At 35.1% G+C, this 71,050-nt stretch overlaps 7 protein-coding genes across 16 annotated transcripts in view; 2 read left to right on the plus strand and 5 right to left on the minus strand.

Annotated features, from left to right (window-relative positions):
* Positions 1-6,456: 6,456 nt before the first annotated feature.
* LOC110820580 (vesicle transport v-SNARE 13-like) lies at positions 6,457-9,911 on the minus strand. Of its 2 annotated transcripts, XM_022050092.2 has the most exons (6): positions 9,775-9,911; positions 9,476-9,624; positions 8,179-8,237; positions 7,898-8,086; positions 7,086-7,256; positions 6,457-6,832 (listed from the first exon to the last, which is right to left on the minus strand). In XM_022050092.2, the coding sequence occupies exons 2-6, from the start codon at positions 9,567-9,569 to the stop codon at positions 6,680-6,682; spliced, it is 666 nt and encodes a 221-aa protein (XP_021905784.2). In that variant the 5' UTR covers positions 9,570-9,624; positions 9,775-9,911; the 3' UTR covers positions 6,457-6,679. The 2 variants fall into 2 exon arrangements, with proteins under 2 accessions (XP_021905784.2, XP_021905785.1); XM_022050093.2 differs by lacking the exon at positions 9,775-9,911 and having other exon boundaries at positions 8,179-8,232.
* A 6,010-nt stretch (positions 9,912-15,921) lies between these two features.
* Positions 15,922-19,164, plus strand: LOC110820517 (putative xyloglucan 6-xylosyltransferase 5). Of its 3 annotated transcripts, none has more exons than XM_088211791.1 (2): positions 15,922-17,689; positions 18,646-19,164. In XM_088211791.1, exon 1 carries the CDS (start codon positions 16,282-16,284, stop codon positions 17,656-17,658), a length of 1,377 nt encoding a protein of 458 aa, XP_088067917.1. In that variant the 5' UTR covers positions 15,922-16,281; the 3' UTR covers positions 17,659-17,689; positions 18,646-19,164. The 3 variants fall into 3 exon arrangements, with proteins under 3 accessions (XP_088067917.1, XP_021905697.1, XP_021905698.1); XM_022050005.2 differs by having other exon boundaries at positions 18,697-19,164; XM_022050006.2 differs by lacking the exon at positions 18,646-19,164 and adding an exon at positions 18,067-18,495.
* A 407-nt stretch (positions 19,165-19,571) lies between these two features.
* On the minus strand, positions 19,572-20,957 carry LOC110820400 (uncharacterized). Its single transcript, XM_022049849.2, has 2 exons — positions 20,231-20,957; positions 19,572-20,096 (listed from the first exon to the last, which is right to left on the minus strand). The coding sequence occupies exons 1-2, from the start codon at positions 20,837-20,839 to the stop codon at positions 20,013-20,015; spliced, it is 693 nt and encodes a 230-aa protein (XP_021905541.1). The 5' UTR covers positions 20,840-20,957; the 3' UTR covers positions 19,572-20,012.
* Positions 20,958-21,413: 456 nt separating this feature from the next.
* On the minus strand, positions 21,414-24,679 carry LOC110820398 (Protein kinase superfamily protein). Its single transcript, XM_022049848.2, has one exon. The coding sequence runs from the start codon at positions 24,393-24,395 to the stop codon at positions 21,672-21,674; it is 2,724 nt and encodes a 907-aa protein (XP_021905540.1). The 5' UTR covers positions 24,396-24,679; the 3' UTR covers positions 21,414-21,671.
* A 1,088-nt stretch (positions 24,680-25,767) lies between these two features.
* Positions 25,768-34,678, minus strand: LOC110820393 (zinc finger (C3HC4-type RING finger) family protein). Its single transcript, XM_088211790.1, has 18 exons — positions 34,279-34,678; positions 32,763-32,864; positions 31,323-31,405; positions 31,074-31,158; positions 30,893-30,979; positions 30,647-30,708; positions 30,364-30,554; positions 30,221-30,281; positions 29,692-29,869; positions 28,448-28,486; positions 28,282-28,343; positions 28,156-28,192; positions 27,981-28,030; positions 27,807-27,873; positions 27,212-27,287; positions 26,590-26,669; positions 26,441-26,509; positions 25,768-25,987 (listed from the first exon to the last, which is right to left on the minus strand). Exons 1-18 carry the CDS (start codon positions 34,345-34,347, stop codon positions 25,928-25,930), a joined length of 1,458 nt encoding a protein of 485 aa, XP_088067916.1. The 5' UTR covers positions 34,348-34,678; the 3' UTR covers positions 25,768-25,927.
* A 13,945-nt stretch (positions 34,679-48,623) lies between these two features.
* LOC110820494 (uncharacterized) lies at positions 48,624-50,355 on the plus strand. The gene has a single exon (XM_022049975.2). It carries the CDS (start codon positions 48,952-48,954, stop codon positions 49,969-49,971), a length of 1,020 nt encoding a protein of 339 aa, XP_021905667.2. The 5' UTR covers positions 48,624-48,951; the 3' UTR covers positions 49,972-50,355.
* Positions 50,356-52,368: 2,013 nt separating this feature from the next.
* LOC110820414 (actin binding protein) overlaps positions 52,369-71,050 on the minus strand; it is a 21,829-nt gene continuing 3,147 nt past the window's right edge. The window contains exons 4-17 of one of the 7 annotated variants that reach the window (XM_088211768.1): positions 69,153-71,050; positions 68,875-68,998; positions 67,715-67,786; positions 67,161-67,259; positions 66,950-66,991; positions 58,603-58,683; positions 58,401-58,451; positions 58,202-58,283; positions 57,481-57,575; positions 56,074-56,145; positions 55,856-55,972; positions 53,924-53,992; positions 53,771-53,837; positions 52,369-53,342 (exon numbers count right to left, since the gene is read on the minus strand). The exon at positions 69,153-71,050 is cut by the window's right edge and continues 552 nt beyond it. In XM_088211768.1, the coding sequence (XP_088067894.1) occupies positions 53,188-53,342; positions 53,771-53,837; positions 53,924-53,992; positions 55,856-55,972; positions 56,074-56,145; positions 57,481-57,575; positions 58,202-58,283; positions 58,401-58,451; positions 58,603-58,683; positions 66,950-66,991; positions 67,161-67,259; positions 67,715-67,786; positions 68,875-68,998; positions 69,153-71,050 (3,024 nt within the window). In that variant the 3' untranslated portion in view covers positions 52,369-53,187. Of the gene's footprint in view, positions 53,343-53,767; positions 53,838-53,923; positions 53,993-54,709; positions 54,790-55,855; positions 55,973-56,073; positions 56,146-57,480; positions 57,584-58,201; positions 58,284-58,400; positions 58,452-58,583; positions 58,684-65,854; positions 65,909-66,949; positions 66,992-67,160; positions 67,260-67,714; positions 67,787-68,874; positions 68,999-69,152 lie in introns of those variants that run through there. The other 6 variants (XR_015816488.1, XM_088211769.1, XR_015816490.1 and 3 more) reach the window with 6 other exon arrangements.

Here is a 71,050-nt window from a genome sequence, read left to right on the forward strand (position 1 = left end):
AACCGGGGATTTAGTTTTTTTCTCTTGTCAAACCTACTGATTCCTTTGAAATGAGTGACCTTAAGGAACACCCAATCACCTTCCTCAAATTTCAAATTCCTCCTCCGGGTATCCGCATAACTCTTCTATCTACTCTAAGCTGTCTGGATGTTCTTCTTGATCTTAAGTATATTAGTTGTAGTCTCCTCCATAAGGTCTGGACCGAATAATTTTCTATCACCCACCTCTTTCCAACAAATCAGCGATCTACATGGGCGACAATACAATGCCTCATACGTAACCATGCAGAACCATGCCGATACTTGCTTGGTAACAATTATTGTAGGCGAACTCTATTAGGGGTAAATGATCATCCTAATAGCCCTTGAAGTTAAGAACACAAGCTCGGAGCATATCCTATAGTGTACAAATCGTCCTTTTTGATTGTCCATCAGTCTGATGGTGGAATGCAGTACTAAGGGACAGTTTCGTTCCCATGGCTTGATGAAAACTAGACCAGAATCGAAAAATGAACCTGAGGTCCCCATCGGACACTACTGTCACTGGTACTCTATGTAACCTGACTATCTCCCAGATATACATTCTTACTAATTCGTTCAAGGAATCGGTCATCCTGATGGCCAAGAAGTGGGAAGACTTGGTGGGTCGATAAATAATTATCCAAATGGCATCGTGTCTCGAGCGTGCCCTAAGCAATCCTGTCACGAAATCCATTGTGATATATTCGCACTTCCACTCTAGAATTGATAATGGCTGAAGTAGCCCGTCTAGGAGTTGATGTTTTGCCTTGACTTGCTAACATACCAAACACTTAAAAATAAAGTTGGCTACATCTCTTTTCATCTCGTTCCACCAAAATCAGTGTCGCATACTTTGATGCATCTTAGTACTTTCGAGATGCATGTCAAATTTTGAGTTATGGAACTCGATCATGATGTCCCTTTTCAGCTCTTTGTCACATGGAACACACACCCTATTCTGAAATCTAAGCAACCCATCGGCAGAGACTCGAAATTCTGAATTTACTCCCTGTTCTGCTTCTTTTTTTAGGGCTGCTATGATGGAATCGGCAGATTGGACTTCTTTTATTCTTTGGATCAACTCAAGTTGAACAGTCAGGTGGGTTAACTATGTAACTCTCTTCAGGTCCTGGAGTTGTACTTATTGTGCAGCCCCTATTGCCCTGTATTCTGAAACCATTAAGTGAGCTAATATACCTGCACTTTTTCTGCTGCATTGGCTACCAAATTGCCCTTATCCAGGTGATACAAAATATTGCAATCATAGTCCTTAAGGAGTTCTATCCATATTCTCTTACGCATGTTGAGATCCTTCTGAGTGAATATGTGTTTTAAGCTCTTATAGTCGATATAGATCTGAAAGGTCTCCCCATACAAGTAATGACATCAAATCTTCAAGGCATGGATAATCGCGGCAAGTTCTAAGTCATTGATGGGTTAGTTTTTCTTATGACTCTTCAACTACCTAAACCCATAGGATATGACATTTTTATACTGCATCAAAATACAACTCAACTTCAGGTAGGAGGCATCACTATAAATTGTAAATCTACCTGTCCCACTCAGTAAGGCCAACATAGGTGCGGTAGTCAACCATTTTTTTTTTGGCTCCACTCGAACTTGACGTTCTTCTTTGTGAGCCGAGTCAAAGGAGTAGATAGACTAGAAAATCCTTCCTAAAACCTGCAATAGTAACCTGTCATTCCTAGAAAGTTACAAATCTCCTTAACCAAGGTTAATTTTTTCCAGCCGAGCACTGCCTCAACTTTTTCAGAGTTCACTAACACTTCATCTATTGATATGATGTACCCTAAGAAGGTAGTCTGCTCGAACCAGAATCCACATTTAGTCAGCTTTTCATACAACTTTTTCTCTGAGAACTTACAAAATCTGAGTCAAATAGTGAGCGTGCTCCTCTCTGCTTTTTGAATAGATCAAGATATCATCGATAAATACAATAATAAATTGATCTAGGAATTGTCTGAAAATTCTATTTATCAAATCCATGAAGATGACTGGTGCATTGGTTAGTCCAAATGGCATGACTAGGAATTCATAGTGTCTGTACCTGGTTTGAAAAGTTGTTTTGGGAATGTCTTATATCTTAATATTTACCTGATGGTAACCTGAATGCAAGTATATTTTAGAGAAGATTTGGGCACCCTGCAACTAATCAAAAAGGTCATCGATCCTGGGGAGGGGGTACTTATTCTTGATCCTGATCCTGTTCAGTCCTCTATAGTCAATATATAACCTTAACATCTCATCTCCCTTCTTTACAAATGTGACTTCGGTACTCCAAAGGGACACACTATGTCGAATGAATCTATTATCTTGCAATTCATTGTTCTATTTCTTTAACTCATATGTCTCAACACAACTTATACGGTAAGGAGCAAATGAAATAGACTGGGTGTCTGGCTGAAGATCTATGGTAAATTCAACTTCTCTATCTACTAGCAGTCCAGGTAGTTCATCTGGGAATACATTCGGGAAGTCTTGGACTACCGAAATTTTTTGAATACAAATTTCTTTCTTAGGTTTGCCCTGGATCATGTCTGGATTGGCTTTTGCATCTTGCTGAGTGAAGTTGTAAGTCCTGTCATGTATAAGAGGTCTGACCTGGTTCTGATTTCTTGGGCATTCTCTCGCATAATGCTGGGCACTCTCACATATACGACAAGTATTGTTGAGGTGATAGCAGGGTCAATCCCTATGATCCTTGCCACAGTGTTAGCAAGTCCTGCCTTGTCCTATTGTGGGAATCTGAGGAGGAGCCTGACTCATCGACCTAGATCTCTTGTTCTGCTGAACAGGTGTATTAATTGCTGGTCTGTAGTGTGAAACTGAGGCCTGAGGTTCCTTACTACTGTAGGAAAAATGTGAAGGTTCCTCTCCACTACCTGTGCTTTGGCCAGAATAGTCGAGTAAGTACTGAGCTCGAACACATACAGTTGTTGTCTAATTTCAAAATGGAAACCTCACTCGAACTTTTTTGCCTTTCTACCTTCATCCATCATGCTCTCAGGAGAATATCGGCCTAACTGTAGGAACTTTCAGATATATTCTGATACAGTCATGTCACCCTGGACCAGGTGTGCAAAATCTATTTTCTTTAGATGTCGGAGATGCTCTAGAAGGTATTCTGCATTAAAGGCCATCAAGAATTGCTCCCAAGTGACTGGAACGGGTAGGCTGGCTTGCTTGAGTTGCCACCAGCGACTTGCCTCTCCCACCAACATGTAGGTGACAAGTATGACTCTCTGTTCGGGAATCACTCCAAGAGTCGTGAAGGCCTTCTCTGTCTCAGTTAATTAGTACTCAGCCTTTTCAAATGAGGATTTCCCTGCAAAAGTAGATGAGTTTATTCTTTTATATATCTCAATATAGCATGGGTCCATTATGGGAGGAATTGGGTCCCGTGCAAAAGGACTGCATTGTGCTGGGGATGGGCCGGATGACCCTGTGGTGATACTGAATGATATGGTAGATGCACCATATTATACTGTGGTGGTGGCGGTGATGCAGTTGGGGCACTGGGCTATACTATGGTGGTGCCGGGTGGTATTGTGGTTGGGGTACTGAACCATACTGTGGTGGTGCCGAGTGGTATTGTGGAGGAGCAGGGTCGTACCGGGGTCACTCAGGATCCTCCCACTGCAGGAGTGACTCAACTTATGGTAGTGGGGGAGGGTCAAGTAGTTCCCTCCTTTCCTCTCATGTCTGCTGGGCAGCGATGAGTCTCTCTAATATTTCAAATAATCGGTTAACATCCTCTCGAAGTTAACTCTCCCGGACTGCTTGATTTAGTGGGGGTCTTCCTCTCCTCATCTATCTGTACTTGCACTTCACAAGTAATGGTTGAGTGATAATTCATTCTTTCGTGTTTCCTAGAGTTTTTATATAAGGAATGGTTCTGAGGAACGCGACTCTGATACCAACTATAACGACCCAGAACTGAAAGGAAATAATTATAAATTGAATGTGGAAGTGAAATAATAGCTTTAGAGTTTATATTCTTTACACAATAATTCAGAATACCCAATTGAGGTACGAGATTGACCCTTCTAAAATTACAATGAAAAATCAAAGAAATAAATAGAAAGTAAACAACTTGACATCTTATTCGCAACCCTCTTGTGGATTAGGATCTGGATCTTGGTCTTTTTAATCTGAAATGGTTAACGAAAGAGTGAGCTACACTAACCCAGTAAGAATGTCACACTACTCACAAAAATTATGAAAACAACTAATTGAGTCTTTAATTTAAGTAAATTTATTTATCATAAGTAAAATTATTTATTGTACACTTACCGTGGCGAAATTTCTAATACTGATCTATAGAAACAATAGCACAAACAATATCATAATCTCATATTCAATTAAGAAGAACACCAACTTTCCATTTTTATCTGTCTACTGGTATCCATGGAGGTCTATAGGGATGTCTCTACTACGTGTGAACTATTATTCAACATTATCAACTAACCGGCTATCCTCATACCCCGTCCGGTATGAGTGCTAAAAATATTATCCCTCATTACTCCGTCCGGTATGAGGATGAAACTGGCTATCCTCATACCTCATTCGGTATGAGTGCCAAAATACCAATCCTTGATACCCCGTTCGGTATGAGGCAATGTTCACGGTAGGGTTCCATATGCACCCAGTCCGTCTACCATCTCTCAGGATATCCAGTAAGACTATCATTCATTCATTCACTTAATCAAATAATTTTTCGTTTACATTTAATTTTCAGTTTCACAATTTAACTGTAAATTACGCAAAACGAGCAATACATGCATCAAGAAAACATAATTGAATCATCTTACCAACTCCAGCGTATTATTATGCATTTAAAACTGTAAAATCAATCAATCAGTTAAAACATGATAAATAGTGATAAATAACCAGTTCCGAGTCCATTAGTAACATGTGATTAATTATCGAATTTTTCTAAATTGTACAAAATACTACATTATTTATAATTGAACTTCAATTCCATAAAAAAGAATAGAGTGAGGGATTCTTATGCGAATCATTGTTCGAACACTAAACTTTCAGCTGCGCCTACTGGCGGTTCCTGGATTCCCTGAATTTTCCTTCAGAGATTAAAACACGCTTCAAATACCTAGAAATACCCAAAAAAATCTAAAATTGATGTTAAATTTCTGGTTAATTTCAGAATTCCAGCACGACGACACTACTGCTCGCGACAGCGGTTTGCCTCGAATTGGCAGATTTCAGCCAGTTTCGGCTGGTTTTGTACTCATCCCTGCGAGAAAATACGTTAAGGGGATTCGGTTGGTCGAAAAAAATTGAAAAGCATAAACTTACCGGTGGCGGAGTTTTTCGATGTGGCAGCTCCGCCGGCTCACCTTCGTGGTTAGGCATTTTTCTTCGGTCAACCTGTGAAAAATAGAATGGTAAATACAAATGTGAAAAAATCGCACGAAACGGGAATCGGGAAGGGTCTCATCATATGCGATTTTTTATTTTTTCCGTGGCGGCACCGCCAAACTTTACTCGCGATTTTCGGCTCATCCGTCGATCCTTTTGCTTCGATTTAATCATAGGGGTGTTCAAAATCAAATTTCGAGCAAATTGCGAAACTTTTTACCTTTTTTGGCGGTCGGAGGTGACTCCGTCGCAGCGGTGGGCGGCGATCGGCTCCCTTCTCCGGCGACTAATTCTTCTTCTCCGGCAGGGGTTGTCGGCTAGGGTTAGGGTTCAGTATGAAATGAGGTATTTATATCCGTCTCCTTTTAATCTGGGTTGTCCATCGCGTTTGATTTCGACCGTCCGATCGCATTTAAATAGAAAATAAATCTGTACCATTCATCGCGATTTGATCTGAATCGTATAATCACGCTTGATGAGAGAACGAATCCAGACCGTCCACGCGCGTAGGAACAAATCTGGACCATCCGATCGCGGGCACGTGGATTGCCAGCATGACTTCCCGCGTTGCACCGCATTAGCATGTCTTGCTACTTTTTTTTTTTAAATTACGTTTTAATCTCCAGTTTCTAATATTTCTTTCAAAAAAACACCCACAACCCAAATTTTTACCTTTTTTTCTTAAAATTATTTTTAATTTCATCATCTACCTATTTTTTCTAATTTTTACATTAAATAAAAATTTATAAATTAAAAAATTATATTTTATACATTAATTTTATTTTATTTTTTTAAATTAATTCCGAACATTAGACTAAAAGACTCGCAAAAACAAACTAACAAAGATAATAATTATTAATTAGTTGTTTCAAAGTTAATTCTATCAAGCTGTATATGTTGACATCTTTAAGGCATCCATAAAATATAATATATACATATATATATATGTGACATTCATCGGTCTTATAAGGCAATAAATATACATACATATATATATAATTGAATTCTACACAACAAAAAATAAAGAATTCCCACATTCCAAAACTACATACTCGCATAGTTATACTTCTCTATATGTTAAAAGATACATTAGCAAATTCCTTCTTGGATGGCTATGTTACCAATTGTGAATCACAATATGAAACACAAAGCAAGACAAAAATTCAAACACCAATGAGCAACATCCAAGCAATTCAGGTTTTTTTCAGATGACATTTGAGGGAACAATTGACTTCAACTCCATTGCACACAAGCAAGGCCTAATGGATCACCTTGAAATAAAGGATCAAAAGAATGGCAACAACCAGGACAGTGATAATTGAGCCTATAATCCATTTGTTCCGATTCATTCTTCTCGACATTGCTGTCAGGATCTTCTTGCTTTTGCTGATATTGTCATCCACTCCATGAAGCTGTGCCATAAAATTAGAACGGTGAAAAATGGGAACATGGATGATGTGCCATAAACAACATATCCACAGTTATGGCTGATTGTAAGGATGAGATCAAGGGAGAAAACAGAAGCTTCCAGTAGTCAAGTAAAACATTAAATAAACAAATTGTAATCCAAACATTAATCTGTAGAAGAAGCAACAAACGTTTTATGCCATAAAACATCAAGAAAACATTAGAAGAAATTGAAAAGGAAAATGAGAAACTGCATACAGTAGTATCGGCATGTAGTAGAGCTTGGCGTTGTTGATGCAAATCTTGGAGGATAGAGACACCAAGCTCCTCTGTTTCCAGCATTGTTCTTCTACTCTCCTTGATTCTGTTACTGGATTGATTTAACCTCTCAGTTGACATCAACAATCTTCCTCTTTGATCCGTAGAAACCTATTGTTTCATCCATAAATGTTCTAAAAAATGTTTAAAATGCACCACAAGCAACTGATAAGATTCAGACAGCTTATAAGAATCCAAAATAAAAAATCAGCTTGACATTCTCTCTTTCAACTATAGGTTATGTTGCTTCTGAGACAGCCACTCCCTCCTCCCACCATACCCAAAAAAGTTGTGAGATAGCTGTTTGAATCAATTGTATAATGAAACAGTCCAGCAGCAGCGTATAAAAAAATAACTCAGGAAGTGAAGAAAATAAATAACTACACCAAGGAAATCAATTCAGCCTGAGAATAGAGAGTATTTATATGGAAGATTAGAATTTGCAAGAAACATTCAGATAGAACTTTGAAGTCAAAGTTAAACATTACATACAAGTTATGTTTAATGGAACATCTCTTTCAATTAAAAAAATAAATAGATAAGTAAACCAACAACCAACTGAGGTCAGACTAACAATGCCATTCTGGGCCACCTTCTTTTTGTGAAAAGAGCCAGGGATTTATTTTCTTGGAGGTGTAAAGAGGAATGTACAAGTATGCATAACATAGTAAAGCAAGGTCAGATGAATGGTGGTTTACAACAATAACCAGGAAAAAAAAGGGATAGATGCACAACAGGCAAGATATACATACCGACAATGCATCTGCCATTCCAGACTCTAACAACTCATCTCTGGCAGCTTGATTTGCATTACCTGATGTGATTCTTTTAACTTCATTTTTCAAATTGTTTAGGTCAGTCTTATATTCTCTCAACTTAGCAAGAAGCACGGCCTTTACATTTGGCTGCAAACTCCTGGCCTCAAGGTCCATTTTCCGAATCTAAAGGAATTTAGGAAAAAGACCAAACTATAATTGCAATAACATAAAAAAAAGAATAGAAATTAGTGGCACAACTTAAATTTCTATGATACCAAAGCATCAGCATCATCCAACCCAGCTTGTATCTCAAAAACTTTCTGCTTCTTCTGCTCTACAAATCAGAATTCATGAAATCATTACCAGTGACTACATCATTTCATAATAAAAAATGATATAAATAAATAAATAAATAAGAAATACTTGAACAATCATAAAAATTGTAATGGCCGTTTTGTAACTCCAATTTAATTCCTATCGTATTCTTTACTTCATTTCTAAAATATCCTTTTAATGTAGAACTTGATCATAATTTTCATGTTTGATTCAATTCCACACATGTTTTATATTTATTTGGGATGTATTCCTGGCTCCTATTTGATTAAGTAAGAAGTAAGAGGCCATCTCACGACAATAAAATTAAGAGTAAAATTGATTCAACCATAAAAATTATGTCAAATTCAATTTATGTACGTAAAGAAATTCTAGTAATTAAATAAAGTAATAAAATAGCAAATAATCCCAAAGTGATTTCTCCTACAATTCTGAACTTAGGAATGAAATTGATTCTTATAATGCTACATAAAGTACTCTAGCATTACATACAGGAATGAAATATAAATCGATTGAAACAATCTCAAGTAATTTCCTTTACAACAATAATACACGTGTGTTTTAAGTGCATTTTCGAACCAACAAAATCCAACTTACCGTCCACTCTCAGAAAAAGAAACCACATTAACAAAAAACAGTATATTAGTATGAGATGCCGGATGTAAACAGGAAACACAAATGAAATAGAGATAAGCTCTCTCAAATCCTAAATATTTTTTTCAAAAAGAATTATTATCATTCTCCTTGGGCAGAATCAAGATGTTTACATCAACGATTGGATTGCAAAAAGGAACCTGACACATGAGAAAAAGTATTGAACAGAGAAGCATGTGAATTAAGAATTGAGGTAAATGAATGACGCAAAAGGAACCTGACACACAAGAAAAATTATTGAACAGAGAAGCATGTGAATTACTCTTAGAAGGATTGAGATAAATGAATGAAACTTTTGTCAAAGCTCAATTCAAGGTAGCAACCACAATAATTCAGACCCATGCTTATATACTATTCGCTCTTTCACTATTTCTCACACTGGCTTCATCACTTTAGCTGGTTTTCTTAACTTAACGACGGCTAAACACGAGCAGGAGATACGATCCATTCAAAACACCATTCACCAACGTACAACGATTATTCGGAAACAAAATCAAATAAGAAAACTCAACAACAATCAACCATCAACCATATACATTTAACCACATTGAAGAAGAGAAAGAGAGATAAGCCATCTGTCAATACCTCCATTGAGGAGCCCGGTGGACGTGCATTTCCGCGATAAATTGGCAGAGAGTTCACAATATTGACGCTCGTAGCCCTCGAAAACGTGACTCATCGTGTCAAGAATCACCAACTCAACCGAGCTTCTTCGATCGGTCGCAGAACAATCCCTAATCAACGATGAAAAACTAACTCAAAAGAAGAAAGAAGAAAAACTTATATTGATACAATCAACACACAATCTTGATCGTCTGGCATGTTATTAAATAATGCATTTTAGGCAGATGAGTGTTGCATACACAGGAGACGAGAAATTTTACCGATAATCGATCGGAGGAGAAGAGATTGACGGCGAACGATCGAAGAACCAGGGAGAGTTGAGTGAATCTGACGATATGAAACAGAGATTTTAAGAGGCCTTGGATTCGCGGGTGGCGTCCATATTAACGGGGATAGTGAATTTACGGTAATGCCCCGAAGATATCGCTTAAATTACCCTGTAATTTGTCGTTATCCGGTATTTCCTTCTCACATAGATTATTGAAGAGACCGGGACCGAAGCCACGACGTTTTAGGACAGTTATTAGCTTGGCCGCCTCTACGCGTCAACTACCTCTTGTTTTATTTATTTTTTCTTTCTATTTTAACTAATTAATTTTATTTAAGATTTCTCAAGGACCCACATTCTTCCAATTGGAGGAGTTTTTGGTTCTTTAAAAAATATTTTAAATGAATTATCATTTTTTTTTTAATTTTAAAAAACTATTTAATGGGGATGACAAAATTAATAATAATATATATAATATTTGATCTTTAGGAATAAAGGATTGTTCCTTTAAAAAACATAAAATTCTTTTTTATTTTCTCTTCAAATATATATATATATATATTTTCTTAATTTCTAAATAAAAATATAATCAATTTTTTATACAATTTAAAATTTTAAGAGCTCTTTGTTCAAAATAAGAGAGGTGGGAGATGTTATCTAATAAAATTATTACTCTTATCAATCAAGTCTTCCTCTGTTCGTAATTCATCAACAAAGCAGTAAAAATGTTAGACACCTATCAATTTCTGAGAACAAAATAATATGGCTTTTGTTGCTAACTATCAATTTTGAAACCAAAACATTCGTCATTTTCTTTTTTTTTTTTTTTTAATCTGCAAAATAATATCTTTTTTTTTTTTTCAAACTTGACTGTTGGTCTACATAATCTGCAGTCTGAGTCTAAATCAAGTTTATATATATATTTTTTTCCCCTCAAATCTAGAGATATTATAAAATAGGTATAGAATAAAAATATAAACATATATTCGATACAAGTTAGAAAAATTTTTATCCATCACTTACCTCATAAGTAAAATTTTTTATCAGATAATAGTTTTATTTACTCGTTGTTTTATTTTAAAAAAATTTATAATATATTTAAATTATTTTTAAGTAAAAATCTTAAATTCTAATCAAAATAAAATATAAATTAAAATAATATTTACACATAATACTCAATAATAAATATAAAATAACATTATAACTATACAATATTAAAAAATTACTAATTAAAATTTAATTGATTTAAGTTGAATTAAAAATAAAATAAGAACTTTATTAATTTTTTTAACAGGATGAGGTGAGTGGATAGTAATAAAGAGAAGACTGTTGTGAGCCGAAGAACACAGAGAGGAGGGAAGAGAGGGACTGAGAGCGGGAATGGTTGGAAAGAGTGGCAGTGGCAGTCAAGTGTGGTGAGGGGTGAAGTGAGTGGAAGAGAAAGAGGATTGGGATGAAGGTTAGCAAAGAGTGAGCGGGTGCATGTAAAGGTTGTGTGTGTGTGTATATTTGTGTGGATGTGTATTGGTGTATAATATGTAACTATGCTTGTAAATTTGAAAACTGCATAGAAATGTTGGTTGTTTGACAATAACTAAAATTGAAATGACTGGCGTGTGGGTTAAGTATGCAGGTATGTGTGGCATATTGAGTAGGGATGGGGTGAGGTTGCATTAATGGTGGTCGAGATTGGGACGCCGATATTGGTTGTCGTCACTTAAAAAGGGTAACTCGATCGCCAATATTGGTGATATTTGGGGGTTGCCATATTGGTAACGAGATGAGTTGCTGATGTTGGTGACGAAAGAAAACAGTAACGGTGTGTGTGTGGGTGGCCAGCTAGAGGTCGAGTGGTGGAAAAGAAAAAAAGGGTCGCCGATATTAGTGACCGATGAGGGTAACAATGTGGGTGAGTGGCCGAGTTAGGGCTGAGGGGGTGGTATCATGGGGTGACTACACCTAGTATAATTGACAATTTATCATCAAAGAGATGTAGTAGTTACAGTAGAGTTAGATGAGTAGTAGTAGGGGTTGTGGGTAGAAAAGAATGCATGGCCAATATAACAGAAAGGGAAAACATAAAGGAATGAGTTTTTAATTGGGTTTCCATGCTATTTTTGTGATTTAAATTTACTGTGCTGAGTTGTACTCATTCCCTATCAATTACAGATGAAGTAGGACTGAAGACTGGAGCGAAGTTGTAGGTTTCTGAACCTAATGTATAGAGAAAATGGAGCAGAGTTTACGACTAGTAAAACGGGATAATTACATATTTAGTAGCAATGTACCTCATGTGTAAAAATAAGGATTTATGAAATTCGTAAGCTACTATATTGATACGTCCACAGTTGAGAATTTTTTTTAAAAATCGAGTAATTGGTTTTCAGTATTTACTTTATGTGTATGATTGATTTGAAATGAGATACGAATATTCTGTATGCTAATATAATTGAGATAACACCGCTGAAAGAAAAAAAAAGCAAGGTGTTACAGGGTATGTGGCAAGTAAATCATTAAATCTATATCCACATTGTATATGTTTCGAGTTTATAACTTTCTATCTATATTCATCTATTTCTCCGTTAATTATGAATTTTACCCATATAATTTAAGGTAAGTTTGGGTAAGTTAATAGGTCAGTCGCCCTCATGTTCATCTCTATTCAAGAATTGATTTTTATAAACACGAAGAGCTTACGAAAAGAATATTGAGGTTTTTCTTGTGGTCGTGAAAGAATGTAAAATATATTTTAGAATATAAAAAATTCAATCAGACAGTTAAAAAGAAGCATACAACTATAAAAATATTAATATTCAAGTTTCGAAAGAAGTTCGAGTAATGAAGAATAATATTTCAATCTTGTAATCGAGAATTTCATTAAACTGAGGAGAGAAGACGATGCATTTAGTTTTTTCAAGAACTTAGACAATTTTAAGTGTTTCATAGTGACTGTAATAAGTAGTACTCTTTCCACCAAATAACATGCTAAGATAGCAGTAAGAGTTATTTAGCATTGAACCATGTGTTTATAGAAGTCTTTTGTATAAAGGTCTAAGTGAATGTCAAAAAAGCAAAAAATGTCATCCAAGAGTTTAAGTCAATGGTTGTCATACCAAATTTGCTCTAATACAACTCATTTGTTAGGTGCCTTTGTAAGAAAAATCTTACAGGAAATCCATCAGGCTTTGTTCTTGAAACTTTGAATGTGATGATAGAAATAAGGTTATACAAAATTGCACCCACGTCCATAGAATACTAGAAGAGTCAAGGAATCAATTTAAGTTATTGAGTAGATGAAAAAGTCACATTGTGTTTTAGAGTGAATGAACCATTATATTGTTGTGAGTTTTGTATTTGACAAGGTCATTCACCAAAGGTAACAAAACAATGACAAGAGATGATTGAGGATGAATTATTCTTAATTGTAAGTTTTACTATAATTTGAATTTTATCTTATATAGAGTTGACAAGATAAATATAGCTCTTGAGGAGTTGAGCTATTTGAGCATATAGGAAGAATCTCATTGGGTGGATGGGGTAGTTTATAATGTACTCATAATTAAAGTAAAACAGGGGGAGTTTGAGAAGGGCATAAAACTATAGGATGAGGCCATGTCTTTCGAAGTTCTTCTTGTTGGGGATATAAGTGTTATATCTACAATCCAATTATTCGTGTAATATATTGAATACATTATTATTTGACAATTTATTTTAATATATAGCAATAATATTTTATTATCATATCGTTTAATTTATGTGATAAAGTTCTTAATTAAATTTGTAAGTTTTATATCAAGATGGGGATCTTGATAATGAGAGTAAAACTTTTTATAATTTGATTTAAAATGTTCTTAGTTGTTTGATCATCAAAATGGGACATTAATGATCCGGTAAGACTAATATATATGTAATAGTCTTTATAAGATAAAGATTAGTTGATCTCATTAATTAAATCACATATATAGATGATGCATATGGAGATATGATCATTGAACTAACCCAATTTAGAATTTCTAATGGTTAATATTATCTTAAACTGTTAATAGAGTATTCTCTTATTTTGATAAGATGTACAAATTTTCTTAGACTTGAAATCATCATGGTAATTGATTAGTCATTTATTATACTTTAATTTTGAACACCTATGGTCACATAACAAAGATATTGAGTGTGATTAAATGCTTGTAAAATTAATAATTGGTCAAGACGGAATCTGTCAATTTAGGTAATAAGTTTAAGCTCTATGTTGTCATTTATTATAATAAATAAATTAAAACTTTGGTCAGGGCAGTTGAATGAAAGAAGAAAAAAGTTTTTTATGTCATTCATTAGTCAATTATAATTGACATGAAACATAATTGGTTATTTATTGGGATTTGACGGTTAAATCATATTTTAGGGTTAATTCAAAGCAATAATGACTGAAGAAAATATTACATATTTCTTTAGTAGGTTCTTGAGAGTAATTATACATTTCATATTATCCGGTCGTTGAGAAGTGTTGCTAGATGCCAACCTTAATTAGTAAATTGATTTGACCAATTTGTTACCGATTTAGTGTTGAACTTATGAGGTCGCACACTAATGAGTGTTTTAACTTTTGTTAAATATATTAATTATTTTAATTATTTGAGAATTAAATTAGAAAATTTAATTTAATCAAATAAATAAAATTTTTAATCTAAATAAAATATTATTATATTATTTACTAGCACCGAGAATATAATTAATATTATAAACAAATTAAATTTTTTATTTTTAAAATAAAAAATTAATATTTATATTTTAATTATTATATTATTAGTGTAATAATATAATATGCGTAGTTATTATAATAATTGAAATTATTATAAAATTTAATTTGAAATTAAATTAGTTTATAAAGTTATTTTATTAAATAATAATAATTAAAAAGGATAAATATATATATATATATATGAGATATATATGTAAATACTTAGGTGTTAAATAATTTAAAAAAAAAGGAAAATGGATGAGTCTAAAAGGAACTCCTCCAGCCATGCCACCTATATATATATATATATATATATATGATATATGATATATATATATATATTTGTGTGGGGTTTTCGAAAAGAGACTGAAAAGAATTAAAAGATCAGCCCTACATTAAAAGAAAGATCCTTGAATTCTCTATTAAAATTTTGTTAAATTTTTTTTACATATTTATATTATTTAATTTATCTGTACTTTTTATTAATTAAAGAGTTGAACATTAAATATTAATTTTAAAGTATTTATATTTTTGAGTAATTTTAATTTGATAATTCGCTGTTAATTATGTTTTAAATTTAATTTTTAAATTATAATATAATTTTTAAATATAAATAGATCAGATTAAATTATTATTTTTATATTTCAGTGCGTATTATGTACGTGTTACAATTCATCAACTCTTTGTTACTCAATCGATCTATCGATAACTAGTGACGTTAAGCCAATAAAGAAGCGAGAAGAGTTTTTATCTTTTAGAGTGTATTGCTGACAAACCTAAAGCATAAATCACATAAATTAAGATGAGAACTAGAGGTAGATTGAAAAGAATTATAACTTTTGTTGATTAATATAATCTGTCATGGATTAAATATAAGTAGCCAACGAGAAATTCATTTTGGTGCCCCAAAAAATGGAAACAGAAAAGACGAAAGCATTTGCAAATAAGTGAGTGGAGACCACCCGGCACATGGAGACGAGCAAACACACTCACATGCCATAAATTATTATTGGGCTTTAAATTTAAATTAAATTATTTTATTTTTTTCTCATAAATTTTTTAATACCGTAATACAAAAATTATTCAATTATTTTTTTCACAAAAATCAAATCAGATTTTCTCTTCAAAAAAAAGAAAGTGGCGAACCACGATCTTTCTTATTCTTACAACTAACTCAACAAATCAACACGTTAATGTTTGTTTTGAGAGAAAATCAACACGTTAATTACCTTTTCTTAGCTGTGCGTTCTGTGTATCCTCACAGAAACTGGATTGGTGGGTCCCATCTCGTGCCTTACTAATTATAATTTAATTACCATGATCATTATTTACTTATAATGTAAAAATAAATTAATAATTTTAAACCTTCATTTAAGATAAATAAACAAATAATTAAAACCACCCTAAACAGTCGGTGATTAGACACTTGTCTGCTCCAGCAACTCCCTTCCCTGAAGCTGCCCTTCCACACATGACGAGAACACCACCCCCCTTAATCCAATTCTAGGGTTTAACTCTTCCCTTCATCTCCCCCATCCAACAAAGCAGATCCATTTCTTGTTTCTTTTACAAATATATACCCCCCAAAATCACACGATGCAGAGCTATATCAATACATACTCCTAAACCTGCTAAACCCGTTTCTCCTTCCTCATGATCTCAGCTTAGCCGAGTCTTATCCCTTACAAAGAGAGGGATTTGCACTACCCGGATCTCTCTCTGTAAACCATTCAATTCCACTGAAACGGAGGGTGAAGTTTAGTTATGGGTCAAGAGAATTTCACGGCCCAGAAAAGAGCCTCGTCGGGCGGTGGCGCCGCCGGCTTGCCAACCACCACCGCTAATGGCGTAAGGGGCCGTGGGATTGGAGTAATGTCGCGTGGAAGACAGATCCATAAGACTTTCAACAATATCAAGATCACGATTCTCTGCGGATTTGTTACCATCCTTGTCCTCCGCGGCACCATCGGCGTCGGAAATCTAGGAAGCTCCGACGCCGACGTTATCAATCAGAATCTTATAGAGGAGACAAACCGGATCCTCGCGGAGATTCGATCGGATTCCGACCCCAACGACCCTGATGAACTTGCCGAGTCCGAGATCAACCCCAACATCACCTATACACTGGGTCCGAAGATCACTAATTGGGATGAGGAACGCAAGGTATGGCTGAGCCAAAACCCTGAGTTCCCTAACTTTATCAACGGCAAAGCTAGGATTCTCCTCGTTACTGGATCGCCCCCAAAACCTTGTGATAATCCAATTGGGGATCATTATTTGTTGAAATCGGTTAAGAATAAGATTGACTACTGTAGGCTTCATGGGATAGAAATTGTGTATAACTTGGCCCATTTGGATAAGGAGCTTGCCGGGTATTGGGCAAAGCTGCCTTTGATTAGGAAGTTGATGTTGTCTCACCCGGAGGTAGAGTGGATTTGGTGGATGGACAGTGATGCCTTGTTTACTGATATGGTTTTTGAGATCCCCTTAGCAAAATACAGTAACTATAACTTAGTTATCCATGGGTATCCTGACTTGCTATTCGAACAAAAGTCATGGATTGCTTTGAACACGGGGAGTTTTCTGTTTAGAAATTGCCAGTGGTCATTGGATTTGTTGGATGCATGGGCACCAATGGGGCCAAAGGGTCCAATCCGAGAGGAGGCTGGGAGGATTTTGACTGCAAATTTGAAGGGGAGACCGGCTTTTGAGGCTGATGATCAGTCTGCACTTATTTACTTGCTGCTTTCACAGAAGGATCAGTGGATGGACAAGGTGTTTGTCGAAAATCAGTACTATCTGCATGGTTTCTGGGAGGGATTGGTAGATAGGTATGAGGAAATGTTAGAGAAGTATCATCCAGGACTGGGGGATGAGAGGTGGCCTTTTGTCACTCATTTTGTTGGTTGCAAGCCTTGCGGAAGCTATGCAGATTATGCAGTAGAGAGGTGCTTGAAGAGCATGGAGAGGGCTTTCAATTTTGCAGATAATCAGGTGCTTAAACTCTATGGGTTTGGGCACAGGGGGTTGTTGAGTCCCAAGATTAAAAGGATCAGGAATGAGACAACCACTCCATTGGAGTCTGTAGAGAAGTTTGATATTCGCCTATCAACAATTGGGAAAAGTGAATCACATAGCTAGTGAGTGAGAAACATATTTGGTGTGTCTATAGGTAATGCAATTTCTCAGTTGAAAAGCAGATTGAGATTTGATAACAGTTTCACGTTTAGAAGTAATTTTTGTTTCATCTGTTGTCCTGTACTGCTCTTGAGAACAGACTATAAGAATTCTTTCATTGACTTGTTTTTACAACATGTCCTGGTAATTTATTATAAAGGAAATTCATAACCAGCTCTTTGATAGTTTGGTCTTTCCTTTAGTTCCCTCTAATTTTACAGGGGTTGAACACATATTTACTCTTTTAGTATATAGATTATCTGAGTTTTATGTGTTAATAATGTTACTATCTAATATTTAGCAGTTTTCTAGACTTTAACTAGAGTACTAGAATTGGGATCTTCTTTATTGGGTTGTTGCTCTTGACATCAGGAGTCATTTTCCACCTTTGATCCTGTTATGAACGTTCAAGGATTTGATAAAACAGAAAACATGGATGGGAGTTGTGTATTTGCTGGAGTACCAAGCTCTGGCATAAAGATCGAATGAGGTGACTCATGGCTATATTTTTGCTAGAGTCCTTTGGGAACCAATCTACAATATCTGTTTTATGTTTGATAGATGTAAGTGTGTTTGAGTTACCTGCTTATGACTTGGTACATTGTAACTGACGTAATGCTTACTGTATCATGACCTCATAGTTTGACAGCTATGTATGTGGTCTCTTGTTCTTTTTCCTTCCTGCTTGAGATATGTATACTAGCAGTAAGCTCTCATGGGTGCACACAATATGTAATTTTGCCGTTATCAGGTTGTCTAAGCATGACGCACATGAGATGATAGTAAAGTTATGGATGTCAACTTGTTTCCTCATATGATTGGTGATTTGATTAGATATAGAGCGTTTAGTTAAATTCAGCACACTCTAGCATAAGCTGTTTTGTTTATTCAAAGCTTTGACTTGAGAAGCAAAAAGTGTCTCATGATGATTGCATGTATGTCTGGTTTAAGTGATGATGCAGTGTATTTTGGTGATCTTGTTTCATGTGCATGTGGAGCAAGGCTGGAAGCCTAGGTGACAATATTTGATGTCAGGCAGGCAGGATTCTCCATTTCAATCTAGGGAATGGATGACTATTATGGATTGAATATTTGGGTATCAAGGCTTTTGTAAAATTTCTGCTTCCTGAAGTTTGTCATTATAAAAGAATAGATTGAAAGTTGTGTATTTGTTATGGTGAGTGAAGTCTGAATTATCAAGTGATTAATCTGTATGTTGTTCAAGTCATTAAATTGTGCAAGTTCCTTCGCAGAATTAGGTGAAATTGAATGTAGATGGAAGTGTTGACCAGCATGGTTCTCGCATCCTTTGGGAGCGAGTGAACAGAATCTTAGATGCTGGGAATTTTATTTCTAGGGCAGATCATTCTAAAGTGAAAAGATAATTGAGAGGATTGGTTTCAGCTGTTGAGAAGAGCATTAGCAAATTAGAGTTTGGAGATTGAAATGGAAGGCTGTTAATTTGGTTGATTTGGTGTTTCATAGTAATCCTATAAATATTATCTATAACAATTATGGATTGGAGTTTCATGATTTACTGGGTAGATTTTACACTGTTTGTGTTGTTCTACTTACCAAACATAAAGACATAACGAGTGTGTAGTTAATTGGCTCTTTTATTCTTTTTCTTTTTTAAAAAACATTTTACTATTTGAAAATAGCCTTTGTTTTAAACTCAACAGTGAAAATAGACCTTCTGGGATGGAGGACGATACCATGATAGCTTTGAACTTTTATTTATAAAGTTATGTAATATCTTCTACTTCATTTTTTTCTAAACGGGGATGTCCAAAATAGGTGGCAATCACTATTGCTTAATGGGATCATTTCCCAATGTTGATTTTCAATTCTTAGAAGCTCAAAATGCAGAACATCAATTTGTTCATAACACTCATTAGATTGGATGAAGTCTGGGCGCATGTTATCACATACTAAAATTTTTTGGATAAGTTAGGAATTTCTCCATTCAACCCGACAACCCTTTCATTAACTGATCTCAATCTACACATATCACCAACAAATAACATCTGGGGAATCCTAGTATAATTTCTCTTCCATGTAATTCATAGATTATATGCTAACTAATGCTTCTTGATGGATTTGCAAAGAAATTTCCTATGAAAAAAACTAACGTATAAGGAATTAAATGCCCCTGGAGTGCCAGAAGCCCATAGCAACAATACCCACGTGGGATGATTCAATCAGCTCTGACTCCCCGGAGAGCTCCAGCTCCAAACTCCAAAACTGGGCGGTGATTGCGGCTTGCCGTCAACCTCCATAGCCTTGGAAGATTAAGTCCAATGCCATGGCTCCTCTGCTTAATTCTTTGAAGTAAGGACTCTGTGACGGGCCACTAATACTTCATTCATTTGAGCGATTTGATTCAATAGCTGCATAATCTTCTGCACAAGCAAAAGACGAAAAATTTCAAAGAAGAAAAAAAGACATTTTTGAGTTTTTCTTTTTGGCATTTTCACAAACACCTTAAAACCATATTCAGGTTAAAGATTTTCACCAAACAGTGATAAAAACAAACCTCGTCTTTCTCTTTGATCATCAGTTTCAAACGATCTACACTCTCCCGCTTCCTCCGCCGTCGTCGAACTCTGGCGCACACCCACCACCATAAGACCAACGCGGCCACGCCGATGGCCGGGTACGACGACCAAAATGTCCTTCTGCTACGACCCCTTTTACAGCCCAGAAACCAGGAGACAATATTTAACATTTTGAGACGCAAAACATTCCACCAGCCGTTGACCCCGTCGCCAACCACCGGGACCATGGAATCAGAGGGTATTGAGGAAAACTGCGGATCGTGATCGGAGTCGGGAGCTGCGAATAAGAAAGTGGGGTAAGATGGCGATGGAGAATGCTGGGTTTGAGTGCACCAGAGTGAGGAAGAGGAGGAGGAGGAGGAAGACGAAGAAAGGACATGGAGGTTTTCATGGTGGATTGGAGGGAAGATGGACAAATCGTCGTCGTGGTTTGGGAGGCAGTCTCTGATTACAACCATGGACCATTTCTGTTGTTGTGATTGTTCTTGAAGTTGATTTTCCGATTTGGAAGATGAATGGCGAAGGGCCACGTGTGTCGGCAGCTTCTTCCAATCTTCGTCGTCTAATATAATTTGGCATTCCCCCATGATTGGGTCTTCTTCCCGTGGTAGTCTCTGGCTCTGAAACAAAACTCTACAAACTCTGCGTTTTTCCTTGTTACTTTGGGCAGAGAAGAGATGTCTGCATTTGTTTTTTTTTTTTTTTAAATTTTTTTAATATACTTTTGTTATTTACTTAAGACTTTTTATAAAATAATAATAAAAAAAAAAGGATAGTAAAATTGTGAGATCTAATCATCATTTTCTAAATAATTTACATTCAGAATTACAAATTTCATTAAGATAGAAATAAATTAACAGGAATTTTTGTTTTCATTTTCATCTTTTGCGTTTACCCATTAAATTTCTTAGTAACATTTAACCAAAGAGAGTTCAAGTTTAGTTTATTGAGATTTAAACTCTTTCCTGATAATTTTAAAGATTAAATATAACCCATCAATCTAATTCATTTTAAATTTTGTTTGTAAATACTAATTCATGTTTAAGATATATTTAAGATGTAATGATCTGGGGGTGGTTATGGTCTACTGTTAGAGGTGTTATTCTGTCAGTAAAATATAAGAAGAGAACAGAAGAAATTCATTACAGAGATGTTAATATGAAGTGATGAATAGCTTTCTTTACTAACCAACAACCTTTGATTAACATATCAAAAGAAAAAAAAAAACAAAAAACAAATCCCAAGAGCAAAAATTAAGGAAAATTTTTTATAAAAAAATCAAATAAAAAAGTTGAATCTGCAAAACAAAATCTAAAAACAATCAAGTATATAAAGAATCTCCAGTTCCCCATTCTTCGCTTCGACTCAATCCATTGGACTTCTCTATGAACATCGCTAACTTGTTTCTTTTTTTAGTTTTCATCTTGCCTGGAAATTGGCAATCTGAGAGAACAATGGACTAGAAGATACTTGAGAATCATCCCTGACCGAAGAAACACTCGTGTCCAACACCTCATTTTCGATCTTCTTCTCCTCGAAAGCAATGAGATTTACAGTACTTTTATCTTCTGTTTGATCAATCTGAGTTGAAACCTCCTGAAGCTGCAATGCATATTCCAAGTTCCACAACACATCTCCCATGGATGGCCTATCAACACCTTGTTCCGCCAAACATTTCTCTGCAGCCTCCACGTATTTCTTCAACGATCCATGACTGATTGTTTCGGAGATTTTTGGATCGATTATCTTCTCAAGTGATCCCTTTCTGTGCATCTGCATTGCCCACTCTGCCAAACTAACTTGCTCTCTGGGTAAACCTGGCAATATTACAGCTCTTGCACATAATACCTCAAAAAGAACTACACCAAATGAGTAAACATCTGATTTCTCAGTCAGCTGTTGTCTTCTGAAGTATTCTGGGTCTAAGTACCCAAAGCTACCTTTCACAGCTGTGCTTACATGCCCTTGATCAATGGCTGCTGCTTTTGATAACCCAAAATCAGACATTTTCGCAACAAGATTCTCGTCAAGAAGGATGTTTGTAGTCTTCACATCACGGTGAATGATCCCTTGTGCAGCACCCGTGTGGAGATAATGAAGCCCGCGAGCTGCTCCTATGCAAATTTCAAGTCTTTGTTTCCATGACAAAGTAGGCTTTTTCGTGTCGGTTCCATATAGATGATCACGGAGAGGACCGTTTGCCATGTACTCGTAAACAAGAATCATTTCTTGGCGCTCATCACAGAAGCCAATAAGTGATACTAAATGTCTATGTCTGAGTTTAGACAGCATCTGAATCTCTGTCTGGAATTCATTGATGCCTTGCTCCGAACCTGCGCTGCCTCTCTTGATGGCAACCTTCTTTCCGTCCTCTAAAGTTCCAAGATAAACTTTGCCAAACCCACCAACACCAATCACTTCCTTCTCATTAAAATTCTGTGTGGCGGTTTGCAATTCGTGGAAAGTGAAGAATCTACCAAAACCCTGATTGCAGAAGACGCTAGAGTAGCTCTTGCTTTTCCTTGAGCTAAAAATGCCTGACCTGCGAGAGCTGCTAAGGCTGTACAAGAAGCTAGTACGAGTAGAATGAAGAGGGAGGAGCCATGAGGAGAAGCTATTTTGCTTCTGCCAATCTTTAGGCCTCCTATGCCACCTAACAAAAACCAGAAGAAGACCCAACAATGCCATCATCCCCATTCCCAGTCCAATCCACGCAACTAGCCTCATTTTTCTTGATACTTCTCCAGGCCCGTGGTACTCCCCATGGATGTCAAGAAGACCATCTAGACTCCCTGCTATGTTGTTCATCTTCATCACCTCCAATCCGTTGAGAATCGCATTAGCCTTCCCTGCTGGACCATTCGGAGCAGGACCAACCTGAACCATGATAGAACCGTTTGTAATGGCAGATGAATTCAGCACAAAATCTGCATAATACGCAGTGGAAAGTTCACTGGTGAGCTTTGAGAGATCAAGAGGTAGCATCCCCGCCAAGCCATTGATATACACGTTGAACACCAAATCGTTAAGGCTTTTACTGACAATGTCACAGAAATGCAATCTGATCAAATAATCATAACCAGGATCAACACTCATAATCCACGTAAGATTGAAATTGGGGTTCATGACTTGAGCTTCCATCATCTGTTCCGCTGTTGCATAAACCAAACTAGGAGCAATGACAGGAGTAGCTCCTCCTTTGGCAGACGGATATTTGATGGTGGTGGGTGAGACACTCGCATTGAGAGCTCCTTGTAGAAAAACATTAATTTCCTCATCAGGAAACCACGTCCTGGTTAACGTATCATTTTTAGGGCTGATTAATTGGCCTCCAACGTTTAACCTGTAATACACTTGAAGAGCAGTTCTGTTCAAGCCATTGATATTGCTTTGAGGAACCAGAGATGCTGATTCAGAGATGAGAGTTTCAGGAGCACTGACTACCTCAATAGCATTGACGAAGGCGTAGGAGCCCTTTGTGGGGTCGAAAAAGAGGGAGAATCTGCCGGTAGCAGAGATGAGATATTCCTTGAAAACAACAGAACTAGTGTCATTAACCGAGAAGTCACGAAGGAGGACAACGTGATCAGTGAAGACACTAAAAACAGCGGAGGTTAGATTGTAAAGAGGGTGAGGGAGAGGATAAAAGTAGAGACGAACCCAGTGGTAGCCTGGTTTCGAAACGTAAAAAGAGTAGATAGATTCAACAGGGAAGATCCTGGCAGTTCGGTACAAAGAAAACGCAGATGGAGGAGACAGAGATGAGATATTGGGGGAAATGGAATCAACCGCACACTGGACATCTTCAGCGGTTTGTAAGAAAGAAACTGATTCAGCATCAGATTTGAAGGTTCTTCCATCAGGAAGTTTGGTGTGTTGGGGGGAGCCGCAGTCGATGAGATAGTTATCGTGAGGTCGGAAGAACGGGGCAGGAGAAGGAGAAGGAGAAGGAGAAGGAGAAGGAGATAGGGAAGGAGGGAGAGGGAGAGAAGAGGGAGGAGGTTTATTGATACCCTTTGCAGAGGAAAAGTTGACAAGGTTGGAGAAAAAGAAGAGGAGATGGAGAAAGAGGGGAAGGGAAAGAAAGGTGGTGAGGGAGGAGATAGGTCGAGGCCTTGATGGCCAATGATTCTCTCCTCCCATTAGAAGGTGGAAGGGAAATCAGAGTCAGCTTGGCGGGTGTGGTGGAGGAGGAGGATCAGACATGACTGTCTTCCCTGGAGGAGGAGGAAGAAGAAAGTGTACGTACGTGTGTATGTAGAGACAGAAATGGATTGATCTTTTTTATTTATTTATTTTTTCGAGGGGTGGATATGGGTTAATCTTAAAACACGTAGAGAAAGGGGGAGAGGAATATTTGTTGTGGGAGGCATGTAGGGAAAAGACGTGGAGAGTTGTATGTCCTCTGTGTGTGTGTGTGTTTTTTCCTCTTTTATTTATTTATTTATTTTGTTTGTGTGTGGGTGTATGTGTGTATTGTCTATTTTGGCGAAAGAGGAAGGAGAAGAAATGGTAAAAAAAACAAATTGATAAAAAGAGAGAGCGAGCTATGCGTTGGGCCCCAAAAGAGTCTCTACTTTTTATCACTATTTCTAACCACCAACTACCATCCCAACACCTTCTGCTTCTTTTTGATTCACCTCTCTCTCCCTCTGTTATTGGGGAAAGAAAAATAACGACTGCACTTTTCAAACTCTGCCAAGATGGAGATTCTATCATCGTAATCTTTGGACTTCAGATCATACCAAAACAAAAGATGACTTCTGTTATAAGTGGTTTCCAACAACGGACAAATATGAAAAAACAAAAGTTTAATCCTCCAGCTTTCAGAGTATTAAGCTATTATTTTTTTTAAATACACATAATATGTCTTTTACATCATCAACTGTTGTAGCCGGATATTTTTCCAAATATAAACAGAAGTACGCTTTGACTTTTTTAATAAAGAAATATATTCTTCAAAATGCTGGAGAAACAAATTTTTTTTAAAAAATAGTTAAAAAAAAAAAAAAAGAGACATACCCAAAACAAAGTTGCAACGCAGTTCCTGGAAAAGTGCTTTTAAATCAATCAAAACACCTACCAAGAAAACACCTTCGAGTTAAGGATAACATAATATACGAAACGACAAAACAAGCTTGTTGTTGACCTGAAAAAAAAATATATAATCAACAGAGAATTTTAAAAGCCTACAATATATATATAACTACCCGTCATACTAAAAAAATAAACCTAAATGAGAACAGCCCAGGTCTGGCATCCGCACCTTACATCTGTCTCAGGATTTAAATTGGAACAGGGAGAGAACTACTTCATTGATATGAATATATATCGACTTTAACCAAAAAAGACAGGTATCCAATACAACCAACCACCAAACAATTTATAGCAACTTCTGCAGTAGGCTTATTATATATATGTTCAATTATATATTAGCAACACAATGACACCATAATACAGTAACTTGTACTGGTAAAATATATCAAGAAAATAGAAACCTTGAAGGAGAAGGTAATGCCAGCAAAAATGTGTTTCTATTAATCTCAATAAGCTCTTCTTTAAGTATTACAACAATGAAACAGGGAACCACATTAATCTTTACTTTGTGGTTCAAAGAATATTAAATTAACAGGTAAATAAATCTGTTTATAGAACTACATCAAAATTATCTCTTCTTACTGCACTCTACATCCCTGTTCTTCTGCTCTGAGATATATTAGCCCACGTCTTATCCTCTGCAATAAATATCATATATAAAAATAAAAACAATTATATAATCAAGTAAACACAAAAATGGCATCCTAAATTTTCTGCAGTGAAGAGTAATTTTAAAAAATAAAAATAAAGCATCAACTAATAAGCCAATTTCCATATAATTAGCTTTCTAATGTATCCATACTCAACAACAACACCAACAATTTGTTAAGATACAGATATTTCACATTTCTTCACTGGAATAATTATGTGCTAGTAGTAATAAGCTTTAGATTATGCTACTAAGATTCTTATCTCCTGGTGTCGACAACAGAATAAGTGGAACCTTTTCAGGCTATTGAAAATCCAATTACATGGCGTTTTATATTTAGATGCACATAATATTACAAAAAGTATATTTACTTGCAACGAATTATGCTACACCAGATACAATGCATCTGCAGTATCCCAATAACTTAGTAGAGGTTCAATACCTCTGCTGAATCCCTGATGCGAAGCAGGTCCAACCTTTCTGGAGGTCTCCGATCAGATAAAGTAGCAAGCTGCAGCCAAGCATATATTAATACTCAAACAAAATTTTATTAAAAATCCTGAATAGATCGAACGCCAATAGTAAGAGTACCCAGAAACTGAAGCGCTCTGGATCTTGGGGGGTAGGCATCATTGATTCCACATTAAGGAGTCTCTCAAGTCTTCTTCTATCTGTAAAAATATATATATATATAGAGAGAGAGAGAGAGAGAGAAAAACTGTGAATTGCAACAGCAAATCATTTAGCTTTTGTGCTAAGGAAAAAATAAAAAGGTGAAACCAGACTCATGTCTGTTCACAAAATCTACGCAAACAAAGATCTCCAAGTTTCCAATTGCAAAAGTTGCATTTCAAGTCTCAAGAATGAAAGTGGCAGACAAGACTGTAACAGCGTGAACACAAAAAATATGCATCTCATCTTGCCTAAGAACTCAGCTATAGTAATCACAAACCCCAAAACAAATTAACCATTTAAAAATGAGATTTTAATCAAACATCTCTAGTAATAATGGATTTTGGTATGCAAAAATTCTCAGTTCTTACCCATATTAGTTCCCTCATCTCCCAATTTAAGATAAAATAGGATAATAACAATGAAACTCAGAACTGATTAAATAAGATTTTCTCACAGAGAACTGAGATTATAGTGCCATCCAATCAAGCATCAGAAGAGCAACAATAGATCACGGCACAGCATCTAGCTTGGACCTTACCTTGTCTAGCCGCTTGTTTTGCTGTCGTTAACCATGACTGAGCATATGCCGCTGCATTACTTGTCAATTCCAGCAACTGTTGTCGCACAAAAGTATAATAAGTATCAAACATGATATGGGGCACTCAATGCTCATATCTTCACACTCTTATTGCAAGAAACATTCAGAAGTTAAAGCTTTATAAGCACAAGAGTGCCTTAAAGCAAAACTTGTTCAGAGAGAAAAAGAGCAATAGAACTATTTGTGAAAATTGACAAAATAAATATACTCTAATCTAGTTCAATTTTAAAATAATATCTAATACAAGTTTTTTATTTGTCAGGCCTTCATGTCAAACCCAAGACATTGTAAACTTAAGGATGAATTTGTTCTGGAGAGCAAGATTATTGTTTCTTCATCTAGAAAATATATGCATTCATAACCAAGTACATCAAAAACCAACTTAACAGATTACTCCCAGGCAGTTACAGAGCCGCACATTTTTCCTTATGTGTCCCAAATCCTGAAATCCTAATAATCTCAGAGATTCTTAATATCCTCGTGGAAATTTTAAAGCACAGACAACAAAGTGCATCGAAGGGGAAAAAAATTATACATCTGTTCTATCTCCTTCAGTACTTGGGGGTATATCTTGTACCCATTCAACCTCAGCGACTCGGTACCTGAAAGTTATAAGGATATTGAGCTAAACTCATGAAATCAGATAATGTAGATCATATAAATATACTGAAAATGTTAAACTGATGAACAGAATCATAAAATTGCTTACCCATCCTGGTCCCAAGATCTGAGGATACGACATCTCCGGCGACTTTCAATCTAAATTTAAGGTACCAATCAAACATCCGAGTTACTCAAAAAGGTGCTAACCATGCAGAGTCACACATATCGCTTGAGTAAGGCGAGCAGACAGTATAAACATAGAAATAAGGATGGTAGTTCACCTCAAGGACGAAGCGTCCATCTGGAAGTGGCTCGCACCTACAGGAATAAAAGGTGAAACCATAGAGACTTATTTGTATGTATGCAAGACTAAAGTTGAAACAAATAAAATGGTCTGAAACACCTACTCAGTGATCTCCACTTCACAGGCAAAATCAGCAATTGAACCTGTTGCGGGATCAGTAGTTACCTACAAATAAAAATAACAATCCGGAGCTGGAAATACTTGAGAACTGTTTCGTCCATCCAATGTAAATTATAGAAAAAGAAAAAGTAATAACAACAGTATTCTACCATTCCCATCCGATGATTTCCCTCCATTATTCTCCTCACCTGTTTTAAAAATATAATTATCAGCATAAAAGAAAAGCGATTGAGCAAATGAACAATGTTGTAGCCAATGAAAATGCAACAAGGAGAAGTACATGCTAACCCACAAACAACTTACCTTTCTGCTAAATAGCACCCAATAACTCTCTCTGCTATTGCTCTTAATTCTCATAGCAAATACCATATACATACACATCCATATGAAATCAAAAATCGTGAATAATAGAGGAAGTGCCCCAAGTAGGCTACAATATCGATTTTAGGTGTTTGGGCTTCCCTACCAGTTAGTCTTTCACAAGTAATTAGTTCGATATGATGATAGTTATACCCAGGGAGTCAAGAGATTGCACTTTCAAACTACGAAGACAAAAGTTTGACATCACTTGATCTGCACCATTAAAACCCCCTTCCTATGTTTGTTTTAATTCTCATCCAATTCCTAATAATTCATACTTCTGATCTTCATATTCGTCTTAATATGCATAATAACGTGATTTTTGTGTTTGAGTTATCATCACCACCATATTGGATACTATGATTGTGGAAATTGAACTCCTACATTGGATTGTAGAAATTGATTTCCTACCATCAAGGAGTTCAATACAATGGCCATGATAGCTCAAATACAATAAGTTACACTGTAACTATACATACAAAGGCCGTTATAAAAATTAGAGGCAGGAACTGAGTTGGAATCAAATGCATCATAATTTAGCTCCCGTATATATAATCCACCTAAATTTTTGCATCCCCTAGAGAAAAAATGCATCACCAACAATATTTTGATTCCTCCCCTGTAAACTCCAGGGGTAATATCACATCATACAGCAAGAAAAAGAATGTTAGCTAAGTCCACAACTAACTATATGTGACAATCAGATATCATTACTTACAATAACCTCTTCAAGAAGAACGCGAGTTTTATAAACTAAAAGTGGACATCCATTGAAGGTTAAATAACATGTTTATCTTCCCTTTGGTAATGGACATCCATAGAAGCATGCTTAAATAAAGGAGAAAATTTGGGTATGCACTGGTTGCATCATGGTAGACACATTTAGCAGCAAACTAAGGCTAGAACCTAAAAGCTTTAAGATGTGATAAGAGTTAATGTTATTGTAGATATTCTATACAGCTGTTTTATTTTAATGCCATCATAATATATTGACATATACAGCCTAGAATTAAAATAAATATGCCCAACTCACCATAAGTCTATACCGGGGTTCAAAAATGTGAAGCGGAAACTTCTGACAAGGGATGACAACATCCATGACAAAAAGAGGCATCAAATCATTACCCATGTGTGTCAAATTGTCATGTTCTGACTTCCTTTCAGCGTATTCCTCTGGGAAGTTCTTTTGTATAATGTTGTTCAGTGTTACACTGTCAATATGCAAGTGAGTGTCCAATAGCATCATAAAAAAAAGAGCAAACCAATTAACTCACTGCTTAATGATAAATGGAGTTATAAAATACAGGGTATCAACTGGGACCTAAATTTGGTCCAACTAATTGGTAGTTAATTTTTTGCTCTTATCACACAATCAAAGTACGAACTTTCAATATAAAGTTCTTCAAATAACATAAATGGTTATGGTAATCCAAGAGGCATCATTTAAGCCAATTATCACCCTGTTGGAACTCCACAGATTGCTGCAAACGGCACTAAGAAGCTTGCTCTCCTATCACACTCCAAATAAAGCATTTCATCAACAGTACTGCATAGGAGCTTACCTAATAGCACATGTTCTTGGAGTAACAAAAAGAACTGTTCGGCACAATGGACATTTGTTACCTAATCATTTCAAAAAAGTCAGAGAAAATTAGAGTCAAAGAGCAGTTCTAGTAAAATAAAATAGGCAACCATAACCACTTACCGCGATCCATCGACTGAAAAAGGCATGAACGACAGAATGAATGCCCACAAGAAGTTGTTACAGGCTCATATAGTAGCTTCAAACAAAGAGTGCAATCAAAGTCATCTGTACGTTCAGCTCCTACATGACTTTTCCCAGTCAAACTAGCTGGAGCTCTCTCTAAATTATTAAGATTAGCCCGGAGAGCATCACTGCATATCATAAGAGGAAACCATAATACCTTCAGATTATATGATCCAACCAGATGAATTGAAATCAAATAGTTAAATAAAATATTAAATACCTAAAAGGATTAATCTGAAAGCCTGAAAGAATCACATTCCGAGCCATCTCATATTTCTCCAACTGTTGAACAAACAAGATTAAGAATTGACGGATAGAGGCAGCAAAAGTACAAACAGGTAGCCAGCATCCAAAAGCACATCAAATGCTAAAATGCAACACAAGTGAAATAATGAGAAAGTGGGAATGGGCTGAATTTGCAGAACACATCTTGAGAAAGAAAAGAAAATTAGCCACTGTCTCTTACCAAAATGAGAGCACTGGCCTTTAGGATGTATGACTTTATTGAATTATTCTGGAGGCTCATTACCTTCTCCGCATCTTTCAAGGCAAGCTGAAAAACTTCCCCTCCTTAGAATGATATATGGAATAAAATTTAATACCAGCTTTTATTGTGAACGAAGTAATAAATGAAAACACAGGCATACTTCAGCAAGAGTTGTCATATCAAGCCCATTCAACGGTTGATATTCAGAAGCTGATGCTGTTCTTTGCTTCAAAAATTGACTAATCCTGACGATACAAACAAGTCACCAGTGCAACAGTTACTCAATTGTGATTGACAGTTATTTTTAAACCACTCAGAAGATGATGAAACATACAATTGAGCAGAAACAATTTTAGAGAACCAATCAACAAATATGACAATAACATATAATTTTATTAAAAAAGTTAACCTGATATAAGTAGTACTTCTGTTGCTGAGAATAATAGGATCAACTGGTTTAATGCAATTGGCCCTTGAGTAACTATTTATTGCCTAAAAAAGAAAAAGAACAAAAAAACTTAGTTGATCAGCAATACAAGGAAAAAATGTGTTACAATGACACTAAAAACAGAAGCATACATGTTAATAATTATCCCCTATTCTAAATGTATGATAATTAAGGAAAGTTTCCTACGAAGATAAGAGATCAAGCCTTTACTAAAACTTGACTGCTGTTTCTGGTTTCAGGAAAAAAAAATACATAAAACAAACAAGGAAACAAAGTGCCAGGAATAGTAATCCAGGAAGTTGGAGACATGATACCCTGAATATTTCTTCCCCTACAAGAATGATCAAACAAATGCTGAGACATTATAAATCCAACTCAAGAGGGCAGCAGGAATTCTTTTTGCAGGTCAAAAATGAGAAACAATGCAAATCAGTTCCTTCAAAGGATTTAAGAACAATAGTAATGACCCAAAATACATCATGTACTTACCAAGTTGCCAGTGATGCAAGACAGATTGACCAGTATTTCTGAACTGTTATAATCAATACCAGAATAATCAAGAACGTGCTATAGATTTATAGAATTTCTTTAAATCTTCTAGAATTTCTTCATCAAGGGCGCACCATGTGATAGCTAAAAAGATGGGAATCCTAACCAAACCTTCAGCAAGTACATCTCCTCCTCACAGGATCCGGAGGCCAAGTGATTTTCCTGCTCTTTTCCTTTTATATAGCATATGAGGATTGGAGGGGTCCAGAAATTTGATAAGGGAATTTTCAGATGTTTAAAAAAAAAAAAACTCAGAGACACTAAGGTGCTCAATTCCACGTCATAGCTACTTGATAATAGAGATGGACATTTCAGATCCTAAAAGACAACAAATCAGAACAAAAAAGGAAGAAAAATAAAGGGCTGCTAAAATACTTGAAGGGTACTTATGAGTGACATTCCATCAATGCGACCAACTGGTAACTTTCATTCCATTCAGTATGGAAGAAAAGATCATTCACGACTAGAGCAACTAATGAGGATGGTATCCAAAAACCAAACAAGCAAGTGAATACTAATTGAAGTGGCAGTTGAAGCAATACATCAATATTTCTAGATAGAAAAGAATACTAATAATCAAGTCAGGCCCCTCAAGCCAAGTGCTAAGATGGATAGGAGGGTCCTAGAGTTTGTATCAGAGAATGGCCAAAATGTAAAATCCAAACAGCCCCAAGGAATCAGGACAAAGAAGCCTAAACCTGGATAACCATTTTAAGTCTCTTCTTCCACCTTTTTCCCTCTCTCCAGTAACTCTTTCTTCAAATTCATGCTTTGCTGGAATAAACTAGTTGATTACAGTATGAAATTAAAATATGAAAACTGACGGATGTGTCCAACAAGCTAAAACTTCACCTCCTCAAAACGATTCTCGCGAAATGCCTGGTTTCCACTGAGCACAAGATTGACAACATGACTATATCTATCCCATGGAAATGATCTCTCTCCTTCATTATCCTGTACAACAATCAATATTACTTACTTCAGATTCCTAACCACAGTTTGAGAAAATGAATACTGCGCAAAATTCTCTACAAACTGCAACAGGTGTGACAGCAAGTAGAAATGAAAACTAAGCCATATACACAGCTCGAGACCACCACTATTTTTTTCTCAAATATTTGACAAAACATAAATTCTCATAAGTAACTACAGTTTTTTCCATGCTGGCACAAATTCCAACTATTCAGCAGTATAAATATTGTATTTCCATTCTGATAAAATCAAATAACTTCACCGTTTCAATTAACATCAGCCAACTGAGAACTTAAAGAAATGCCGGTAACAATAAACTTACATTATACTTTATCAACTAAATTTGGCATGTAACAGAAATAAAACATTTTCAAACTTCTTTGAAATTCTCAGCGACTAAACATAGCATAAAGAGAAAAATAGAAGTTCCAAAATAAAGGTTGGACTTCTTGTCTGTTCCCACGTTCCTCAGAGCTATCAAACAACACAGAAAATCACAAAACGAGCAAACAAACTTAAATAGACAATATAAGGAAGGTCGGTTTAGTCTCCAAGAAAATTCATGGAAACGGTCGAAAAATGAGAGAGTTTCGAAATTTCGACTTTAGAAGTTTGATTTCGGAAAAACAAAAATTAAAAAAAAAAAGTGAAAAGTTCACCTAAACTCGGTCACGCCTCATAAGTAACTACAGTTTTTTCCATGCTGGCACAAATTCCAACTATTCAGCAGTATAAATATTGTATTTCCATTCTGATAAAATCAAATAACTTCACCGTTTCAATTAACATCAGCCAACTGAGAACTTAAAGAAATGCCGGTAACAATAAACTTACATTATACTTTATCAACTAAATTTGGCATGTAACAGAAATAAAACATTTTCAAACTTCTTTGAAATTCTCAGCGACTAAACATAGCATAAAGAGAAAAATAGAAGTTCCAAAATAAAGGTTGGACTTCTTGTCTGTTCCCACGTTCCTCAGAGCTATCAAACAACACAGAAAATCACAAAACGAGCAAACAAACTTAAATAGACAATATAAGGAAGGTCGGTTTAGTCTCCAAGAAAATTCATGGAAACGGTCGAAAAATGAGAGAGTTTCGAAATTTCGACTTTAGAAGTTTGATTTCGGAAAAACAAAAATTAAAAAAAAAAAGTGAAAAGTTCACCTAAACTCGGTCACGCGGACAGTTTTCCTAGTCTAAATTGAGTAAATATTCATGTTTCATCATCTCCATTTAACCAACGAATCTAACATTGAAAACTCTGGACTCAATAATCTACATTCTTCATCAAAGAAACGAAGTTAATTACTAAGCAGAAAGTAAAAATTCATTTCATACGAAAACAAAACAAAAGAACGAACACGAAACGAACTTACGGAGAAAACTCACCAAAATGTAATCCTCTACATCGTCAAGCCCCTGCAGAATGAACCCCGAAGATGAGGTTTCGCTTGACATTGATAATCAAAGTGGCACTTCAACAGATACAGCTGGCGCGGAGAATCGATCAAGAATTCAAGTCGATTAATCGAAATCGAAAGAGAGAATTTGAAGAGACAACAGTGCGCATCGTGTTCTTCTCTTTGTCCTTGGTTGCATACACGGACCAAATTCCACTACGTGGTTCTCTTTCTCACGCTTAACTCTCTCTCTTTCTCTCTCTACATCTCTCTATCTATCTATCTATCTATCTATCTATCTATCTACTCGGGTTCTCTCTCTCAAAAACACTTCCGGGCTGGGGCAGATTTTAGGGACCAGAGGCTGTTTGGCTATAAACATGACGTTCATTTCTCCTGTTACACCTTTTTCTTTTTTTCCTTTTACAGTGGCGGGAGAGGAGATTCTATGATTCAGTGTTTCCTTGCGTATTATTATGATTGTACAGTGGATGATCACAGGCGTAAAAGTAAGTAAGGAGCTTAATATAGTACACGTGGAGCCATCTCGAAGCAGTTTCAACTACTTTGACCTTGACTTTTTCGACTTTTGATTTTACGGGTTATGATGAGATTAATTGTTCCAAGTTCGAGAGAAGGAAACCGGAGGAAAGTGGAAACGCTTTCCTCATTTGCGCGTGGGATATTTTATGGAAAAATAAATAAATAAATAAATAAATAATTTTATATATTTATTTTCATTTTGTTATAAATAAAACTTTTTAGGAAACTAAAATGCGAGAATAGGAAAGCCGTCTGGAAAGGAAATAGGAATCTGGGTGGTGGTGTCGTCTAACCGTCGAGGCCGGAGGAGCAACCACTCTCTTACAAACACCCTCCGACAAACTCCATTTCTTTTACCATCTCTTTCGTGTGGGTAATTATTTTTTTATGCTTATTGAATTTTGGTATTTTTAAAAAATAAATATGCATGAGATGAAAATTATATGAATAATAATAATAAAAAGGGGGAAATTGCACCACGTTGAATTGTTAGTATCCACATGGTTATTTAGAGGTCAAGATTTATCTCCATTCAAAAAAACATATGTAACTTTGTTGATAAGGACTTAGGGCTCCAATGCATACATGACATGTTCCTTATTTGTCATGTAATTATTATGGTTCATAATTTTACATAATGTATCTTCTTCATATATACATATATCTATATATATATTTTTTCATATTGACTAGTCTTTTTATATGGTGTAACGTGTAATAATTAGTTATCAAATATAATTTATTTAAATTATAATATTTGATTCAATAAAAACATAAAATTTACTTAATTAATTTATTAATGGGTCCCCAATTGATTAAGTCAAAATAAATTTTTGAGAGCCTATTACATTATTTTTTGATATTTAAAAAAATATGCAATAATTGGTTAAAATGGCAATCAATTTAGTTTTATATTTTAATATTAATTAATTTACATGATAAATATATATTTTTAATGTGATTTCTGTTAATCTGTAAATAACTCAGGAATTTTTAATACCCATGGTAGTTTGTCAATTTCAATAATAATAACATTTATGAGTTGTGTCACCAAAATTATTCCCTGCACTATACTTGGAGATTGAGTTCATATCAAAATTTAATTACATGTAATATTACAATTAAAGTAAAAAATTTACATGAAATTAATAGTATAATTTCAACAACTTCAATAAAATTAAGTTTTTAATTATATAAAATATGAATAAGAATATTATGATTTTAAATTAATTTCATATCAAATTCAAATTATGTATTTAAGCAATCTCATCATTAATAATCAAGAATAAATAAGTAAAATAAGTTTAAAGTAATTATAACATATAAATAGAACATTAAATGCACTAAATCAATATATATATATATACATATATAAAGTAGAATCTTAAAATCGATAATAAATAAACTTATAGAAATATTAAATCAAACATACATTTTATCCTTAATATATAGTTGGGATCAAATAATTTTTTAAAACTTCTTACTATTCCAATGAACATTAACAGATTGGAATTAAGGCTGGGGAAGTAAAAGTCAAAATTACTTAATTCTATCGGCTCTATTCTCATTATCATTTTCATCCACAGCAGCCCTATTATTAAAGAAGATAATTACGGAATTGATTAAGAAAATTAGTTAACTGATTAATTAATTAATTAATAGCCGTACAGAATCTACTCTACGTGTGATTGAAGGGTCAAAATAGCACATTCGTTTTTCTTGTTTTCGTTGTATCATTTTGAGTAACATTTTATGCGTGAGGAGCATCTAGCGACCACAACTTCTTTTATTTAAAAATAAAATCCATGTTTAAAGAATAATCAAATAATTAGTGAGTATAATTAAATATTAGTAAATATAATATAATGATTGTAGCATCCATTGAGTCAATTAATTTGCCGTAAAGAATCTTATACATAATACTTTGTTGATATGTTATATACATATATATATATATATATCTATATATTTGAGTTATCATGTTTGTCAATTTTTGATGGAGGGGCATCGAATTAGTAAACTATTGAGTTTTTTTTGTTTTAATTATAATAAGATAATTAAATTAAATAATTACGGATATCAGTGAATTATTTGAAAAAAATGTACTAATTTACTATGAAATATTTAATTAGTTTTTAATTGAATAATTAATAAATTATTTTTTTATAAAAAATTATAAATTTAAATTAAATTATATTTTAGTCTGTATTCTTATTTAAAGATTATTTATATTATATTATGAGTGATGTATGCGTATCATTTATTTAATAAATATATAATTTTTTTTAATTCAAATTTTAATGTTTTAAAAAATAATTAGTAATTCAATAAAAATTAAATAAATATTTGAATATTAGTACTCTGCTTTAATATTAGTTAAATGTTCAATTCAATAAATTGGTTTGTATGATACAGGATAGAGATTTAATTTTTTTTATTAATTAAGATAAATTATAAGGATGCTTTTCTAATTTATTAAAATATAAACTTTTGACCACCTAATTAGGTCATATTAGAATGGCCTTATTTTGCATATGGGCTGGGCCCATGGTTCTGACATATTAGGCCCACACCCACTTGTAGTAATTCAATAATACACTATTCAATCATGTGCTTTCCTTTTATTTATTTATTTATTTTTTCTGAAAAGTCATTTGTTTTTTTTCATCAATAATGTGGACATATATATATATATTTAATTTAAATAAATTTCAAGATAATTTAGTTACCTCATAATTTCTTTTCACTTTTAATTTTCATAATAATAATATATAATTTATAGAATTCTCACATTCTCATTAATTTGATAAATAAAATAAACAGATAAATATTTAAAAAATTAATTTTTTAAATCTTATTCATTATGCAGATATTTCATAAAAAGAAAATAAAAATTACAAGTATGATAATATAATATAATAATAATAATAATAATAATGGTTATTGGGTTGGATGCTAAATGTTAATAACAAATAGTCCAAAGTGGCAACATTTTTATTCATATGACAGAAAGGCCCAACCCTCACAAGAAGACATAACTTGATTGTACTTCACCTTTCCATACATCTTTTCAAATTTCAATAATATTCTCCAACTTCAATTTTTAATTCCTTTATTATTATTTTTTTTATAATACAGTTTCTTATTTTAAGCTCAAATATAACATGCATGTATATATATATATATATATATTTGAAAAAGAAAATTATTTTTTTAATTATATTTATAAATGGTAAGCTTCATTTGCAAAATGCATGAAAAAAAAAAATAAATTTAATTTGTATTTTCTGAATAAATAAATCTAGCTCTATAAAAGATAAAGTTGTTTGTAAATTATATTATTGTACTCAGAATGTAAATTTATATTGAGCTTCTCAAATATACATACACTCATAGATTTTGTTATAATTATAATGTTATTCTTTTAGTTGATTAAAATTAAAGTTCTCCCACCATCTACTCATATAGCACTAAAAATAAGATTTAAAATAGATTATACTAAAATACTTTATAATTTATTGCACTATTTTACTATATTCTAATAAGCTCTCATAAGCTATAAATAAATCCTTCACCTTAAGTAAAAAGCCTAACTCCATTAGCTAACCTATCACATCATTTTAATCAAAATAAATTTGTTACTTATGCAGCACATTTAGATGCCACATCGATAATGTTTACACACTTATATAAAAGTTCTTCATATTTATAACTCATTTCATTCATCACTGATTCGTTACTAAAAAAAGCTAAAAATAGAAAGGGATCTGATAAGTTTGAATCAACCTTTGACAACTCGTTATGATTTTTTTGTTAAAAAAATTGAATTAAATTGGCTTAAGTTTTAAATGGTTTTTTAAAACTAATTAAATATATATTATATTTTTTAGTTTAGTGTATATAATCTTTTAAAAATTAATATAATATATTTTAATTATATTATATTTATATATAATTTGAATAAAGTCGATCAGATTTTGCTAGAAACTAGGTCAAACAAAAAATAAAATAAATTTAGTAAACTCGCTTCAAACTCAACCAATCACTATCCATATTCATCTGCATCAACTTTGCAAAGCCAATATCAACTTGTTAAACAACAATTTCTTTAAAGCATATACTAAGCTTCGTCAAAACCTCTTTACAGAGCTTTTAACTAATATATCATATTGACTTCATACACTTATCTATTACTTGTATTGGAATTCTTTTTCAAATCAAGATTGAAAGGTTGGGTGTTGACTTTTAAAACTAGTTCTTCTACAATTGCAACTGAGTTACAAAATCATATTTTGTAACATGACTATTAATCTATTGGATTTTGTATTGCATGATTGTTTATTAACCTAAGTAGACTAAATTATTAGCATATCTTATGAATAGTTATCTACTTATTCATCGTAAAATACAATATTATCAATATCCAAAATATTTAATTATTGCATAATAGAAATTTTCCTAAAAAAAGTTGTAAAAGCCCAAATTTGTAACGACCCCGAAAATCCAAAAGAAATAGATAATAACTTAAGTGCGGAATTGAAATAAAATAGTTAAGTTTTACATTCATTACACAATAACTTAAAAGTACTAAGCAACATTACGGAATTCACCATTTTGAAAGAAACACAAGAAATAAGGAAATAAACGGAAAAGAGAAAACATCTAGCATCTACTCACCATCTTCTTGCGGATCGGGCTCTGAAACCTGCTTCTCTTGATCTGAAATGGTTAAATATGAATGAGTTACACTAGTTCAGTAAGGATATCACACTATATCACCAACACAGAAATAAATATAGTTATAAAAACAAAAATAACTAATAGAGTACTAAATTTAGCAAATCCATTTATCAATCATAAAATCATTTATCGTTCACTTACCACAGTGGAATTTATGAAAATAACTTATGCAGACAATAATATCATACGGATCATAATTTCATGTAAGATCAGCAACATAGCACATATCATAAATCTATACACATCGTCAAATAATCAAACAATAAATGTCACTTTTTCACCAGGCTACTAGTATCCATGGGAGTCATAGAGATCTATCTACCGTTGGTGTTAAAGGGAGAACTGCGAGGAGCCAACCCTAGTACGAGAGACCTCGGGCCATCGACATCATACGCTCTACTGAAATAGATTTCGCAGAAAACCAGCTATATCCGATCTTGGTTGGCCTTTCACCCCTAGCCACAAGTCATCCCCGCTACACGTGACCCATTTCCTTTAATAATATCAATTGCAGGTCGTCTCCATACCCCGTCTGGTATGAGCGCCAAATTATCAAGTCTCCATACTTCGTCCGGTATGAAATAATGTTCATAGTAGGGTTCTCTATGTATCTGGTCCGTCCACCATCTCCCAAGATATCTAGTAAGGCTGTTGTTCCATCTATTTATTTAATCACACAACTTTTTCGTTTTTCTTTAGTCTCTATTTTTCAAATCAACCATGATCACATAAACAAACAAACATGTATAAGGGAATGCAATTATATCTAAATTTTTCAATCAAATAGTAGTCACGTAAGGCAGCAATTCATACATTCAAATCATAAAATGATAAACTAGATATCATCATACTTTTAGACTGTAAAATAAATTAACAGAAATTAACAGAGAATAATTTTTGGTTTGGTCTCTATTAGTAATCTGTAATTAATTATGTACATTTATTTAATTTGTACAAATACTATATTATTATTTATTTAGACTTCAATTCTATGATAGGGAGTAAGATGAGAGATCTTTACCCGATTTGATACCCGAAAAGCTAAACTATTTACTGCGCCTATGGGCGGTCCTTGGGTTCCCTGAATTTTTTTCGGAAATCGAAATGTGTTAATAGTACTTACAAATGTCTCAAACAAACCCAAAATCAGTCTCAGGGCCCACTCGGCTAATTCTGAAATTCCGGCATGGCGGCTTTGCCATGCTTCGGTGACGGTGTTGTTGCCTGCGGTGGTGGACCGCCTCAGGTCGACTGCTTTTGGCCATTTTGCATCGATTTATGCGAGAAAACATGTTAAAAGGCCTCGATTGGCCGAAAAAATACAAAAAATTGAAACTCACCAATGACGGGGCTCTCAAATGTGGCGGCTCCTCCAGCTCACGTTGCGGTTGGGTGTTTTTCTCTAGTCAACCTGTAGAGAAAGACACGATAATCACAACAGTGGAAAAATTACACAAAACGGGAATTGGGAAGGGCCTGATCGGAGGCGTCTTGTGAAATTTCCTGCGACGACGGCACTGGGCTTCGTCGGTATTTTTTGACCAATTAGTTGGTCTTTTTGCTCTAATTTGACCATGAGTGAGCTTAAAATTGAATTTCGTACAAAAGGAAAAGTTTTTACCTTTTTTGGCAGTCGGAAAGGGTTCCGGTGCAGCGACTGGCGGCGGCAGCTGGTAGCGGCGATTGACTCCCTGACGGTTGGGTCATCTTCTCCAGCGATGGGGTTTAGCGGCTAGGGTCAGGTTTTGGTGCGGATGGGGGTTATTTATATTCGTCCACTTTTGATCTGGACTGTCTATCGCGTTTGATCTGTACTGTCTGATCGCGATTAAATATAGGATGAATCTGGACCGTTCATCGCGATCCAATCTGGGTGGTTCATCGCGTTTCACTCTGGACCATTCGATCGTATTTGAATCTAACCATTCAATCGCGTTTGGGAGGGAGCGCATCCAGGCCGTTTGTGCACGCGAGAACGGACCTGGGCCATTCGATCGCGGGCATGCGGATTGCCCGCGTGGCTTCTCGCGTGGCACTGTGTCAGCACTCATTGCCACGTGGTATATTTTGATTCATCGGGACTGTTGACCGGGTGTCCCACGTGGCAAAACTTCTCCAAATTGCACTTTGACATCTGATTTCTGATTTTTCTTTCAAAATACCTCAAGAACCTAAATTTTTACCAATTTTTCCCAAAATTGTTTCTAATTTCATCCTCATTCAATTTTCACTTTATTTTTACCCCAAATAAAATAAAATAAAATACAATAAAATAAAATAAAATAATAAAAAATTACATTTATTAATTATTAAATTAAAACACATTTTTGTGGGTGTTACAAAATTCTTACTAGAGATTTTGAGTATTTAGCTATATTATAATAATATAATAATACTAAAATTATCATAGCGCATGAGAATTAAAGATTTAAAAGTTATATTTATTGCACGTTTACTTAGAATGCACAAATATAGGCTAAAAAAGTTCAAAACTTAAAACGAGAAAACTACTACAAAGTAATTATTAACCCAATTCGAATTTGGCTGAGCGAAAAAAGATAATGCCCTAGCTAGTCCCTCGCTATTCGGGATCTGAATCTTAGTCGTCTTGATCTGAAATAGATAATAAAAAAGGGGTGAGCTACATTAACTCAATAAGAATATCAACACTTTACCACTGACACGGAAATCAAATAATTGTAAAAAATATAAAATGACTGATGGAACATGTTTTTAATGAAGTTCGAATGCTAATGCATCCTTTATCTATTTTGCTGAAAATGTTATTATTTACTTCCTCAACTAGTAGTCCTTCAAACATAACACACCAAGATAAAGTCAAGATGATAATTTAGACATAATAAGTATACATTATAATAACATATAATGTTGGTTTATTTACTACTTACCTGAAATCAGATTATTTACCATATCAATTCTCGCCATACCATTCCTTTCTCCCTACCAGTATTGCTGGGAGCCCATGGGGATCCCTACTACACATGAAAACAAAATCTTTCTTTTACATTCCATCGGTCGTCATCATACCCTATCCAGTAATGGGTACTATAATTTAAAGACCGTCTCAATGCTCTGTTCGGTAAGAGAAAAATTGATTAACTCCCAACCAAATCCGGTATGGGATTTTCTAGCCTCGTACAGTTGAGGATACGTCCACGGTAGGGTTTACTCTATGTACCAAGTCTGTATACTATCTTTTATGATATCTAATAGGCCTTTTTTATCGATTTACGCATACGTATTTTTCATTATATTTAAACCACATAAGACTCATACTTTAACTAATACTAGAATATGAAATTCATGTTTCGAAACCCGTTAAGAGATAGAATTGTAAATAACGTGAAATAAAATATTATGGTAGAATAAGACCTCCTATATTGCAATAGTATGAACAAAAAAATGAAATAAATGCATCACGGCGAAATTAACAAGGCAGGATACGATAATAAAGTGGGATGAAATAAATAAAATAACATAGAGCGAAACGGAGTGAAATAAAATACAATGATTCAAGATACATGATTAATACATTTGTTCTAGATGGACATGACAAGATGAAAATAGATTAAATCAACAAAAAAGAAATAAGTGACTATAAAATAAGTAAATAAGCAAATAAAAATGCAAATGAAATAAAAATAAAATAATAAACACGATAAGATAAAAATTGAGGCAAGAATAACGAATAGATAGTGTAAAGTAAAGCTAGTGGCGAACACAAATAATCGTTTAACCAGCCTCATCGATAACCTGTATTTAATTATCAAGAATTTACAGAACAGTTTAGAATCTTCATTTATTATCCACTAACTTTAATTTAACCGTAACAGAAAAAAAAAAGTTGAGGGGTTCTTATATTAGATCGGAGACTAGAACACTGACTCTTTCAACTATGGTTCGTGGTAGCTCCCGACTTTCGAATTTCTTGGGATTTCTGGTAAAATTAGGAAACACACATCAAAACGGTGTAGAAACATGTAAAGGGCGGTGAAAAAGAGTAGAGGGAATTTATTGGGGTTGGTTTGGAGTTTTGACATGACGACGCCACTGAGCTCTACCATTTGGTTCTTCTTCTCTAGCATTCCTCCCTCTCAGCCAAGACAAATCTAGTAGGTTCATGATGGGAATTAGCTTAAATCATAGAAAGAAAAGTGTTTTACAGAGAAATGAGGGAAATTTTGGCCTTACCGATGTCATTTCGGTCTCTGGCATGGTGGCACAGCTGAGCTCCACCGTATACTCTCTCTCGAGTTACGATTTTTCTTGGTTATTCTGCATAAAGGATGGTTTAGAACAGAAGAAATAGGAAGAATGGGGAAAAATCACCCTTACCAGCATTATTTTCAATTTCCAGCATGGCGGCACCGTCGTCCCTCCAGTGGCTAAGCTCCTTTCACCAGCCCCTTTTTCTTTTTCTCTGGTCAGCTATATCGGCTAGGGTTTTGGGGTCGACTAAAGAGAGGTTTAAATACCTCTCTTCCCCTGATCTCGACTGTCTGTTCGGGTTGTCATGGGAAAAGGAGGGTCGTTCGATTAAGGCTTGTTTAAACAGATCTAGTGTACAAATCTGGGCCATCCATATTGATTTTCAGGAGTGAATCTCGCTCGTTCATCAATCCATCGCTGGATCTTCATGCGGCTGATCAAGATCATCCGTTTGAATCTGGGCAGGATTGAAATATGACCGTTTGTGCAAGTGGGAATGGATGTGAGCCGTTCGATCCGTTTAGCACGCGAATCGCTCACTTGGCTTCCCACGTGGAAACATATGCTGGTGTGGCTGCCACACGGCATGCTGTGGTTCACCATGTTGCTGAGGTAGCCTGTTTTTTCTCTTTTTACGAGTTGACCCATGTTTTCTAAATTTCTTTTTAAATAGGTCATATCTCTATTACAGTCGTGTGCATATTCCTGAAATTATTCTTAAAATGGTCAAAAACGAATTCCTTTAATTATTTTTTGTATTTTCATAATGAATTAATTTTATTTACTCACTTTGCAATAGAATAAGAAAAAAAAGAAAAATAAATAGATAGAAATTCATGAAATTAAATGAACAAAAATATTTTTATTAACTCGAAATTAAATGGGTACTTCTCAAATATGAGGTGTTACGATTCTCTACCCTTAAAAAAATTTAGTCCCCCAAATTATTATTACTCACAAAACAACTGGGGATATTTAACCTTGAAGTACGACTCTATTTCTCAAGTAGCCTCGTCTTGCGAGTGATTTTGCTATAGGACTTTGATGAAGGGGATTCTCCTGTTGTGGAGTACTCTCTCCTTTCGGTCCAAGATGCTGATGGGTACTTCTTCGCAAGAAAGATTCTCCTGGAGTGGATGCAATTTATAGGATTGGAGAGAAGCATTACGAGACTATTTTTATGAGAAATTAATGGTAATATGGATAGAAATTCGTAGTAATAAATGGATAGAAATTCATGAAATTAAACGAACGAAAATATTTTTATTAACTCGAAATTAAATGGGTACTTCTCAAATCCAGGGCGTTACAAACGTTGTATTCGTTTGTGAAAAACTTTTATAAGGTTGTGACATCCAGCAAATTATCTAAAATCTGCAGAAAAGGAGATAAAACATTATAACCAAAGTCCATAGTTTATATAATAAAGAGATGACAAATAAGGCAAAGTAGATGCAAACTATCCATATTAGATTTCTCTCTTTTTCTCATATCTCTCTTTTCATCATACTAGAAAAAAAAAATGACCAAAAAAGTGAGGAATAATGATGAACAGTAGAGAAATTTTTAGGAGTCAAGCATGAAACTCCATTTATTCGTAAAGAAGGGATTGACATGGTCTTTACTTGAAGTATAAAAGAAATGTTATAAGTATACATCTTCTAAGAGACATAAGTGAAGGTATGTTAATAACAAAGAGAGAATTGATCAATGGGTTTTGTATTTGAATTTTTTTTAAAAAAAAATAGTCACAAAATTGAGTTTTTAGGAAGCAAACATGAAACTTTACTTACAAGAGAAAATAAATAGACAAGACCCATGTTTAAAAGTAGGAGGAAAAGGGTATGGGTAGAGATTTTTGGAAGGCATGCATAAAGTTCTATTTGGAGGTGAGAAAAAATGATGAATATGTTATCCATGGTGTGATAAAAAGAGCTCTCAATGATTAAGAGTTAAATTTTTTTTTTTTTTTAATTTTTAAGGTGTGTGTTTAAATGTTGCCAATATGATATTTATTCGGAAGACTATGTTAGCAATAAATTTTTAATTAACTAAAATAATGCGGTATATTGAGTAATAAAATTAATATTTTAATTAAATTAAAAGTTATTGAAACAAATTCTAAAGTGTATAGTGAACTCAACACAAATATAACAAGATTTATTTAAATATAATAAAATAGTAGGAAGATATAATATATTTCAGCCAAATATTATATTACTAAAGAAAAATAATTGAGTCACTTGAATGCATTTCATCTTCTTATCAAGTAAAAGGGCCCCATATTAAATTGGTCCAAAATTCTTCTCTGTTTTTTTTTAATTATTAATATAAGAAATTTGTCAACAAAACAGCAAATAGATTTTTTATAAAAACAAAAAAAATTAATTAATTCCATTATCCAAACAATTCCCAACGTATTTGATAGTTTCCTGTTTCTTTTGCTTGCACTTGTAAATGGATTTTATATTTTATAATTAAGATTTGTGAAAACGCAAAAGGATTTGTCTTTTAAATATCATTAGTAGTAATTTTGGGCCATTTGACTCTGACCCATTGACTATTTATTAGATCCCAAATATCTAATCAATAATGACAAGTTAATTTTTTTTTTTAAAAAAAAAAATTTGGTATTTTGTTTGTTTGCAATGTGATGCTTTTTAAGATAAGATTTAATTTTAGCTTCTAAAATTTAATTAATTGATTTTAGAATTAGATAATTAAATTCTCTTAGTTTAATGACATATTTATATTTCATATACATATCACAACTTTATTGATAGAAAAATTTTATAATATTTTTTAGAAATTCAAAAGAGTATAGATAATTTTTTATATTTATAAAATAATGTGCACATAGCTCACACCAACAGCTGGTAAGTGTGTGTGTATATATATATATATATATTTAAAGAATTAATGATAAATAATATTTCGTCTCTTAATAATTTATTATTATTATTATTGAAGCAAATTGAGGCATGTTTTTAATTTATTATATATATATTTTTAAATAAGAAGATGAATATTATACGTTAATACAAAATGATTCAAAAGAAAACGACAAACCTTGTTTTGTTAATAGGTTTTAAGCATCAGTAAACCCTCGTGCAAATTAATCCATACATAAATTAATTAAAATAATAATTTTAAACTCTACGATTGTGTTTTACCCCCGACATTTGATTATGAGAATATATTCTTTTTTATAATAAATTTAGTGTTGTTTTAGCCTTTTGGGTAAAACATTTCTCCAATAATTTACTTTTAATTAGTCATATCAAGCTTAATGTAATTAAAAATAATTTTACACCATTAGGGAAAAAATAGTTAACTCTTGTTTAATAATAAAAGAGTGGATCCCATGTAAATTAAAATATTATTATGTAATGAATTATTGGGCAATTATTTTTTTTTTAATAAATATATATATATATTTAAACTAATTGATTTTAGAAAGCAAACTGAGATTTTTGGACTTTACGAGACGGTGGATTCTTAGGGAATAATTTAGTAATTAAAGGTTGTTTAAATGATTAATCACGCTGAATTTACATATTTAAAAAAAATTTAGTTAGAAGGTCGCTAAAAAATGTTGACCCTCCACCCGTAGAAAATCAAATATTAGCTAATCCTATTCCTTCCAACTTAATCAACCAGATTAATTATGGCATAATTTTAGAATGTTTATAAATTAATAAATATATCAGTGCCCTCTATAATCTACCAACCAGATCAAGAGACTGCACACCGACCGCATGATTTAATCCAACGTGGAACGTGGGCCCCACGTAAGCCAGTAGCTAATAAACCCGTTAAGGAATTCCAGCTCCTGTTTATTTTTCTCATTTTAAATGAATAATAATAATAATTGATTAGTTAGATTAAGAGGTAATCAATCATATGATGTAAATGATTTTTAAAGGGACCCATCAAATGAGTATGATGATAGGAAGCTGAATCAAGGGTCGGGATGGGTCCTATTCTCATAATTAATTTTTAATTTAAGAAAATCCAATATTAATTTTGTAAAAAAATTAATTTTTAATGGTTTGTAGTTATTATTATCTTTTTTTTTTTTCTTGAAAGCTAAGAATCAATCACTTACCATGTGAAACATAAACAAAAGAGGGGGAAAACTATGGTCCTACATTGTTCTATGCAAATTACAACCCACTCAAACTTTTATATATATATATATATATATATATTTTATGCTCATCTAATATCACAAAAGGGTCTTCTTATTATTATTTTTAAAAAAAAAAAAAATTTGATATCTTAAAATGATGAAAGTGATTATAAGTTATAAACTTGGAATTCAAGGTGTGTGTATATATATAAATATATATATGTGTGTGTGTATAACCCATATGAAAAAGTAACACATAATTTCCCATGATTGAAGATGTGTGTTACACACACATTACATAAACAAGAATGAGAAGGGACAATAATAAACAACTAAATTGAGTATATTCCAAGCATCCTTTGCATGAGCAAGCAAAGACAACATTAACCCATAAATTCAATTTAATAATTAATAATATGCTTTCAAATAATAATATTCAATAATTGAATTTTTTCACATCAAAGTTATAATTTTCTCCAAATAATTTTAAGAAAATATTTACCTACAATTTTAAAAACACATTTGAAATTTTTTTAATCAAACTATTACTGATAAAAATAAAAGAATTAAATTAATATTTAAAATATAATATATGTGTAAATTATTTATAGATTAGGAATCAAGAGGAGAAAGGTTTATTATTATTATTATTATTTTTCTTGCCTACTTATTTCAAGCCAACTACTATTGGAGGGATATTGGAGATAACAAAGAAAGAATTCCCAAAAGAGTCCAAAGAATCTCCAATGAAAAAAAAGAAGAAGAAAAAACAATGGACAAACCACTCCAACTCTGCAAATTTTGTTAGTTTTTTAGTTGTTGGCCTATCCATTCCATCCCCAAAAAATAACCCACACTTTCTAAACTCCTCCACCCCCACCATAAAAAGGAGAAAATCCATTAAATCAATTCTACAAAGAAAGAGAAGGGAGCAAATTTCAATGCCTTGTTCTATAATAATACTCTCTTTCTGAAACCCAAAAGAAATACCTTCTTTTTCTTTTTCTCTGTGCATCTATGGAGGAGGAGGAGGCCAATTCAAGAATTCCAATGGAGAATACAAGAAAGATTATAAGAAGATCAATCTACACTTTCCTAAAAAACTATCATTACTTTACTACAACTGCTGCTCTGTTTGCATTGCCTTACTCTGTTTCAATTCTCCTTTCACAAGCTTCTCTCCCCTCTTCTTCATCTTCTTCTCTCCTTCCAACAATTTACAGTCGCTTCAAACTTCTGTTTAATGCTGCCGGGTTCCCTCCTTCCTCCGAATTATTCGCAATTCTCAGCCTCAAACTCTCTCAAACAATCTCCACCTCCATTTTTACTCTGCCTTTCACTCTCACCTTCCTCCTCCTTGCTAAGGCATCAATTATCCAAGCTCTCAATCAGCAAAAATCTTCTTCGCCGCCTCCTTTTTTATCCATCGTCTCGATTCATCCCTCTCTTTTTGCCACCTATTTATTCAACTCTTTTTTACTTCTCTCTGCTAATGCATCGGCCTTCTCTCTCCTCTTCTTTGCATTCAATCTTTTTGAAGGATTTGGGTTTTCATCCCCCAACTGTATTCTATTCCTGTCTGCTGCAGGAGCAGTCGTTTACTCCATAATTCTTGCCAATTCCCTTGTAATCTGCAACTTAGCCCTGGTTTTATCGGGGATGGAGAGATCAGGTGGATTCTTGGCACTTCTCAAGGCTTGTGTTCTTATAAGGGGAAGAACTTCTACCGCACTTTCTTTAGCATTGCCCATCAATTTAGCTATGGCTGGTATCGAAGCTCTGTTTCAGTACAGGGTTGTTAGACCTTATTTTCTCAACGATCGATTGAAGTCATCGATCGCTTTGGAGGGGATGTTAATTTCTTACTTGTATGCGTTATTTGTTGTGCTTGATACCATTGTTACCTGCAAGTTCATCAAAAGCTGTAAAACAGTGTATTCAGTTGATCAGGAAGATGGGTATCATTACAGGATTAAAATTACAGAGGAAAGCAGGGGAAGTTGCATGATGTTGAAGAATTGTGAAGAAATTCCATGAAGGAAAATTCTCTGGATGTAGCAAAATCAGGAGGGTCAAAAACATTTTTTCTTCGTTCTCCAAGAAAGAAAGCTTCTGCCTTGTGAATTCATTTGAACAAATTTGTTGTCTTTCAATATTAAATTTATGTTGCTTGAAGGGGGGAAAATCGGGCAACTTTTGAGGACATAAAAGAACAAAATGAAGTAGGAGGTAAATTCAAGAAGCCAGCAAGAGAAAATTCATAAGATTGTGGCCAAATTTTCTGTCTCATACAGAGTTATTTTCAATTATACAAAGCTTTTATTTACAGCCTGTAAAAAAATACAGTGACATATGTAAAGCAAGATGAGTGACATGCTAAGGTTACATGTTATGTAATGAATATTTGGAAATATTAAAGCAGATTGTTCTTCATACAACAGCAAGAAAATATTCGGAAAAAAAAATATTTATTGTGTAAATTACAGTTTCTGATGAAGTCACTCAGCGAGTCAATTCTAATAATCAAGTCTATAATTTCGAAAGAGTTTTATTTCAAAGAAGTTCATTTATTTGGGAATAAGATACTTTCTACTCATAATGAATTTTTTTTCTTCAACTTTACTTATGTGTAAGTTTACAGAATTTCTTCTATTTCGGTAACTATTTTTTTAATATTTCGATCTATATTATTACGCTTTCTACACGATTAATGATTTTAATGTCAAATAACACAAAATCATCAACAACAAAAAATAAATAATAATAAATTAAAATTGGGCAAGATTATACATGAAGATCAACATAATACTTATTAATTGGGCAGGATCAACTACAGTGGTTTTCAGGTAATTGGGAGGAAAGATCAAAAGGCCAAAGCAAAAGCTGAGATGGAGAGGAGAGCAAAAAGAAAATGATAACACTTTTGTCTTCTCTTTTTTGTTGTTTGATGCAAAATGGGAATTATTTCTGGGAAAAGAATATGTATTTATGTATGTGTATATTTGAGGTGGAAAAACTATAGCCATTTACATTTTTTTTTTAAAATCTTCATACACTTTTTATATCTGTTTCCTTTGAGATATTATTGAACTATTCCTTTTAAATTAGAAAATATTGAATTTAAATTTATAATTTAAACACGTAAAGATGAAAGAAATCAGAGATATTAATATAAATAATACATGCTGCTTTCGTAAAGTGAATTCATGATATAACACAGGTACTCTGATAGATGATCGAAGATTATGATGGAAGCAAGTTTAGAGATATTGTAGGATTTATTAATGAATTTATAACATAAATTACATAAGATGTAATCAAATAATTAAGGAAAAATGAAAATTTGTGGAATTTTTGTACTTTTAAGGTAAAGAACAATTGGAGATCTCCAAGACAAGTCAAAAAGAAAATGAAGGATAGAAATGATTATCAACCAAAATTAGGTGGGTGTGATATGATTTATAAATTATTTGGTATAACAAATTAGAAATTAGATTTTTAAGATACTTTATCCCAAGATAATATGTTAATTATATTTTGTTGCAAGGAAAGTTCAAGTTTGGAGATTCCTTGAGTCCATTAACCCAAGTAAAAGCAGCTTGATAGTTTGCCTTGCCTTTGCCTTTCTTTTTTTTCTTGAGAACTTAAAAGAAGCTTTTGCCAAAATAGGTAAAGGAATAGCTTTTTTTTGAAAGAGTTTATTAAATTGGACTTTCAGGGTCTTTTGTTAATGACATGAAATGAGTGGTAAATTTTTTTAGCATAAGTTATTAAATTAATTTCTAAAATTTAATACTTATTATAATTTTAATCTCTAATGCTCTTTATTTATTTTTTTAATCAAGTTATGTTTGAATTTTTTTTTTTTAAAAACTAACTAATTAATTAAATTAGTAACAATTTATTACTGATTTCAATTTATTAATCTACTGTTAATAATTTATTAATTTAATTCATTAGTTAAAATTATTTTGTAAAGCATCCAAATTTAATATATATTTTAAATTTCTATGGTTTATTTTTAAATTTTCAAACTCAGAAACCAGCATTCTAGTAAATTACAGATTTCTTCAACCTGGAAAATAAGACAGCTCTTTTCTTTTCTTTTTTTTTTTTCAAGTCATGCACCGTAGGCAAGAAGCTAGCGATGTTAACTAGAAAAAAGTGGCAGAGAGAGCTACAGATTTGGGGGGGGGGTGTCCATTTTTCAGATACTGCCAAAGACACCACAATTGTTGCTAATTCAAAATTCAATTGCAGTGGCAGAGTAATAATAGTGATTTCCGAAAAGAAAATATAATTTACCCAGGAGGTAAATAGCTAGAGAACCAAGATTAGGTGCTTCATGCCACTATTATGAGTCGAGCTTATTTTGATTCTGATGCATATTGCATTTAGCAGAAGAGAATAAAGGACTGGTGAAAGTGGAACCTCTTGAGCTTTAATGAACTCTATATATATATACCTTCCCATTGAACAGTGGAATTGAAAGAAACAAGCAGTTTCCAACCTGACACCTATAATATATTCGTGGCTATATTACAATTACACTAAGATAACGCCCGTCTTCTAATCCCTATTTCTGAAACTGAGATAACCTATACATCCTTTGTCATGGGCTCCTATCAAAATCTCCAATTAGAGAAATAAAAGAAGGGGAGGGGAGAAAAAACCACCTCTTTTTATGTTACAAGAAAAAGAATCGAAATCTAGGTAAGTGGAGGGTTAGAGCTTTGTACACGATTTCATGCTACAGCGGGACTTCTTGCTTTACAGTCCCATTGCATCTGCTCTGGTGCTGAAAAATTTTTATGCCAAACGAATCATAAAACCCAAAACCAACCAAAACACCCATCAGAATTCACGCCTGGTGCACTACAAAACTTCTTTCAAATGGAAGCCAGAGTTTTAACACATTATCATCCGCTCCATTGTGTCAAAGAACCTGTGCATGTTCAGTCGACAAACCACAACTTCTTGCCGGATAAATTTCAATTTTCACGTAAAATGTTAAGGTTCTGTCGACCATGACCAACCGGATTTAGCAGCGTCCCGTCCAGCACGCACAGCCAGGCCTTTTTGTGTGTAAGGTCCGCAAGACCTTGGAAGAATTGCATAAATACTAGAGACCTGAAAACTTTCTTACTAGTCTTCCAAGGATCAATTTGTACTGTCATCCAACGAGGAGCTTTGCAGCAGACCTTTCCTCATCAGAGAGCATAAGTCCCTTTCCAGGGGAAGATAAAACTCAACTCAGCTATTTCCTGCCTTTTTTGTAAGGTTAATTCCTTTAGCCTTCTCCATTTCGGCCTCCTTCTCAGCTTTCTTCCTCTCCAGTTCAGCCTGTTTGCAATTTTCTTCATGTGCTTTTCGAAACAACCTTATGAAATTTAAGAGGGTTGCAGTAACTGCAGTCGTTGATAAGCTATCAATTAGTTATATGATAAAATCGGTGGTATTCAACACACTAAGCAAATGCAGATAAGTCAAAATGGGGATATGTCAACAAAGATTCTCCTAGATAGAGCCAATAAAATCATCCCAATAATTTTTTGTGAATAACTAATCACTTCCTCTCCAGATACCATATAAAGGCAAGGCACTAACAACCCCCCCCTTAAGTCTCCCCTACTCCTTAGATATTGTCTTAAATTTCCGTCCTATGGTTTCCCTCACCAAATATTACTTCCTAATCCATTTTGTCGCATGCAAGTGTAGTTCCTTTGTACATTAAGCTAAACAAGAGAATGGTCAGAGAAAACGGAATGCTTTATTGCACATAAAGTTTCAAGAAAGACAAAGGTAGACTAATAAAGATAACATATCCATATTCTACCTTGCTCAAATGGGCAACGGGCAGGGTCCTCACCAAAATATAGTGCAAGTGCATCTGCATTTCTACCCTGTTCACCATAGAACAATGATTGAGACATGATTGCCAATGACATGATAACTAAGTTTAAGAATCAAACAGATAGAAGAAAATTACCACCACAGAATAGAGATTTGTTACAGATGCCACCTCCGTCTCAGCAATAGAAATGAATCCTTTCAGTGTCTGTTTTTTTTGGGGGGGGCGGGGGGGTTTGCATAAAGAAGTTATAAATGGATAAATGTTAGCATCCATTGAAAAGAAAATCCAGAGAAAAGAGACCTATAAAAGGTTTCTCTGAAACATAAGAAGCAGTGCTACTTAAAAAAAACAAAAAACAAAAGAAAAGAAGAACTATAAGCAAGCAGCGAACAATGTGTCTTACTTCTATAGTGATAACTACAGGAAAGATTGTTGGGTACTCAGATGCTTTAGGGTTCAATATCAACTTTTTCTTATAAGTGGAGGCTTCAATATCAACAAATATTAGATTAATGTTGTCAGAAATACTCCAGCTCCATTTGCATATAAATCCAATACATAAAGAAATGCCAACCAGAATCCTTCAACAAAACGCATTCTTATTATACATATCTGACCCACATCTTTGCCTATGTAATCATTACAACTGAAGATAAAAGTTCTCATAAATCTTCATTGAAAATCTAATGAAAAACCTTTTTTTGGTGAAGAACTACCTCCTCAATTATGAAAAACAGAAAATAGTCAGTCACTGCATTTTTACACCAGAAGCACAGGAACTCCTGATTTTCCTCCACCAGTAACATAGTACGAATTTGCTTTTAAAAATTTCAAAAAAAAGGAAAGTTTAGCAGCAATGACAGTTGCACACTTTATTAAATCGGAAACAGAAGACAATGTTAAACTCCTTTAGGGGTCTACCTGCTCTTGCCAGCTTTAGGACACTACTCTAAGCCAGTTGAAGCCAATTGGGTAGTTGGGCCTTCTACAGCAGCTGAGATCTGAATATGAGGACTATGGTGGTATTAAGGCAGACAAGAACAGTACAACTACACTTATCAATCTAGCTGTTTGTCTTAGGAGAGGGAGAGAGAGAGAGAGAGAGAGAGAGAGAGAGAGAGAGAGAGAGAGAGAGAGAGAGAGAGAGAGAGAGAGAGAGAGAGAGAGAGAGAGAGAGAAAGAAATAGGAGCATTTTCACAAGCCTTTGGTCATCTATCTGTGGAATTAGAGACAGCTGGTTTCATTTTTTAACTAATATTTTTGTTAGTAGCTTATTTTGTGATATTTCTAGGGGTCGTCCTTGTATCTTTTAACTTGTATCTAATACATCTCTCTTTTCTCTACATGGATGGCACCTCATTGGTGCCTAATGACTTGTGAATATTACTAGTTTGTTCTTTTCCAAAAATATCACATACATATGGCAGATATTTGTTTCACTTTTATAGTGTTTGATTGTCAGAGAATGGGGGGAAATTTAAGGAAAAGGAATTTTTTCACTCTTATTTGAATATTGTTAAATAAGGGGAAGGAAAATGGAGGGGTCCACAGGATTCTTATGTTTCCTTTCAGTTCCTCATTTTTAGTTTCCTTAAATTGGGTGAAAATGGCGAGAAATGATCTCCTTTTTGAATTTGCTTTTGGTAAAAGGACTATCATACTTATACCTGAGTTCCAACTAAAACATGAGAAATGATCTCCTTTTATACCTGAGTTCCAACTAAATTGGGTCAAACCAACAACCCTCAAAGGAAGCACTCTGCCATTGAGCCAAAAGGCTTAGGGAGAGGAGCTTCAAGACGTTAATGAACATTCAGAAGGAAAAAAAACAAAACCAAAAACAAGATCTACACTAAATATAAAAAATTCTTGTTGGGAAAAGGTAAGAAATGAGAAATAGTTCAAGTATAAAGTTTCACATTGACATGAGTAACAAATGCAACAGGGAATAGAGAAAACCAAATGATACCTGTTCAAAGCTGTAAGATGGTAAATTATAGCATGAATGAAGGAAGCAATATTAATTCATCATGGAAATGCAACATTTGGTGGGAAATCCATCATACCTTATGGAAAATTTCAGACACAGGACCATCATTTTCAGATGCAACAAGTTCCTGCTTGACCTTTTCCAATCCCTTGATTATAGCTTGCATTTCTTCCGCTAAAGACTTCAATTGTATCTGGAAGTAAACAACAAATATAATGTACACTTTTTCGAGAGAAATAAGCATCATGTAACTTATTATCGACAATAAAGGACACATTAAAAGCAGTTGAAAACCTTGGATGCAGCTTCAAGGCTGACAAGATCATGGTGGAAATCCAATAAAGCTGGTGCCTTTGCAGCAAGTACCTGAGGCCATTTGAAAAATGAAGTTTGAGAATCAAGTTAACATTTAAATCTAGAAAAGTAAAGGAATCAACATATATAGAGAACAAGGAAACCAATCTGGCAATTTAACCATTTATTATTTTTTTCTTTAAAAAAGACTACCAGTCCTGATCGATAGAGCACCACTTAACAATCAAAACCATATTGCAAAGGCAACTTCAAATTTAAAGCAAATCTGGACATTCCTTTTTACAGATCCAGCATGGAGACTCAAAGTCAGACAAACTGATGTAGGATCAGTAAGCAGGTCAAGATAACACATGCTAAAAGAATAAATGAAGGGAGAGAAAAAGAAGAACGGAGAAAGAAATTGAAAGGTTAAAGAAAAAAGGAGAAGGCAAACAGGAAACAATATGGAAAAAAGAGCAGATGAGAAATAAGATGAAGAGCACAGATACTGAGAGATGAATTAAGAAAATGTTATCATCAAAAGCAGCTCTAAACTAAACTGAACTAGCCACTATAGGTACACTAATGATTTATATGCGAACCAATCACAACTGAATGGGGAGATAAAAATAAAAAACAAATCTAGATCCTAATCAATGGATCCGAATTCCTAATTTCCTAAACTAAACTTAAAATATAAAATATGATAAATACTTGAGTTTTGCCTTTCATGTACGACTCCTTGCCACTTGAGGACATATTACAAATTTTGTTTCCAGAGTAGCAAAGGTGGGTACAAAACATTTTTCCTGCAAAGCATGCCTTGGCGTAATATACAACCTCAAAAATCCACAAAGGTGACTGAAATTCCTCAGGAGGAACAACAGATATGAAATAGCATTTTAATTGCTGGAAAAGAAATATCAGAAAGCCAAGAAACAAAAGCTGCAGACAGCTGCTAACAAAGAGAACAGTTTTATGCACACATTTCTAAGGCAAGATAGCAAACCAAGCCTGTCTTTTAGCATCTAAAGAGAAAACCGAGCCCACACACTGAGCTGATCCAACCTCTATTTATGCATCCATGGATGGGCAGTAACGCTCATAGGATTAGGACATTACCAGGCATGAACTCCAAAATCATAGATTACCAATCTTAGGTCTCCCTAATGACATTTCTAATACTTAGGATTTCAAATTAATGAACTTAAGCACTATAAAGCATATAAATGTGTGCGCCCATGCGCCAGAGACGACGAGCATAACTCTTAATCTAAGATACAACCTTTCAAAGGTTCTTAGATGTGTATTGAAAACCATGTTAATTCCAACTGTTATAAGGTTATTGCATGAACCAGATCCTGAATTGAAACCCTTCTAAAAGGAACCTCTGCTCTAGTTATATACCTTGCAAAGGTAATGCATGAGCGTCATTTTGCTGTTTGAAGCACGTGTATCCGTGAGTTTCAAAAGACTGTCCAGCTTAAACCCAATTGCAGAGCCTGTCAAACTGGAAATCATTAAAACTGCATATCTGGGCATAAAGGAGCCAGGAAAACTCTTTCACTCGCATCATTTATGATGTTAAGTGAAACTTAAATAAAAATTAAGATCTTACAAAAAACCATGCAAAAATAAGGGGTCGAAAGAAAGTGAAGGAAATATGGTTTTGTATGGAAAATAAAGAATATAACAGCTGACAGCTGATAAATTTAAACCACTTAGAGTGTCAGAGAATATCTTGACCGTATTAGAGCACCAGTTAACAAGTATAAAAAGACAGTTGACTGTATCCTGAAACCAACCTATGTAATCTCCGACGGAATAATTCGGAACATGCAGTAGTATCATTATGGTTTTAAATCGTACCAACTAGCCATCTATAAGATAAAAACAATTAAGCATTATTCCTACAAAAGCCATTGTTGCTTCCCCCTGTTTTATAAGAAGACAAGTTAATCTGAAGTCCTGCCTACAAACCATCAAATAAAGTACTAAAGATGGTATTGGAAAGAAACAAGCAGACACCAACTCTAAATTTTTGATGCTCCATCTTCCATTTACTTATATCAGAATAACAAGATATATCAATTTGGCAAGCATTCTAAACTATTAAGATGATACTTACCCCTTGCAGTTCCTTGGTTCAATGTATTGCCCAAATAAAGAATTTTTTTCATGATTTCTTTCAATTTTTGAGAGTTCCGAACCTAGTAAACAAGCAAGAAAGAAACACGACAGCATAAAAAGAAATGTTTGACCATAAAAAAGGTTTTTTCTTTTCTTTTGTTTTAAGTATAGAAGAACTTATTGCATTGGCACTGTACCTCTTCACATGCTGAATTCACAGTATTTAAATTCTTCTTGAAGTCTGATATCTGAATGGGAAAAGGGGTTCAGAAGCAAAACAAGGGAATAGATAACGTTATCACGAAACTCTTTTGTTGGTGGGAATGGATTAAAAAAAACCTAATGTCGGAAAACAAAAAATTCATTAAATTCAGACTAACAATGGAGATACCGCCAAACCTGAGAGCCGAACTGAATCTTGAAAGAAAATACTCTTAGTTTGGATTCAACTCGCGGCACCTTCATCAGCTCCAGAAAGTACTGAATAGAAAAATCATACAATAAGTGAACTATATATTTATAATAAATAATGTTTAGCTATGAATTCAAATAACCTAACATATTGAAATATGCAAGCATTTCCTGAAAATCATGCAAACCATGCTATAACAATCAACTGGAAATGACTAAATGATTCCATTTGACTGTAAAATCTTTAAAGTTAAGTTCGACAAAATGATATGTACGCACATGCATGCATACATATATATATAATCATCATGAACAGCAATGTCAGTTTACACTGAAATGTCCATGATAACAATAAAATCAGCTCAAACTTCGGAAACTCCCTGAACTAGTCATGGTTCAATTTGCCATCCCAGACTTTTTCTAGCCCAAATAAGTCCGCACCGTCCATACTGGCATATCTTTGACACATATCAACCACATAAAACAAGGATTAACTAACCAAAAACAGGGAAAAAAAAGGAGATAAATTTCAGTTGCATCAATATCAAAGTAGGATATTGTCTAGTAATATAACAGAGTTGAAGTGCATCTAACTCCTGGTGAAAAGCTTTTGATAAGAGTTTTTTGAGATTTTGAGATCCTTCCCATCATTGATAAGGCTGAGATGCTTCTTCCTGCCACTGATGCCCTTCCATGCTCAAATTTCCTCCCTCAACAAGCTGGTCATTACCCAATTAATGCCCAAGATGCCCTTAACGAGAGTCTATAATCTGTAGGCAAAGTGACACCTCAGAAGAATATGATTGCACACTTCACATTCTCTTTACACAAGTAATATCCATCCACTATAATCTTTCCCCTTTTAATCAGCTTATCAGAGTTAGAATACACCCTCTAATTGCCTCCCATATAAAAAAAAGAAATTATGGGCAAAGCATTAACCTTCCGGATTTGCTTGGAAGGAAATTCTCTAAGCTATGATCTCCCTTCTTTTCAAGTAAGTGCAAAAAGATCTAACAGAGAACAGCAGATAATTTTCTAGCTATGATCTTTCTTGGATTTATGCCATTGCTCTGTCCCACCCGGTCTAGCCTGGCAAGAGTGAACAGCAAGACTTCATACACCACAATTTTCCAATCATTAAAATTCCTTATGACCTTCACAAAATACTCCACAGTCTCCACATTGCTAATGTAGGAATCCTGTATCAACGTATCCTTGTACCGAGCAATGACATAAATTCGAGGAAACTGGTCTCCGAGGGTACCACCCTCCAACCACACATCATGGGATAAACTGACCTTATCGCCAGTTCCAATCCTCTATCTGATGTAGTCTTGGAACTTCTTGTCCATGCAAACTTTCTTCCACATTCCATTACCATGGGGTCTAGACACCTACTTAGTGAGACACCCTCTCTTTGAAGTACCAAATTTAGCCTCAACCACCCTCCACTAAAGTGTTGTATTTGTTCATGAATCTCCAAAACCATTTTCCTTTCAAGGCCTTATTAACCTCCACCGACGATCTCAAAGCCAGCCCCTCCGAGTTGAATTGGCGTCTTGACCTTATCCCATGCCACAAGATGGTATCTCTTCTTCTCTTCAAAATCACCCTATAAAAATCTATACTAGATGGACTCTAGTCTCTTGGCCACATTCTGAAGGAATCGTCATAAATAGGAACGTTAACCATAGTGCTTTAAATAGGAATCTTCTTCCATCCTGCCAAACACTATTTAAAATGTACCGCTGTATCCCAAGTGGAGACATCCTTACATCTGTCTCTCAATGATAACCCCAAATACTTGATCAATAATTCTACACACTTACATCCAGGAATACTAACCAAACTACTAACATCCCTACCATCACCCAGTCTCATTAACTTGGACTTGGCAAAATTGTGTTGAGTCCTAAAACTGCTTGGAAGCATAACAAAATACATATGATATTAAGTAAAGTTTTCGTACTTGGTTCACAAAAAGCAACGAGTCACCAGCAAAGAAAAAATAGGTCATTCCTCCACGCTCCCCTGCCCGACCTTTAATCCCTTAAACAGTTCAAGATCTCTACCCTCAAGAGCATTTTGTTGAGAGCTTCTATAACTACGATAAACAATAAAGGTGACAAAAAAATCACTTTTCCGAGTCCTCTATTAGCTTTGAAGAAAGAAGATGACCTTCTGTTGACCATGACAGAAAGGAGGTCATAGAAATACAACTTTTGATCCACTTTCGCCATTTATCCCCAAAACCCTTCATTTTCAGCATATAGTCAAGTAAGCCCCAGTTCACAAGGTTATAGACTTTATATCATGTTTGCATAAAAGCCCCTCCCAATTCTTGTGTTCCAACTCGTCAATAATCTCATTAGCAATTAGAGCTGCATCCAAGATTTGTCACTCACCCACCACTTTTCTCATAACCTTTGGATTCTCCTTGCTTTAGTTTATCAATGAGTTTATACATATACCCCACGCGGCTAATAGGTCTGAATTTCTTATACTTATTGTCATCTTAACTTTGGGGATAAGTACCAAGAAAGTAGAATTTAAACTCTTGATGAGAGATCCTGATTCATGGAATTCATTGGAAAGCTCGACAATATCATCATTTACTACATGCCAGCACTTCTGGAGAAAGCCATGGTGAAACTATCAAGCCCCATAGTATTATCCTTCCTACAGTACAAAGGTCACCTAAAATCTTTCTCTGAAAATCTCTATTCAAGAGATTCCCAGCTTTGATCATCAAGTGACATAAAGGTTAAAGGTCAAACCATCAAATCTTGGCCTCCACTTCAAATCCTCTGAATATAGCTTGGTGAAATAGGATTTTACCCATTCTCTTAAATCTTCATTCCCCTTCACCACACAGCCATCAATCTCCAACTCCTCCACATAGTTAACTTTATGATGATTAGTCATAAGTGAAAGAACTTACTATTTCTGTTTCTCTCCTTGATCCATATGATTTTTTATTTCTGCCTCAAAGAGATTCTTCCATTTGGATCCTATAGGCCAATTCAAGTCGGATAGTCTCCCTGCAAGCAAAATCATTAGTGGATAAATCCACTTCCCCCTCCCTCTCGTCAAGACCCTCCAACTCTTGGAATAAGAAACGAGTGATTAGAGACTCTCCCTCCTCTCCTCTTTCGACCAGTTCTTGATTTTGGTCTTTATCACCCACATATTCCTAGCCAATTATAGCTTCCTTCCTTTTTACCATTCTAAAATTCCATTAATCTTTAATTTTATCTTGAAAACCCATGATTTTTAGTTATTTGTCTTCAAATCTGAAAAGACAACACCACCATTTTATCGGTGTCATGTCAATTCCAGGTTCTGGGGTTGTGTTAGAAACTACAATAACATATTCATCTCTGACCATAGTAGAATGATACCTTCTTAATTCTCTATTTATCAACCCCCTGCTTCCTCCTAGCCAAGGGTTTACATCGACTTCCTTCCACCTTTCCCATGCTTATCTCAATCTCCTTAAACAAAATCATAGTCAGCTCCTCAAGCCCTTCAATAATCACCTCCAATATCTTGCTGATTCATAGAATATTCTAAATGATCCATTCGGTGTTGTCCTCCTCACCTGCTCCTCCGACATCTTCAATCCCTCCATTGGCAGCCATAACCACTCCCCGGATTTCCTTCATTCCTCCACCATCAAGCCCTCCATCTTCCAACACTCTTGGGCTAGAAAGATCGTCAATGGTGATGTAGTCGCTTCTCCAGCCTCTTCCAGATCGTGCACACTTTTACTTCTTTCAATTGCCAACATTGATTCCTCTCCCCTTACTGAATCCTATCCCATCAGGCTACATTCTCCCAGATTTCTGTTATGGTCTCCACCATCAGAAGATGTTTTGGATGCTGTCTCCACCTACTCCTCATCGCAGCTGGCGTCGCGATTCCTCTCTTCCTCAATTCTCATCCCTAACCATCTCTAAGTCTCACAGGTCAGAGGCTTCCATTTACACTTGGACTCAACATTTTTTTTGGCCCATTTTTCTCTTTCGACCCAAGTGAGTTTCCTCTTTTTCTCCAACCTGTTTCCTTTTTTTGGGCTCTTGAGCCCTATGCCCATTCGAGGTTTTGAGCCATCAAAACGATGAAGGCTTTATGTGTTTTGTCGTGTTTTAAATTTAACTCAATCCAGTTTAATGTTGGGTCAGTTCTTCCTTACCCGATTCCCATCCTTTTGTCCCTCCTTTAGCACATCAACATAACCTTCACCAGTCACCTCCACCATCATTTTCAAGACCACCTTGTAGCTCCGGCAGCTCACCATGCACGGGATGGTTGCTTGAGCCACTACCGGGCTTTGCTCCACCTCACAAGTTTCACGTCCCTAGGATTTCCATCTATTGCTCCAATGGCCCAAATTTCCTCCCCACCATCTCATACAATGCCACCATCATCCTCCATCATCTGACAGCTTGGGATCCCTCCAGATGAAAACTCTTCTGCTTTCCTACTCTTTCTTCTCAGTAATCACCAACAACTTTCCCCTCCTATTCCTCTCATGGCCACCCAAAGTTGGTCTCCGCCACCTTTATTTCACCCCCAAAAGTCCCCTCTTTTAGTGCAATAGAACTCTTGTAAGGCTCCCAATAGATATTTGATCTCCTCACTCCAAACCTTTATGTTGACTTGAACCCCTTAACATTCTCACTCACCTTGATTCTCTCTCCTCTCTTCGCTGCGTTAACCACATCAAAGGATTTGCTTTCGATCAGAAACTTCCTGGTCGGAGAAACAACCATGGTCCCCTTGCCGCTTGTCGGAAAACACAAGCACAAAGGAGCAAAATTTGTCCATACACCCGATCTATCACCCACATTCGTACATATGCTTGCAAATTTATTTGTGAATGGCTCGTTTTGTTTCAGTCTTAACATTCACGTTTTTGGTTCTCCTTCCTGAAGTGGAGGGTGCCTCAATTCCTAGGAATTTTAGACCCATTAATCTGATTGGTTGTATCTATAAGCTTTTAGCCAAAATGCTAGCGAGACTTGTTCAGGTTGCCAAGAGAGTGGTGGGAGAGGACCAATATAATTTGTCAAAGAGAGACAAATTCTTGATGCTACCTAGATAGCAAATGAAGTTGTTCACATGATAAAAAAGAAAGAGATGAAGACATGATATGTAAGCTGACATGGAAAATGCCTATGACCATGTGTCCTCGAATTTCCTCCTCTATATGCTGAAGAGAATGGGTGTTCAAGACAAATGACAACATGAATTGCTGCTAGTATTTCATCTTCCTCTTTTATAAGATTGCTAATGGGGGGTCATAAGAGTTATTTAAGGGCTCAAGAGACCTCAACCAAGAACACCTACTTCCCCCTTTCTCTTTATTATAATGATAGAGGCTCTGAATAGATTGCTTCTCAGTCGTAGCTCTGTTTGATTTGGGGGTTGGATGTGGGCATCAGGGAAGCGAAGAAGGTGTATCACCTTATTTTTGCTAATGATACTATTTTGTTTTGCAGGCCAATAAGGAATGTCTCCTTAACATCATATAGATTCTCCTACGTTTCCAAGCTATCTTGGGGCTGAAAATTAATCTAGAAAGGACGAAGCAGGTTCACCTTGGGAAGGATTGGACATAGACCTCCTTTCTAGTATTCTGGTATGTAAAGTGGCTTCCCTACCAATAAGCATCTGAGGCTTCCCTAGTGAGCAAAGTTCAAAGAAAAAACTATTTGGGATCTGGTATAGATACATTTTGACAAAAGCCTTGCTATATGGAAAAGGGGCTTCGTCTAAAGGGGATAGACCAATCCCCACTAAGCATGTTATCCAAACCTCCCAATTTACTTCTTGTATTTGTTTCCCATTTCAACTAGTGTGATTAAGAAGCTTGCGGCTGTCCATTGTCTTTCTTTTGGGGGTAATTTGGGAGACCATAAAAGATTCAACTCGGCGGCTGCCGATGTGGTTAAACAATTGCTTTTTCTTGGTGACCTTGGTATCAGATTGTTGGTCTCTTTCAACAAGGGGTTCTCAAGGAAATGGATTTAATGTTGTGATAGAACTACCGATGGAGGATAAAAATAGCTAAAATTTTGGGTGGAGGATGCCGGTTGGAGAACCGAACTGACAAGAGATCACTCAAGGGGTTGGTCACTGGAAGAGTATAAACGTTGTTCGGATGTGCTTTTTAAATATATCCAGAAGAGGGTCATGTCTGGAAGGAAGGTGAGTTTTGGAGACGGGTACAGTATGATGAGAAAGCCTTTGAGTTCCCTTATAGTGTTTTCTCTTGTGCACTAGAAGAGATTTGCTAACAATTGAGCTCTATTCCATCTTGGTAAGGAACGTCCTATGGCATGTCAATCTTGTCAGAAATTTGAATGATTGGATAGAAGGGGAATATGTTAGACTACTTAACCTATTCTCTCTTATCAACATCACTCCTTGAAAAGTAGATGATCTTATATGGAAATTTAATGCTAATAGCCTTTCATCAGTAAGATCTTTCTATTTCTACTTTACACTATTGCCTTTTGCCCTAAGTCATTTCCTTTGGAACCTTATATGGAAGGTCGGTGCAACTTTAAGAATTGCTTCAAAGTTGTTTGCAGAAAGATCCTTACTATTGATAATTTGAGAAAAAAGGGCCAGGATTCTTGTTAGCATGTTCTACCTATGCAAAAGGGCAGCTGAGTAGATGATGTCATTATAGTGCCCTGCCTTTCAATTCTGATGACTAGACCTTGACTTCCTAGGTATGACTTGCACGATAAGTGGAATAGTTGCCGACGAGATGTGGGCTTGGTAGGGTATCTAGGGAGCTAAAAGAAGAAAAAAGCTTATTTCTTTTATTTTTCTAGTTACACTAGAGGAAAGAAATAAAAGAGCTTTTGAGGATATGGATAAAGGTAGAGATTTTTGGTTCTACACCCTATGACTTTTGAATGAAGATCATCCTATTTATTGTATAGAGAATCTTGAGGATATTATTGACTCTCTAGCCACTGCTTAATTTTGGTTCTTTTGAACCACATGCCTTTGGTTGCCTTGTTAATGCCAATATCCCTCTTTTCTCAAAAAAAAATAATAAATAAAAAAAATAAAAAAAAATTTAGGATCCAGTTGATCCTTACAGAGCCCAACTTTCAAAATCTAAGCAGTGAGCAAAAGTCCAGAAAAAGAAAAAAATCAGAGTAATCAAACCCAAAAATATTCTTTTGGAGTAAATTTTGGAAGTAATCTCTTTTACCATTCCAAGGAATTCCCAAGATGAAGATTACACCGGTAAGTATTATTAACATCCCTGGTTCATTCAGCAAAAAAAGTAATCTGTGCTCAACAAGTCAGACAATCCACAAACTAATAGAATCATTTTTCAAAATGAAATAAACACCAAAAGGCGGAAATCTTAGAGTTGATAGAATGGAAATTCCATCAGGAAGGAAAGAAAAAGAAATGAAAAGAAATTTAAAGGACTTACCATTGAGAAAAAACAGTACAACAGTTGGGGACAAACAAAAACCAACCATCCAATTCACAGACTAGTCAAGCTGCTAAAGTAAGAATAATGGTTGACACCCCTATTACAAACATGAAGGATATTTATTTTAATTTACATGTCAAAAACATTTTATTCTAGAGCTAATAAACCACTACTCTGCTGCTTGATCAACTGCTTCTGCCAATTCGAACAATTGAAACTCTCATATATGGTCTCTGACTCTCCCTTATTAATTTCCAATTCTATTATTTTTGTATCTCTATAAGAACTTCTCATCTCTTTGTTGGTTCAGAAATGCATCCATATCTTGCTAATTATCTCAATATTCTTAAAGAGAAGCATACTTGGGACTTATGTAAACCAGAATTTTACTAGTGTTCAAGTAGTACGAATAGAAGAAGCACTTCTACCCCCCACCCCCTAAAAAAAAAGAAAAAAGAAAACAAAACAACAAAAACTACCAATAAAAAAGGACAGGAAGAAGAAACCTCTGAAAGTATACAAGCAAAAGAATGTCAATAAAAGATGCAGCCATTTAGATAGGACTCCTTTCCAGATATATTAACTACACAACCTTGCTACTCATCCATAACATCTAGGCTATGCTACTGTCCCAAGAGATAAAAAAAAGTGATATATAGATCCACATGTTTTTTATGATATAGAATCATATTATAGTGCACTATAAGAAAAGATATAAAGTTTTAAAGACATCCCACAAATAAAATAATTAATAGTCGAACCAAGGAGTGAAATGACTCAAGTTCAGCAGGTCGAAAAAGTTCTCAAGATTGCATTTCATCAGCAAACAACAAACTATAAGATCTGGCGACAGAAGCAGACCTGTTCACACTTCCCTAAGTTTGCCCTATCACCAGTATAGCCCTACAAAATCATAGGATAAATCACAAGATTTAGAAAGAGAGAGAGAATTTAAAGATAGGAAGAATTATGGGTAGGACTGACATGGGCTTTAATCCAATCCACAACTATATTTAAAAGATTCACCAGCTAATATCTTGTAAATAAAATTACTCTTATGTCAAAGCATCACCTTGAGAAGTTCCATCTCCTCTTTCGTAGGACAAAATTTTATGAGATTTTCCACTTGGTCCACATCTAATACGGACTCATCCATTGCTAAGACTGCAGCCTGGCAAAAATGCAGATAGGTATAGCATTAGGTAAATGTTAAGATCTTTACAGGGAAAATGTCCAACCCACAAAAAAAGTACAGCTACGAAGTAGTTGTGCAGCCTTGTGTAGCAATCTTATTCTTCCTAAATATTGGTCCAAAGGCTCAGGATAATTTCAGTTTAGTCGTGTATATCCACATGAAAAACATCCACCTTTACCAGCCTCTAGAAAATGAAGATGAAATTTCATATTATATCTTGATATAGCAAAAAAGAAAGAAAAAAAAAAGTTAGCTTCCCTTGTTATAGAACACATATCCTATTTGGACAATGACAAAGACTACAGGAGGAACTGCTAAATGTCCTGTTTGCATTGAGAATTTATCATTTTAAATACAAAGAGAATGCCATGCCTAGCACCATTGAGTGAAATTACTAATAAATATGAGAACTTTGATGATGTTCAGCTTACCATCATATCAGAAAGTGGCATCTTGACTTTTGTGAGCATAATTTCTGTGTTATTGGCCCTTCTTAAATCAATCTACAAGATATAGAAGAAAAAGCTGTTATGACTACAGATATTTGAGGGCCTATCATCCTTCCATCCTCCCATGATGAAGTTATACTGCAAAATTTTCTAGACGAACAAATTTCACCTCAACCATCAAAGATAAAAATGGTCTTCAGGCAGATTCTAATTGCAATCATCCTGTGCACATAAACTTTAGTTTACAAAAAAGAAAGACAAGTTATTTGAGCAGTATTTTTATAGTTTGTATCCATTTTGCAGATCATACAACTCATGTCTAAACAGATTGTGTCAATGCATAGTATAAGTTATTACTATCTTTAACACACAACAACTGGTTTAATTAATAGGTCATGATCTCTAACCTGTACACTAACCTATACACGACCTATTTATAAAAATATCAACTTGTTTAGAGCTGTTTGACCTGTTTATCATAAAATGTCATATCAGTTAATTAATCAAAAACTTGAATTTACTTGTTTAACATGTTAAAATTCATATTATATATATAATATATATGATATGCATTTTATTATATATGATCTATATATATATATGATTATATATACATACTTATAGATGCATGTATCTGAGGGGTCAAATATATTAATGGAATTAACCTCTTTAACCAGCTTTTAGACGGGTATAAATCCATTGTGGCTTTAACCTAGTTAGACCTAATTTTCAATGGGTCTAAACGGATTTAACTCGTTAATGACTCAACCTTTTTGACTATTCATGTTGTATATACAGATTGCTTTAAATTGTGCCAGTCGTAGTGCAAATCTTGCCTAAAAACAATAAAAATTTGGCAACAGACGAAACAACTACCAATTATAGTAATCCATGAAAAGATTACAAAACACATGCCTCATTCTCCTTGAGAAAAAGAGTGAATGCACTCTAAACTGAAATTGTGCATGATAATTAAGAAAAACACCTGTCTTACAGCTCAAAGTTTACCAATTTATTTCAAGATACTATTTCGGTGGACTAGAACGAAAAGCTAATTTAAATTTCCAAGAAAGTAAACAAGTTTTAACAGACATTAATCATTTTCAAAACACATCCGGATAATGCATTAAATTTTAACTTACGAGGGTGACTTTGTCAGATTTGGATCCAACTGACTTCCGTCGTGCAGATTTACCTCCATCAGCAGGTTTTGGGACTGTGGCAGAGAAAAGGATCTCCAGCTCTGACATATCAAATTCTGGCGCACTACGGAAAAAGGTAGTATCATCAATTAAGATAAAGAGAAAAGCGAAACTAACATATTAAGAGACATATATGGTCCTTTGGAGCTTCGGCAAAGATATTTATCACACAAATATAGATTGCACAAGAAAAAGTTAGCCATGAGAAGTCCAATTACATTTGTGGTTCTCCATGTCTTTGCAATTCTTCCCATAAACTTCCTTGTAATGCTCTTGTAACCTTGCTCCAATGCAATGGTTTCAACGAAGATCTTCTTGGTGCTGTAGCATTTGCCGAAGGACGAGAAACATTTCGTCTTCCAGGCAAGCCCCTTGCATCAACTGCAGGTCCTTTGGCACCAAAAGGTGGTGGTGGTGGAGGAGCACCACTTGGAGGTCCAGGAGCACGACCACCAGGAGGTGGAGGTGGAGGTGGTGCTCCTGGTCCTCCACTTGCAGGTGGTGGCGGAGGAGGTGGGGCCCCACGCATGGGAGGGGGTGGAGGAGCTGGAGCTCCTCGCATAGGAGGGGGTGGTGGAGGTGGGGCTCCCAACATTGGAGGTGGCGGTGGAGGTGGGGCTCCTCGCATTGGAGGGGGTGGTGGTGGTGGTGCACCACTCAATGGAGGAGGTGGAGGAGGTGGAGGTCCACGCATTGGAGGAGGCGGCGGAGGCGGAACTCCAGACCTTAATGATGGGGGCGGAGGTGGTGGAGGTGTACTTCTATGCATGGATGGTGGTGGTGGTGGTGGAGGTGGTGGAGCTGCACATATTGGGGGTGGAGGTGGAGCTTCACGAGCAGGTGGTGGTGGTGGTGGTGGTGGTGGTGGTGAAACTCCATAAGTGGGTAGAGGTGATGGAGGGGGTTGAGACGGAGCTCTTTGAGTAGGCAGAGGTGGCGGTGGAGGCAAAAGTGGAGCTCCTCTTGAGGAAAAAGGTAGCGGTGGTGGAGGAGGAGGAGGAGGCGGAACTCCACGTGCAAGAGGTGTTGGTGGGGTTAGATAATCTGGATCTCCATGAAAAGAATAAGGAGATGGCAAAGAAGATGAAGTACCCCATGAAGATGGTGGTGGCGGAGGTGGTGGCGGAGGTGGAGGAGGAGTAGAAGCTACAAGTGAAGATTGAGAGTCTTTCACTGACGTGGGTCCAGTAGAAAAATATCCAGAATTCCAAGGTGGTGGAGGTGGTGGTTGAGGGATTATTGTCGCAATATTCTGTCTACTGGATAGCAGTGGAGAGCATAGAGGTTCGGAGTGAGAAATCATCTCAATATTTCGCTTACTTGATGAAATAAACATTGGAGGTGGAGGTGGAGGTGGAGGTGGTGGTGGAGGTGGAGGTGGAGGAGGAGGAGGAGGTGGAGGTGGGGGAGACATACCATAGCTCAAATTTCCAATTGGTGGTGAGGGCGGAGGAGGGGGAGGAGGTGATGTACTTGTCTGTAAAGTTGGCAAAAATACTGAAGATGAACTAGCCAAAGGTGGAGATGGAAGTGGAGGCGGAGGAGGAATGGATGGCTGTGGCGGTGGCGGTGGCGGTGGCGGTGGCGGTGGCGGTGGTGGAGCAACTGGAGCTGGAGGAGAGGCAGGGAGTGATTCTGTTTGGCGTGCAGACGATGGTGGTGACCAAGTAGGTGAAGTATGCATCTCTGGTGCAGATACGCATGCCCTTAAAATGTCTCCCTCGTAACTGTTCAATTCACCTATACTATCCTTTGAAACCACAACACCAGCGGCAGAGGAAACGGAAGTTGCCTTTACATTGGCATCTGCATTAGAATCTTTGAAAGAAGAACTAATGGCAAGTACAGGTGGTGCACTATTATATCTTGATGGTGGATATGATACATGCATGGAATTGGCATATGAACCTTTGTTAGGAGGGATCCACCGAGAGACAACATTTGGCTTTGCTAATCTTACATGAGCACTTTGAGGTTCGGGTTGCTTAACCTTCGGTTTGGCTACAACTGTCTCAGAAGCTTGTTTTGTGTTTGATACAGATTGTTTCTTCGGGCCAGCTGGCATTGCCTTATCAGATTTTTGTCTGTGAACACCAGCACTCGATTTTAGTTGCAT

The sequence above is a fragment of the Carica papaya genome, chromosome 9 (genome assembly GCF_054855325.1).
Source record: "Carica papaya isolate Zhongbai chromosome 9, ASM5485532v1, whole genome shotgun sequence".
In the NCBI taxonomy this organism is placed as follows: Eukaryota; Viridiplantae; Streptophyta; class Magnoliopsida; order Brassicales; family Caricaceae; genus Carica; species Carica papaya.

Coding starts and splice junctions, on each gene's coding strand:
- LOC110820580 (XM_022050092.2), bottom strand. CDS start 9,569: ATGAGTCACGTTTTCGAGGGCTACGAGCGTCAATATTGTGAACTCTCT. Junction 8,238..9,475: donor CACCGGGCTCCTCAATGGAG/GTATTGACAGAT, acceptor TCTGATTTGTAG/AGCAGAAGAAGCAGAAAGTT. Junction 6,833..7,085: donor TACTACATGCCGATACTACT/GTATGCAGTTTC, acceptor TTTATGGCACAG/CTTCATGGAGTGGATGACAA.
- LOC110820517 (XM_088211791.1), top strand. CDS start 16,282: ATGGGTCAAGAGAATTTCACGGCCCAGAAAAGAGCCTCGTCGGGCGGT.
- LOC110820400 (XM_022049849.2), bottom strand. CDS start 20,839: ATGGGGGAATGCCAAATTATATTAGACGACGAAGATTGGAAGAAGCTG. Junction 20,097..20,230: donor TGATCAAAGAGAAAGACGAG/GTTTGTTTTTAT, acceptor TTGCTTGTGCAG/AAGATTATGCAGCTATTGAA.
- LOC110820398 (XM_022049848.2), bottom strand. CDS start 24,395: ATGGGAGGAGAGAATCATTGGCCATCAAGGCCTCGACCTATCTCCTCC.
- LOC110820393 (XM_088211790.1), bottom strand. CDS start 34,347: ATGTCAAGCGAAACCTCATCTTCGGGGTTCATTCTGCAGGGGCTTGAC. Junction 28,487..29,691: donor AACCCCGGTATAGACTTATG/GTGAGTTGGGCA, acceptor TTTTTAAAACAG/GTGAGGAGAATAATGGAGGG. Junction 25,988..26,440: donor GCATCAGGGATTCAGCAGAG/GTATTGAACCTC, acceptor TATTTATTGCAG/AGGATAAGACGTGGGCTAAT.
- LOC110820494 (XM_022049975.2), top strand. CDS start 48,952: ATGGAGGAGGAGGAGGCCAATTCAAGAATTCCAATGGAGAATACAAGA.